Here is a 71,295-nt window from a genome sequence, read left to right as displayed (position 1 = left end):
AAATCAGACACACTGATTCTGGATGGGAAAAGAATAACATCTCAGATGCCAGTTTCACTAACATTAGAAATATAACAGGGCACCAAGATTAAGACCTGTAAATTAGCTTAGGTATCTAGGACTAGACAGGAGACTGAAAGAACAACCTGGAAGCCTTTTGTTCTAGAAGTCACACGGAATGGTAAATTCAGAGTCTCCAGCTGCTTGTTAGAGGGTGAACAAGGGTGGCCAGTCATTTCCACTGTATGACTTGGTAGATACAAGTTTTAGATTTAGGTCATGACAAACAGGCACTCTGTATATTGTAAGGTATTTGAAAGTTAACTGTTAGGAATATTGCTCCTAAATAATAAAGGAAGATTTAAGGTATATGCTTTATGAAACAAAACTTTCCACTGGGCTATGGTGGCGGTGCACACCTTTGATCCTAGCACTCGGGAAGCAGAGGCAGGTCGATCTCTGAGTTTGAATTCAAGGCCAGCCTAGTCTACAAAGTGAGTCTGCAAAGCTGTCTACAGGACAGCCAGAACTGTTTAACATGGAGAAATGCTGTCAGGTTGGGAGGAGGGATACTGCTTTTCCTTTAATACCTGTACAGTGGTCTCATCCTGCTTTTAAACATCCTCCTGGTGCCCACCAACTTTAGGAAGAACGGTGTACTCTGCAAGCTTAATGGGGCCTCTAATGTGCAGGTTCACCTTTCAGTCCTGCTTTGTTCTCCTGGTTTTAAAGGGAGCAGAGTACTCACATATACCTCTTCGTCACTTGGGGCCAGGCTGCTCCTAGGAGCCTTGGGCACCCTGTCTTTTCCTGATAAGCCTGCCACTCACCACTCAGTCAGGACAGCACCTGCTCTGGCTTGAAATGTACTGTTTCCCAGCTCTGCTTGACCCTCAGCCTGGGCGCGGGAGGGCCCCAGTGCAGGAATCAGAGGAGTGGATATCTCTGTCATCTTCCTACACAGAATTGTGAAGCTATGGTTACATTGTGTTGGTTGGAATAGAGTCAAAGCAGCTGGTGATGGAGTATGTGTTGCTGGAGTTACATTGAACTGGGCCATGGGATTGGGTACATAGAGGAGGGCTAGGTAGGAAAGGATGTGGCACTGGAGAATTGAGTTAAGTCTTAGATGTTCATGAATGACATGATTTACTTGCCATGTGAAGTCTGTGCTGTTGTAATACGGATTCTCTGAAATCGGTGACCTATGATGAATAGTCTTAAACTAGTTTTTTCATATCCTCATTCCAGTTTTCTGTCAGGAAGTGTTTTATGTGTCCTGAAGCTATGATGAAGGGTTTGAGTAGCTTTTAGGAGGACATTGCCTCAGGCTAACCTCAAATTTACTGAGGCCTCAGCCTCCTAGGTGCTGGTTTTACAGGTGGCTCTGTACATGCTGGGCAAGGTGTTCCACTGTCTGGTGCTCATTGCTGGGGATCTTTCAGATTATTACTTGCAAAGGTGCCTTTATGTGTAAGGTGGCTAGCTTCCAGTCACAAGGAACTTCTGCCTGCATTGGGTTGTAGTGCTGGTTTTAGGGTCAGCTTTGAGCTTCTATGTAGATGGCATCTACCAGCATACCCTGTACTGTCCCCAAAAGCCTCTGTGGTGCTGACTCTCAGATCTTCCTTATAACTGCAGATCTTAAAGCTTCTGCCATTTATGGACGCACCCATTCTCTCATCTCCCTGGACCCCGCCAGCCTAGGACCTTAGAGTCTTGACAGGAACATTAGCTTCCTTGGGCTTATTGCTCCGGGTATATTTTTTTTCCCCTTCTCTTCTAGGGCCTTTGTACTATCCCCGTTTCTGCCTGGAACCCCTCCTGGTCATCCTTTTCAGCCTTCACATCTTTTGTTGTTGTTTTAGTGTTCCATGTCAGCACCTTTGAGGTGCCACCTTCTTGCTACCTCATACCCACTTGGCACTGTTCCCTTCCACCAGGTATCAGTCTTAGATAAAACAACTTGTGGACATTATTTTACAGAGCAACCACCAGCCCAGGATGCATGGCTTACAGTACAGACAAGAAGTGTGCTGAGTTGAAACCTGGTAGAGGTGGTTAGAGAGGAAACTTTTTAAGACAAGGTCTCTTTACATAGCTCTGGCTGTCCTGAACTACTCAACTAGGTAGACCAGACTGGTCTTTAATTCACAAGGGATCCGCCTGTCCTCTGCCTCCTGAGTGCTGGGATTAAAGGCTGTGCACTACCATGCCCAGCTAGAGGAGCCACGTTTAGAGGAAGAATGCTCTTAAATGGTATTCATAGACAAATAGGATCTTGACTGTAGGGGACCTGGAAAACTCTCTAGGAAGTTTTCAGGATTTCCTCATACAGTCACTTAACTTTACCCCATGTACTCTGGGAGCTAATGACAATCCCTGTCTGCTGCCCATACAAGTACCACATGACTGCCTTCGGGTATTGAACTTACCATCTGCATAATGCATTAGTCCTACTGGAAGAGGACTGTTGCCCATTAGAATAGAGACTCTGGCCGTAGCATTGCTTCTCGGTGCCCCTGGGAGGCCCTGAGTTTTGATGATAGAATCTGTGGGACCTGTGGATCCTGGTGCCCGGGCACCTAGGCCGTCTCTCTGCTGACAGGTGACACCTTCTAACCCTGTTTGTCTTTGCCCTCAGAGCTGCCTAGAGTTCAGCCTCAGGATTCAGGAGTTCATTGAACTTGTTCGGCAGAACAAACGCCTGGATGCTGTGAGGTAAGAGGCCATACACAAGGTTTTTATTCATTAGGACAGGACACTCTGTTGCTGCTGCTCTTTCCCATCCTCTTGGTCAGAGTGCTGGAGAGGGACACACACATGTTGGAGCACTTCTCATCTGATGGCTTCAGTGCTACATGCCAACTACATTTCTGTTTTCTAAGCCAGGGATTGAAGTCCCCTGCTCCACAGACAATTTCATGTAGCAGTTCAGACCCTCATAGTTGTCAAGTAAGCTAGATTGGCATCCCAACCACCCATGTAAACCTGTGATCAGGGCTCTGGGGCCCATCTTCTCCACCTGTGACAGAATCATGAGCTTTAAGTAACAGGTTTGCCTCAAGGGGCTGGCCCTTGGTCAGTTCACTCTTCCTTGGTCTGGTGTTTTCTTTGTGGCCATCTTAAAGCATGCTTGCATCAGAAAGTATACCTTAGGGCTTTCTACAGGCGTATCTGAGCTTCCGAGGTCTATCTCTGCCCTAAGAGGACACGTGCTTCTACTTGGGAGGTCCCTAGTGGCTCTCTAGCAGTCCAGCATAAGACTCACCCTTTTTTCCCTGGAATGTTACAAAGAGTACCATGTGCCAGTTTCTACTCCTTTCCCTGAACCACTTGCTTTCAGTAAGCTTTGTGAAGCCTTCCTGGTGCCTACCAGGTGTCTGATCAGTGCCTGTAGCTGGGGTTTTCCAATTCTAGCTTTGCCAAGGCTCCTGCCCAGTTAGCCCTGGAGTGTGAGCAGGGAGGAACACTGAAACAGTGAAAACATGGCCTGCTGCTCCCTAGACATGTTCTGAGCTGGTGGCTTCTCCCAGCATAGGCACTGAAGGAATATATCTTCCAGAAGGTGTCTGCTTGTGATGCAATGTGGAGACTCACCAGTGACAAGTCCCACCAGAGAAGCCTGGGTTGGGAGCAGAGTCCTGTTGGTCCAGCCCAGGCTTAGCTTTTAGTGAACCCAGGACTGCTATTCCTTGGGAGCATGGGAAGGTGAGGGTAGGTATAATAGAGCTGGCTATGGACCTTATAGCTGCCGTCACTTCACCTTAACTTATACATTGTAAAGGGAAAACATGAGATGCCTACATGTGTGTATGCCCTCCATTGATTGTCAGGAATTAGAAAAATAAGATAAAAAAGAAACATAGAATATAACATCAGGAGGGAGTTCCGGTGAATGTTGAAAAATCGCCTGCATTTAATTCCCATTTCTTAAATACCCCAACTCCAAAAGGTAGGAGTAAGATAGAAAAATAAAACAAAACAAACAAACAAACAAACAAAAAAACCCTGCATTAACACGAGACAAGGAATGAACAAATCAGTTGAAGGACTGCAGGCTACGTTCTTAGTTAAACATTCTGTAGGCCAAAACAGGACAACCCTAGACCAAAACATTCTGTAGGTAAAACCACTCCCTGTGTGGAATCCATTGTTATTTCCCGAAGGAAGTAGGAATCTAGTTGGATCCTTAGACTTTTGTTTGAAGTAGAAACAGATCTACTTTTTAAAACCTGAAATACTAGGTCTGGTTATTAGCCACACCTATTTTCTGATTACTGTTAACAATAACCTTGAAGGAACAGAAGGAAGTAAGTTCCAACTCTCTGACCTTTAGTCAAAGCAGAATGGACCTGTCAGTTGGTTCCCCTTTCTAGCCTGTGAGCGTGTAGACAAGTGCTCTACCATTAAGTTAATTTCTCCTCTTCTCATTTCTTTTTTAAGAGACGTGGTCATACTAGGAGTGGTGGTATATGCTTCCAGTCCTAGTACTTAGAAGGCAGAGGCAAGTGAATCCCTGTGAATTTGGGGACAGCCTGGTCTACATAACAAGTTCTAGGCTAGCTAGGGCTACATACAGTAAGACCCTATCTCAAAAAAAAATATCACATTTTGCTACCTAGTCCTCAGCTTCCTGAACAACCCGGATTTTTGAGAGGGGCACTATGCCTAGTGCCTGAGACTTGAGACTTGACCTGTGTCAACTACAATGTTATAGGGATTGTCACTCTCCTCAGACTGGGGGCTGGCTGGTTGGTTCAGTCTCTGGGTATCTCACATTTATGTTTGCAAAGAAAAATTTGGTGTTGCTCTACACCAGTTGCCAGTTTTATCACTGTGATGATGTATTCTTGAGGCAAACAACTTCAAAGGTGAACAGGTTCATTTTCACTCTGTCTTCTGTCACTTGGTCTCACTGTGTGGCACCTGTATGACGGCAGAAGTATATAGTGAAGCACAGCCACTTAATTCACAGCAACCAGGAAGCACCGTGGCAGGGGCCAGTGTGCCACTCAATGTCCCTTGAAGAACACACCCAAGTGACCTAACTTCCTCCAGTGGGCTCCACCTTCTAAACTTTGGTGTCTCAAATCATGCCATAGCTGACACCCAAGCTTTCAACCTATAGCTCTTGGGAGACAATAAAAAGCCAAACTGTGTTTTGTTTTTCTTTTACTGTTGGAGATGTTCATTAAAGCAAAATTGGTTCTTTTCCCTGGGATTAGGATGTCAGAATCGACTCACTGCTTCTGTTGAGTGGGAAACTGTGTAGAGTGGTTGGTTGTATCCTTAACCTGGGCATACCTCCCACTTCCTCTGGCTTTGTGGCCATCTTGCTGCTTCCTGGGGGCTGCTTGGTGACACTGTCTGCTAATTTTATTCTCTATCTAACCATACATACCCATTCTTACCCCAAGGCTGCCTCCGGTTCCCAGGACTTTCTAGCTCTTTTTTCCTGACTTAGCACAGGGCTGACCTATATGGTGACTTGATTCTAGGGGTTCTGCTGTATCACTGGCCAGTGGTTTAGAGGGACTGGCTCTGCAGGAGGGACTTGGGGCATAGAGGCTGTGACAGTGAGTGAGGCCTTGTGGAAAGATATGAAGCCTTAGGTCTTATGGGCTAGTGGCCAGCGGAGGAAAGTTCCATACTCCTCCTGGCTGCCCAGCCCTTCCAGGTATATTTTGGCCCAGTCCTGAGACAGCCATGTGTATCACATGTGAAAGCCCACAGTGTGTGTTTACTTGTACTTGATGGGCTAGACAAGCCTTGGAGTCCATCTGTGGGCCCCAGATGCTCCAAACAACTTAGAATTAAAGATGTTGGACTCAAGTCCCTGGGCCTGAGGTAAGCACTCAGGGCAACTTGAAGGCTCAGGCAATAATTCTAGCACTAATTGAACCCATCTTCTGGCGTGGGATTCCTTTATGCCAGATTATGAAGGACCTGCTAGTCTAGCACTTGCCTTTCAGCCTGGTAACCTGAGTGTAACCTCTGAGATCCACATGGTAGAAGGAAATACCCAACTCTCACAAGTTGTCTTTTAACCTCTGAGTTGATTGTCTAAGTGATTAATTATTGAAAATCTGGGAACACAAACTTAAATGTGCCAAAATGTTGTTTTTCAGACATGCAAGAAAGCACTTCAGTCAGGCTGAAGGGAGCCAGCTGGATGAGGTTCGCCAGGTCATGGGCATGTTGGCCTTCCCTCCAGATACACACATCTCCCCATATAAGGTAATGTTCATGACCCTGGCATCTAGGTTTCTGCTGGTCCTTGGAGTCAGGGGTCCACTGGGATGGATTAGAGGATGCTAGCCAGCTCCTGAGGGCCCATCCATTGTCCCTTCTTCACACCTCATAGCTTGTCCTACCCAGCTGTGCTTTTCTTGCTTTATTCCTATCCTGATAATGCAAAGTTTGGGACAAAGGTGAGGAGGCTTCAACCTGGCAGGCTCTGGGGTCTCCACCCCCTGCCACATCTCCTTGGTGCTCTCTTCCTGTAGTCTTTTGCCATATCCACAGCCTGTCTCTTGCTCTGCTTTCCCTCGCCGCCTCGCTGTTATTGTAAGACCAGAGTTCTGGGTCTAAAGGGCATTAGAGTCTGGTCATGGTGGTGTTTTTGCCCTTCCTGGGCTGTACCTGGTCTTTTCCCTTGGTGCAGGTCTCTTGTTTTCAATCCCCTGTTCTCTAGCCTGTGGTGAGGGAGGTCTGGGAGAGGATGTGATCATGTTCCATTGCTCAGACAGCTTTGAACAAACTTCAGCCCACGTCAGGGTATCTGTGCCTAGCCCTGAGTGAGCAGCCTATTTATCCTCTTTTGAGTATAGCCTCACCAAGCCAAGACCTCTGAAGGCATTAGGTACAGGCTTGACTCATAGAGTTCTATACTTTGTTCCCTGAGCCTTGAGACTAGCCTTTGTCAGAGGCTTTTGTGTCTGCCCTGCAGCCTCACCCACAGTGCCAGCATGCCTGAGTAGACCCAGTTGGTGCCATTTTGAAGCTACTGGATTTGCTCTGGGCCCTAGTAAACCCACCCAGCTTTGAGGAATGGAGCATCATGTACTGAAATACCATCAGACCAGTGTCAGGAATGTCTAAACTCATTTTTTAAACTGATGTTGTAAATTTCTCTTCACTGCATTAGAGGAGGTTTGGTTTGGGCCTGAGGCATCTGAGTTAGAAGATGAACCATCTCTCTCTGATGCGAGACCTCATAGTACAGGGAGGGGTGGGACTTACCTGCTATCGCACCAATGCTCACAAGGGAGAAAGCCTCCTCATGGGGTCATGGTCAGCAGGGTACAAGAATAGCTTATCAAGTCCTGTCAGTGACAGGAATTTAGTGACCTGAAAGAGAAAGACCAAGATCATACTGAAAACCTTTGTCTTGGGGGCAGTCAGGCATTTAAGGGTACAGCAAGCTATAAAAAGAACTAAAAGAATGGCTTTTATAAATCAAGGAGGAAAAAACCAGGGCACTTGTGAGGAAGGCAGGGAGGAAGCTTCCTTCAGAGGAAAGTGGTGGTCTGGCCCGATACCATCCCTTCTGTGAGAGTGTGCCAGACTGGGCATACTCCTCTGTAGACTGCTTTTATAGACTAATACTGAAAGCCATGTTTTTATAAAAAGGTGGAAGGGAAGTGTGTGGTGTCCCTAGTGATAGTGAGGCTTCGCTTCTTTTGCTCTTGTACATGTGCATTCCTTATGTGTGTCTAAGACACACGCATTAACCAGACATAGTTCTGAGCTGAGCATTTCTTCTCTGGAGTGGCCTCCCTTTCAGTTTTATTCTCTGTGATTCTATTTATAGTTGCAAGACCACAGGATACACGCTAGGGGGTATTCTGGAATATTAAGCCAGCAGGGGTCTTGCAGTGGCTACTGGAGCATCTGTATTGTCTGGGCCTCCCAGTAACTGCCAAGGGAGGGTCCCAGCATTTCCATGTTGTTTTTCAGGACCTTCTGGACCCAGCCCGGTGGCGGATGCTGATCCAGCAGTTTCGATATGACAACTACCGACTGCACCAGCTAGGAAACAGCTCCGTCTTCACCCTCACCCTGCAGGCTGGGCTCTCGGCAATAAAGACACCGTATCCTTCTTGCTTCACCTTGTCCTTTGGGGTAATAAAGGTTGAGAGGGCATAGGACCTGCAGCTTGGTCTTTCCTTGGTCTATCTACTCTTCATGGCTTTTGCATCTCAAATGTTGCCATGCACCTGATACTGACTTCCCAAGAGTCCTTAAGACCTGAGCCCTGGTTGTCTACCCAGTTTGACTCGTAATGGTCTTGGCTCTGGCAAGTCAGCCTCCCTTCTTAGGAAGGACAAGAAAGGCTGATCCCTTCTTGCTTATATCTGACATAATAAACCCTTGTGTGGCTGACCTGTTCCTTCCTGTGATGGACCATCCCCTATGGTAGATGTAGATTCTTGTCCTTTGTGTGGCTGACCTTCCCACATGTGTTTGACCCCCATCCCTTGTGTGGTTCCTACAGTCAGAACTCAGGTTGACCTCATCTCTTGTGGGTCTGTCCCTGCCCCCTCAGGTGAGTTGCTTACTTACATGTGGATGACTTGTATCTATTGTATGGCTAAACCCTACCTCTCTGGCTGAACCTGTCCCTTATATACCTAACCTGATTGCTACATGTAGCCAACCCTATTCTGTGTGTGACTGGATGTCCTACAAAGTAGTGGCTGTTCTGGGGTCACAGCTGGTATATGTTGTGTTATGCTCCAAGCTGAGGCTCAAGGCCCATCCTTCTCACCATCTCTGGTGGACACTGCAGAACAAGCATGTGTTTGCCTCCCATCTTCTGACAGTCACCAGAATATCCCTGTCTCACACTTGAGTGAGATGTCAGCAAAGGTGTATGGTACCACTGCTTGGCCATGCTAGTGGCTTGTCTTAAGTCAGGTGTTGGTAACCATTGTTATTGAATAATATAGCATTCTTTTCACCTTGAGCCTTCTTTGTTTTCTGCATGGTGTCCCTATGACCATAAGGATGCCCTGTGTGTAGACAGTAGTGGTCACAACATGCCTGCCTTGTTGGTACAGCCTTTCCTTAACCGTGTGTACAGACAGTGCTACAAGGAGGATGGCAGCTCCAAGAGCCCCGACTGCCCTGTGTGCAGCCGCTCTCTGAACAAACTGGCGCAGCCCCTTCCCATGGCTCACTGCGCCAACTCCCGCCTGGTCTGCAAGATCTCTGGTGACGTGATGAATGAGAACAACCCACCCATGATGCTGCCTAATGGCTATGTCTATGGCTACAATGTGAGGGGCCCGGATGATGAGGGCTGCGGGCTAGACTGGGCTGGGCAGGGCAGCTGTGTGGAGGGTAGGGGGGAACCAGGGTTGGGGTAACACCACATTGGAACAGTTTCAGGTTTCTTTGACAGGTGTGCATTCAAGTGACTTTGTAACATTAGGTGGCTTGAAGCTGAAGAGATAGCTCAGTAGTTAAGAGCATGTGTTATTCTCATAGAGAACCCAGGTTTGGTTCCAAACATCTGCATGGTAACTCAACAGCTATCCATAACAAGTTCTACAGCATCTGACACCCTTTGCTGACTTTCAGAAGCATCAGGCACACATGTATACATACATACAGGCAAAATACTTATAAAAGTTAAAAACTATAAAATTAGCTGATTAATCTATGGTAGTTTATTTTGGGGTATGAGCCCTAATTCAGATCTTTTTTGTGCGGGATTTTCTCATTTTAATGCCTAACTCTGGTCTTGTTTTTTCAGTCTCTGCTTTCTATCCGTCAAGATGATAAAGTTGTTTGCCCAAGAACCAAAGAAGTCTTCCACTTCTCCCAAGCTGAGAAAGTATACATCATGTAGGCCTTGCGTTGCCATGTGCACGCTTTTGGCCAGAGGCTGTGGTGGGTGGGAGCCATACCCTCCTACCCTGACCCATGACCCCGACCCCAGCCTGCCTCGGCATTTGTTTCTTGCGACCAAAGATCAGTGAGCAACGACAAATACTCTTAGGAAAAGAGGAAGTGAGATTTAATAAGTCTGTGCTTGAGAACAGCATTTGATTGGTAGGATTTTGTAACATAAGTCGACTGATGCCTCTGCAAGTTCTTGCACCTCTCAGAGGAAACTTTCTCTACAGTGTGACTGAACATCAAGGAAATCCAGAGCATCTCAGAAGTAGGAATTGGTTCATCGGTTATTTCCCTGTGTTTCTCCCATTTCCTTCCTTTTGCTAGTGATGGGACTCAGGGGAGCTTGAGGAACAGGCTGGTCCTTTGCCAACTCCTGTTGGCTACAGCCTGGGCAAGGTGTTGGCCACACCAGGTTGGCTGCAGTAACTTGTGACGTGGTGCCAAGGACTTTCCTGACTTCACTGTCTAGCTGCTGCCAAAGCACCATGCACCATACACGCCTGGGCTGCTACTTGAGGAGGCTCCGCCTACAAGGCCAGGGTGTCTGGGGCTATGTCTGTGTACAGGTTCAGTATCTCACCTCCAGCACCGCCTTATCTCCTGCTTTGAGAATGTATTCACGGGAAAGCCACTGGACTGAGTTTCTGCAGAGGCCTTGCCAGGTGGTTCCGTAGTCCTAGAGTGTAAATGCTTTTCATTACAGAAACTGATAGTTGAGCTAAAATAAGTACTGACGGGTTTTCAAAACAGATGAACCATTGTAATTCACACAAAACCATATTGTAGAGGTTTGTATCTAGCGCTTATTTTTGCATGTTGATGTTGATTAGCTAATTAACTGTAAATGTAAAGCGTGTTAATAAAATAGCTTTCTATTTCTCATTTTTTGTGTGAGGTGTTTCTAAGACCTCCGTTCTCTTCCGCTCACCCAGCCAACCAGTAGACTATATAGTACCTGTATGGGACCTGGGTTTGCCCTGTCACTACAGTAAAGGGACTTGGCACACTACTGGTCTACTATATACAACTTAGCCTGCTAATCTCCAAGGGGCTCTTCTGAGGAATGAGGGCATAAATATTAAGAGGCCTAAGGTAACAGCTGGCTCCTGCCGGCCTAGCCAGAGCCCACCTGGAGCTGGAGCATTGCAGGTTTTCTGGAGAACCAAAGTGGATCTTGAGAGCAATTCTTGTTGTGTCTGTTCCTAGGATCTTAGGAGCCACTGTTGGGGCAAGGGTTCAAGCTGTAAACAACAGCAAGCAGGGGTCCTGAGTGTTCTCTTGGCTTCCCTATACTCAGGACATTGTATGCACTTCTTCACTCCATTCTGACTCTCCCTGCATGGCAGCTACATTGACCACATCACTCAGTTCTGCCAGCAGAGCCAAACACATGTACCTCAGTTCAAATGGTGGTAGGGGTAGGCTTTGTCTGTGGTACCTACTGCTTTCCAGTGCTCTCAGGAGCTACTCTGTTTGGGGGTCTCTCTGACCTAGCACCAGTTGACACCTCTATACTGGAGCCACAGCCTGTCTGGGCCTTCCACTTCTACATGGCACCAGTGAGAGGTGGTAACAGAATGATGTCAGCACTTCTTTCCTGTCCTTTCCTGCAATTTAGCTGTCCTTTGGGTTAGTATGGCCGTTGTCATCCTTAGAGTAGCTGCAATCCCTGCACATGACCTTCCTGCAATTAAACATGTTTAACATTCTCTTGGGTAAAGGGGGAAGGTTCCAGAGGCTTTTCCTCTTGCAAAAATTATACAGGGTGAACAGATAAGGGAGTAGGGGTGTTATCTCTGCTTATAAGTTACATGGGGAATTTCTTGGTCCTGTAGCTGCCCTCAAGTCTCCCATGTTCTAGAAGTAATCCAAATAAGCACATTGGTTCACCAAGCTGGGCTTAATGGCATTCAGTCTCTGGCCTGCTGGTGCCTTGGCTTTCTCGGTGTGGTGTAAGTTCACATGTCCTGCTGTGGTGGCAGCTGTAGGATCCCTGCCTTGGGTGATAAGACATACAGCTCAAGCTGAGCTATCTGCCTTGTGGGAGCTTGTTTGCACGAGAGAGGGATGACACCTGGGAGAGGACATGCATGCTAGCCTCTGATTAGGGTGGGAATAGATAGTAGAACAAAATAAAGATGTGACTTCCAAGGTTTTTGTCATGGTTGCTTTTATTGCTATGATAAGACGTGGAGGCAGCCTATAGAAGAAAGCATTTAATTTGAGGACTCAGCTCCAGGGCATTAGAGTCCATGACCATCATGGTGGAAAGCATGGCAGAAGGCAGGTGTGCAGGACAGCCATGAGATAGATAACAAAACCCACCCCCAGTGACACCTCTTCCAAAAAGGCCACACCTGATCCATCCTGAACAGTGCCAAGTGGAGACCAGCATTCTCATTTAAACTGCCGCTGTTTTATACGTGTATGGGTGTGTGTGACACGCCTGGAAACTAGAGAATAACTTTGGGTAGCGCCCCTCCAGTGCATTCCCACTGCTGTGAAAGTAGGAGCTCTCTCAAAATGGAAATCTCAGCTGCACCCTTAATGTGATTGTCAATGTTCCTGCAGGTGAGCTCCTTGCATGGTGACCTGAGGCCCCACATTGAATTACATGTTGCTTGGACCCTACTAATATGCAAAACTGGGGCCTTAGTGGGTACTGGGACCAAGCACACTTTAGTTTATGGCAGCACCCAAAGGTGGCAGGAACAAACAGCAGCAGATAGGCACAGGTAAAGCAGCACTCCAGAAAGACTAAGCTCACCCTATGGGTGAGTAGGTAGTTCTTCCCCACTCTTGTATATTTCTCCCCTGTAAGAAAACAATGTGGGACTGGAGAGATGGCTCAGCAGTTAAGAGCACTGACTGCTTTTCCAGAGGATCTGGGTTCAATTCCCAGCAACCACATGACAGCTCACAACTGTCTGTAACTCCAGTTCCAGAGGATCTGAAACCCTCAGACCAATGTACATAAAGTAAAATTAAATAAATTTAAAAAGAAAAATTGGCATTGGGGGCTGAAGAGATGACTCAGTGCTTAAGAGCACTTGTTACACCAGAAGGTAGTGGCACACGCCTTTAATCCCAGCACTTGGGGGCAGAGGGCAGAGGCAGGCAGATCTCTGTGAGGTCAAGGCCAGTCTGGTCCTACAAGGGCTAGTTCCAGGAAAGCTAGGGCTGTTATACAGAGAAACCCTATCTTGAAAAAAAAGCAAACAAAGCACCTGTTGCTCAAGGAGCACCCAGGTTTGGTTCCCATCATCCACATGGTATCTTACAATCGTCTGTGCCTCCAGTTCCAGAGAATCCAGTGCCTTCTAACCTAGGGCATCAGGTCACACATGGTGCATGTACATGCATGTAACAAAATATTTAAAAATTAAAAACAAAACAGGGTGATACAGCTGGAATGCATCATGCACACAACCATTGGAGAATTCTGTTTGATGGAGGTATTTGTGTAAATTGGAGCCTATAAATAGATGATAGATTACTGTGTCACCCCAAGACAAATTATGTGTGTAGTGTTTACATGTTTGTGTATGCAGGTGTATGTATACCGCATACATACAGTGCCCACAGGGGCCAGGAAAGGGGATCAGATCCCTTGAAACTGGAGTTACACCTGTGAGCCACAATTCCCGTGTAGGTGTAAGGTTGGAACTGAACCCAGGTTTTCTGCAAGAGAAGCAAGTGCCCTTAATTGCTGAACCATCTCTCCAGCCTCCTCCCTCCCCAGGCCCTTTGCACATGGAAGTATGGTTGAGGAGGCTAGGTGGGTCATGGAGGGATAGATTTCAGAATGGTGCCTCCAGTCCATGCTGCTGTACCCAATAATGCTCTTTTGACAAAAAACCTGATGCAAGTGATGGTTTTGTTTGTTTGCTTGTTTTGGGTTGGTTTTATTTTATTTTTCTGAGACAGGGTTTCTTTTTCTTTTTTTTTCTCATGGTTTATTTTTTTATATTTAAAAATTTCCATCTCCTCCTCCTCCCCCCTTCCATCCCCTCCTTCTCCCCCCTTCCCTCCCCTCCCCTCCACCCATGCCTCCCCTCCCTCCCTCTCAAGGCCAAGGAGCCATCAGGGTTCCCTACTCTATGCTAAGACCAAGGTCCTCCCAACTCCCCCCAGGTCCAGGAAGGTGAGAGACAGGGTTTCTTGATGTAGTTTTGGAACCTGTCCTGGAACTCGCTCTGTAGACCAGGTTGGCCTCCAGTTTACAGAGATCCACCTGCCTCTGCCTCAGCCTTGGTGCTGGGATTAAAGGCGTGCGCCACCACGTGCCAACATTGTTTTGTTTTTGTTTTTTTGTTTTAGACCTTGCTGGCTTGTTTACTTTTCTCATAGTTGCTGAGTACCAAGAGCAATTCTCCCTTGTTTTGAGTGGAAGGCAGTGAAGCTTCAGAGCTCCTGCCAAACCTTTGTATAAAGGTCCCATTATTTAATGCTAGCCTCCGAGTGTCTTATGAGTGGCAGAACATCTAGGGGAACAGCAAAAACAACATTTAAACACTCTGAGTGAAGGTTATCTGTAAAGAGGAAAAAAGAGCAAATAGGTTGTTCAATGAAAATCTCAGTGCTAGAGGTAAGCAACCTCTCTGTGTGTTGTTGACTGAGGACTAATAAAGCCCCTCATACAGGCTTTTGCCATTATTGTTGCTGTTGGACAGAGTCTCCCCAAATAGCTCTGACTGTTGTGGAACTTACTATACAGACCAGTCTGGCCTTGAATTTAAAAAGATCCACCTGCATTTGCCTGCTGAATGTAAGAATTAAGGTCGAGTCCTGGGATTGAAGGCATGTGCCAGCAGGCCTGTCTGACATGTCACTCTCCTGTTAGATTTAAGGCTGTTATTTGCTACTTGTTTCCTATTTGTCTCCTCTGTTCTTTGTTCTGTCTCATTTTCACCCATATACATTTTATTTTAAATTGATCCCATTTTATCTTTGCAGTCTTACTAGTGATGTGCCGTTTTTTGTGTGTGGGATCAAATCTAGGGCCCCAAATATGCTGGGTCAGTGCTCTGTCAGTAAGCCACACTCCCAGCCTTGTGCATCTAATTCATTGTTACTTCAAGGTTCATTTGATGGCAGTGGCATATTCTGAGAAATGGACATTAGGCAGTTACATTGTTTTGTGATAATAGAATACTTAAAGTCTGCTATGTCATTAGGTGTTGTATCGGACTGGCATTTGTTTATCAGTATGTACCTCCAAGTAGTATACCAGTTTATGTAAGAACACAACTCTTGGACTATATGCCACCATTTTCCCCTGTCACTTGAGTGACTGTGTCATATTTTTCCTCAATATTAAACTTCATAGTCTATTGAACTGTGGCTTATAAAAGAAATTTGAAACGATTTCATCAGCTTTATCATTTACAGTTAGTTCTTCAGTTACTCGAAATCTGCATCTAGAATCATTTCCTTCTCCGGAGGGACTCCCTGCGGCATGCTGGCAAGCAACAGCTTGCTCCTGTTTGGAGGAAGCTCAGCTTTGGAAGGATGCTTCGCTGCACATGTGTACACGTCTGGCTTGACTTTTCTTTTACTACCCTAAAAGACATTCTGGTCGCTTAGATGGCTCAGCTGGTAAAGGCACTTCACAGGCCAGGCAACTTCAGGTTGAGTGGTGAGAGAAACAGCTCCCACAGGTTGTCCTGATTCCACAAGAGGACCTTCTAACCTCCCCAATAAATAAATAATACAAATACCTTAAAGATATTTCATCCTTTTTCATGGGGTGGGGGCGGCAAATCTGTGACATATCTTTGTGTGAGGTGAGCATGTGAAGTAGGGAAGCAGCAGGCCACAATCATTACCCCACAAGTATACAGGGACTGGGACCTAGCAGTGGCCACGAGGTGGTAGGAAGAGCTCAGACTCTGAACATATTCTAAAGTTGGGCTGCCAGGTCCTCATATACTGAACACAAGTGAGAAGAAAAGTCCAATTGACTCGTGTCACTGGCCCAAATTCAGGGTGGGGCAATAGGTACACAGTCCTTAAGTGTAGTCAAAGAATAAATAAATAATAAATAAATAAATAAATAATAAAAGATCGCGCCTCAGTACACACAAACTTGCTGATTGTCTGCTCTGTGGGTAGAGAACCCGGGCCTCAAAGTAGGGCAGACAAGGAAGGCCCGTGAATGCCACTTCTTTGCTGGGTGAAGCAGGAGCTAACAGAGAAAGGGCTGACTGCAAAAGGCAGAGCGGCGAGTTAAGAGAATGATGAAGTGACAGTGGCCGGGATCTGTGCAACGGAGAGCTGGCCAGCGGAGTGAAGCAGGGGGAGGTTGGCAAGAGCCAGTGACCTGGACATGGTGAAACTGTAGGGAAGGGAGCAAGCAGCTCTAGCCGTGAGCCATAGCCTTTAAAATCATTCTACGCTGAGACAGAACTGACACTTAAAAATATCCGATCAGTGCAATCACCACTACCCCGAGGCAGCCTTGCACTGTGCCTCCTCCCATGGCCCGGCCTGGGGGTGGACAGCTAGCTGACCCGGTCAGGGAGGCCCTCCCCACCGGACTTGCGCCCAGACTCTTCTGAGCTTTCTTAGCAGATGCGAGCCTCCTGGTGGCCAAGGAACTGATGCCCCGATCAAAACCTCTTTCTACGTCTGTGTTTCAGACTCCTGCCCGGGTGCCACCTCCCCTTTAAGAACTTGCTGCGCCCTCGCGCCTCCTTTTTCTCGCGCGTACTTCTTCTAGAACTATCCCGCCCCCTGGAGGCGCGTCTGCGTCACCGCGTTGCTGGGTCCTCGCGCCTGCGCTGTGGGACCACCCGGGCAAATGACGGAGACTGGCGGGGGGCCTCGTCTGGGAGGGGCGGTACAAGGGCGGTCGCGTCGCACGTCACGTTGACTTCCGCTCCTGCGCCGCGAGCCTTCGTGAGGATTTGCCTGCCGCGCTCTGGGGCCTGTGACAGGCATCTCCCTCCACCGGAAAGGGTGGGCGAAGGGAGCTGCCGCATCCGGCGATCTGTGTCACAGCGGCCCGGAACACTGAGATTAGGTTTCCTGAGGCGGAGGGTCAGGCAGCGAGTGCGGCGCACCGAGGCTCATGACCGTCCAGATCCTTGGCCCGCGGGGACGGATCGGTCGCCCCTGCAGTGGTCCAGAGGCTATCACTAGCAGAGAGAGTGTCCTGTGCGGCCAGCGTGCGAAGGCCAGTTTGAGTATAATTTAGTGACATTTTTCCTTCAAGAGCCAGTACCGGCTTGGTTTCGACTCCCACACAGCTGACTGTAGACCGCCGGAGTTAGTGTCATCTTCAGAACCTTAGCTAATTACCATCAAAGGTCTTGATGGCTTTCGGTGGCAATGAGCTGACTAGCCTCCTTCGCCTGGGAGACGTCCTACAGAGACACCCTAGGGCCCTAGCAATAGTCCCCACTACTTGTTGGGACCCAGTAAACTTTGTTGCTAAAACCAAAACTGTGAAGTACTGGATGTTAACTCTGCATCTCCGCGTCCCTTTTCTAGATATGGATCACAAACTTTCACAGTTGATAGAGGAGCTCACAACGTCAGGAGAATCCCAACTGAATGCTCAGAAAATGAAGGAACTGAAGAAAATTTGCAAGTATGTATTTAGGTTAAACGTGTATAATAACTGGTCCTGTGAGCACCCACACTGAACCCTTCTGCCTTCTTGTACATCTCTGCCACCTCCTGCCTTCACCATGGAAAGAAGTTTTCTAACCACTGGGGCATGGAAGCACTTGCCTGTTGGGAGGTGGAGGCAGGGAGGGTCATGAGTTCCCGGCCAGGATTGGCTATATAGTGAGACCTTGTGTCAGAAACTGTAAAGAACCACTAAAAGAGTTCCGGGGCTGTAATCTCCAGTGAGTGTTAAGCAATCATTATATGTCAGTAAAATATAGCTCGAGGGACGAACTCAGGAGCCTCAGGCATGATAGGCAAACTGTCACTGAGCTACCCCTGCCTCTACTCTTCCTTCCTTTTTCCTTTTATTTGAGACAGAGTCTTATGTAGCCTAGGTTGACCTCTTACAATGTAGCTGAGGCTGGCTGTGAACTTCTGATGCTCTGCCCCCACTTACCAGGTGTTCTGTTGGGTTCTTAGGCATGTGCCCTCAGAGTTCTCACTGTTCTGAAGGTTGTTGTTCCCATCTTTATTAGATGAAAACACCCTGCCTTGCCTCAGAAGGCAGTCATATTTAGTGAGGAAGCACACTTCCTTCATTGCCTTGGTAAGTGATTATTTAGAAAGTGCTAGAATATTTACATTTCAATAAAGCCTCTAGTTCAGGCCTGGTTTTGCTGCACACCCCAGAAAAGCTCTTCTGTCTGATTTACACAGGGTATTGGAGAGGGAAAGAGGACTGTGAGCATCTTTCTGTTTCCTGTAGAAGAGGCAGGGGCCATGTACCTGGGACTGTCCTGCTAACAATGGGCTTTAGATGACACCTCTGGAGGGGTTCCAGGTTTTTCTGTCTCAGAACAAAGACTTGAACAGAGACATGTGGATAGTGGCAAGTAAAGCAAGAAAATTTGTTAAGAATGAATACTCTTCCAAGGAGAAAGCTGGCTAGAGATGGGAGAGAGTTTAGCATCTCAGATATCCCTGGAATACAAAGAGCTCTTGTGTTATCTTATTGTGAGCTTTCCCTGCTCTATCTGTTGTATTTCTACATGCATTCCTTGTCTGTGGTAGTTTGAATGAGAATGGCTCATATATTTGAATGCTTGGTCTCCAGTGGTGAAATGGTTTGGGAAGGATTAGGAGGTGTGGCCTTGTTGGAAGAGGTGCGTCCCTGGGTGTGGGCTTTGAGATTTTAAAAGCCCGCACCATTCCTAGTTAGCTTTCTATCTGCTGTTGTTTCATGTTGTCTCAAGATGGGAGCTCTCAGCTATTGCCTGCCTGCCTGCTGCCATACTTCCCACCATGATGATCATGGACTCACCCTCTGAAACTGTAAGCCCCAGTAAGCTCTTTCTTCTATAAGTTGCCTTGATTGTGGCGTCTTATCATAACATTAGAAGAGTAACTAAGACAATGCCTCATTAGCATATTAAATCCCCGGGGGGGGGGTGGGTGTTTTTAGTTATGTAAGCTTTGTAGAAGGTCTTTGGGGTCTCACTTTCCACCTGATATCTGTAGTTTTAGGAATCCATTGGGAAAGCAAGGAAGCTGAAGAATGGCAATCTGATGGCTGTTAAGATGGTAACAGTGCTTCCTCTGCAAGCCTGGCAGCCTGAGCTTACTCCTTCCTCCCAAGAGGAGGTGGAAGGAGAGAACCTGCTCCACAGAGTTGTTGTCGTGCTGTCTCTACACATGTGCTGTGGAATGCGCACTCACGCATGCTTCAAGAGTCAAACACACAACAATAATCTTTTAAGTTAAAAAAAATGATCATCTAAGCTTCCGTAACTACTTCCATATCTCAGGGCATGTAAGAGGAACCACAAAACTGTTACCTAGTGACTGGGGAGGAGGATTCAGATTCTCCAGCTTAGTCTGAAATTGCTGTATCTTAGATGACAAGAATTAGAAGACAAAGGACTTAAAAATCAATGCCCAAACAAGAGTAAAATGATCACTGCAGCCAATGGCCTGGAACTCATTCGCTTTCTGTTGCTGGGATAAACACCATGACCAAAAGTAACTTGGAGAGGAATTGTCTATTTCATCTTACATCTTATAGTCTGTTGGTTGGGGGTAGGGAGATCGCACAAAGATGGAGAAAGACCACCAATGTCTAATAAACCAGAAGCAAACTTCATTCCAGAAACAAGATTTCAGTCTCTCTTAGCGTCCGTATTGTTGTCTAAGTTCTCTGGGATTGTGGTTTGTAGGCTGGCTTTCTTTGCTTTATGTTTAAAAACCACCTATGAGTGAGTACATGTGATAATTGTCTTTCTGTGTCTGGGTTACCTCACTCAAAATAATATTTTCTAGCTCCATCCATTTTCCTGCCGACTTCAAGCTGTCATTATTTTTTCTGCTGTGTAGTACTCCATTGTGTAAATGTACCACATTTGGCATTTATATCTTTAATGAGCTCATGTCTGAGCATTCTGTGGCTGGTGTAGCGTACAAGTACTCGGGATATCCACAAGCTATAGTTTAGCTGAAGAAGTAACCTATGGATGGAGGAAGGTTCATGACTTTTTAGTGAGGACCTCAGTAATATGCTTGTTATTTGACCATGCTTTGGGTAATTGCAAAGGTTGGGACTGAAAACAATAGTTCCTTTGACTTTTGAGTGTTCCCATCAACTCTGGTTATGCATGGGTTTATTTAGGAAGGGATCCTGGATTATTGCTTAAGGCTGTGTTTATTTACTTTTCTATTTCTGTCATAAAAACACTATGATCAGAAAAAGCAACTTGCAGGGGAAAAGGGTTCATTTTGTCTTAAAACTCTCAGGTCACATTCCACATTGAGGGAAATCAGGGCAGGAACTTGAAGAAGAAAGGAGGAAGGAACTGAAGCAGAATTTGTTTAGGGGTGCTGCTTACTGAGCTTGCTCAGCCTGCTTTCTTTACAGTTTAGGACTACCTGCCCAGGAGTGGATCACCCCCAGTGGGCTGGGCCCTCCTACATCAATATTAATTGAGAAAATGCTCCCACAGACTTGCCTATGGGCAGTCTAATGGAGACGTGTTTTTTTTCCAGATAACTCTAGCTTGTTAAGTTGACCAAAAAACAAACCAACCCAACCCAATAATCAGGACATTCAGAGAACAAACCCCATATTTAACATTTCCCACCACATTAATAATTTCCTGAAGCACCTCAGCAGTTTCTACTGTTAGAGGAGGTATGTCCCTGGGGCAGGCTTTGAGGCTCCAAAAGCCTCCTGCTATCTCCAAGCTCTCTTTGCCTCCTGCCTGTGGTTTAAGGTGTGAGCCTTCAGCTATTGTTCCACCATTGTGGAATCAAATCCTCTGAAACTCTAAGCCCAAATTAAACCCTTTCTTCTTTAAGTGGCCTTCGTCATGGTGTCTTATCACAACAACAGAGAAGTCGCTCAGACACAGAGAAACTTCTCTGGTTTTATTGTAGTTAACAGGTTTCTTAACTTTTCTTCCCTATAAGGAGGCTTTCAGTCACCAGCCTACATCTGTGGGTCCCTGCTGGGGTTGTATGATCCCAATTAGTGGGTTCCTGATGTGGGAGGGTATTCACTCAGAATGCAGAGAGGTGAAAGTTTGAGTAAATGGTCTATTGGTATACTTCCTCTTTTTCTTCCTAGATCCTCTACTTTTTGTTAGGAGTACAAATAGTGAGGACCAAGAATAGCAAGAATAGATCCTTCCATCTTTTTTTTCCCCATTAACGCCACAAGAGGGCGCAGGAACTCAGGACAGCCGGCCGAAAGCCGCTGTTTCGCAGCTGGGAATCGAACTCGGGACCTCTGGATGCGCAGGCAGTGCTCTTAGCTGCGAGCCATCTCTTAGCTTGATCCTTTCATCTTTTGACCAAACCTCTCACCAGCCAGCCTATATTAAAACCAGAAGATGTTACAGTAAAATATTGGTCTCTTTTTCTTTAGGTTCTCAGGATTAATATATTTATTTGTCTGCATGTTTGAAATGTATTATTTTTCTATTTGTATACACATTAGTGCACATGTGAATTCAAACAGGTGCATACGGGTATGACTGCACTCATGTAGAGGTCAGAGGATGACTTTGTGGAGTTGGTTCTCTCTGTCCACCTTTATGTCGGTTCTAGGGATCTAACTCAAGATCTCCAGACATACCCAGCAAGCACATCCACTTGTTAAGTCATTTTGACAAAATCAAACTTAGTTTCAGTTCTTGAGGATGCTTTGTAGCTGTGCAACCAAGGTAACAGAGGATGTATCTTAGGAGAGACAAGAAGCAGCCTCTGGGGGTGGAAAAACACCTGCCTTTGACTTGTATGTAGACTCCTCAAGAGACTCAAAGGACTCAGACACCCTCCAGTCCATCACACTCACTGGGATTCCAGGTGAGGCCCCAGCTTTTCTGCTTCTCGTTTTTGTTTTTGTTTTTTTGAGACAGGGTTTCTCTGTAGTTTTGGAGCCTGTCCTGGAACTAGCTAGTGTAGACCAGGCTGGTCTCGAACTCACAGTTATCTGCCTGCCTCTGCCTCCCGAGTGCTAGGATTAAAGGCATGCGCCACTGCCCACCTGTTTCTCATTCTTAGCTAGAGTTGGAGCCAGGTAGTGTTGTCTCTTCAGGGATCATGTGTAACTGGAGACTTCTCTCTGTCTTGCCTGCACCCACTGGACTGGTTTCTCTTCAGCTCACTGCTCCCAGCAACTGCTTATAATTATTTGACTGGTGGATTAGGCTATAACTGGCTACCTCTCACTTGCTAATTAACCCGTTTTTAATAGCCTGTATATCACCACGTGACCTTGTCGTTATCTTAGGTGTTCTGGCATCAAGTTCTATCAGTGACTCCCTGGTATTTCTCTCAACCCCACCTTCTTTCTCTCTCCCTCTCTGCTTGGATTTTCTGCCTAGCTATATTCTATCCTGCCATAGGCCAGAGCAGGTTCTTCATTAGCCAATGGGAGGAATACATATTCACAGTGTACAGAAGGACATCCCACATCCCACATCAATCATGTCCTGCATTAATGTTCCTGAGATTGGAATGCAAGTCCCTGCTACAAGCACATTTCTTCCTACTTTGATGGGAAAAGGCTTCTCCTGGGAGTCTCCAAAAGGTTCCAAAGCACTTGACTGCTCTTTCAGAGGACCCGGGTTCAATTCCTAGCACTTATGTAGCAGCTCACAATTATCTATAACTGGGGACCATCAGGGTAGCCCTGTTTCAACAAAACTCATTGGCATTTATTTTTTTAAATTATTTTATATGTATGGGTGTTTTGCCTGCATGTAGATTTGTGCACCATGTTCATGCCTACCCAGGGAGGCCTGAAGAGTGTGTAGGATCTCCTAGAACTAGAGTTAGGGATGGTCGTAAGCCTCCATGTGACTGATACAAATCAAATCCAGGTCCTCTGGAAGAACAAGTAGAGCTTTTAACCACTGTGCCATCGCTGCAGCCTCTGACATTTGATTCTTAGTGTAATGTTTATAATGCAAAAAGTATTCTTTTATGTGTTTCAGCCGCAGTGTTTATCTTTGCAGTGCTGGAGGTCCAGCTGAGGACCTCACATGTGCTAGCCATGTGCTTTGCCACTGGGCCACATCAACAATGGCTTTAGCCATTTGAAAATGTACAAAGAGTTCTTGGTTCATGGGCAGTACAAGTACAGAAACAGGACAGGAGTGGGCCACAGTTGGTGTTTAGACCCTGGTGTGTCTATTCAGCTTAAGAAGGGAAGAATAAAGATTGAGTGCTAAGCACAGTCCCTGCCACTTGTAACTGTAGTGTCCCTACACAAAGAGTGATGCTTATTTGTCTTTTGTGAGTGAGCATTTGGTTAGGCTGACTTGTGCCCTTAGGTCTTCAGAGGAGCAGCTGAGCCACGCCTACCACCTGCTGAAGACACAGCTGACCCAGGACCATGCTGAGATCCGCCTCTCAGCCTTCCAGATCGTGGATGAGCTCTTCGCCAGGTCTCATCAGTTCAGAGTGCTGCTTGTTTCTGACTTCCAGGAATTCCTGGAGCTCACACTGGGCACAGATAACGAGCATCCCCTACCACCCCCACGGGAGGCAGCTCAGAGGCTAAAGCAGGCAGCCATGCAGGCTGTGGAAGGTTGGAATGAGAAGTTTGGGGAGGCCTATAAGAAGCTAGCCTTGGGCTACCACTTCCTAAAACACATCAAAAAGGTAAGTGAGTCTTGGGCAGTCTGCTTCCCTGTGGTGGGTGAGCCTGGCCAACTAATGAGGGAAAGAGCTCTTTTCATTGAGGGTTTGGCAGGGTGCACAGCCCTGGTAGGCAAGGCAGCTGGATCAACATGCAGTAGAATGGAGGATGCTCCCTGAAGGTCAGAACAGCCGTGAGGAAGAAACTGCACCTAGCACCTGCCTGAGAGTGGAGCTAAGCCTGTAGAATCCTACTCCTAGATGCCCTCCCTCTGCTTTAGGATGGGCTCCCCTTTCTGGGACATACCCTATTCTTGCCAGTAAGCCATGCTTAGTTCTTGCCTTGAGCTCTGACTGGTGCTGGGCTTAGTAAGACACCAGGTTCTGTTCTGCCTTCAAGCCCTCCTGTCACTGCCCAGATTCTGTCATGCCCCTGTCAGCAGCACAAGCAAATGACTGGCCTTCCTGCACGGTCATGGTTCTTGTATGGGTGTCACCTACTCTCTGGAGTGTAGGCATAGACTGCTCTTATGTTTCCCAACTGCTCGGACCTGAATAATCACACAAACTATATTAATTATACACTGCTTGGGCAATAGCTTACATGTATTCCTAGCTAGGTAAATTAACCCATTTCTATTATTCTGTGTATTGCCATGAGGCTGTGGCTTACTGGATAAGGTTCCAGCATCTATCTCCTTCAGCAGCTATATGGCGTCCATTGACTCCACCTACTCTCTCCATATATCTCTGTTCGGATTTCCTGCCTGCCTGACTTTGCTCTTGCTAAGCCATTCACCAAAATAGCTTTATTCTTCAACCAACAAAAGCAACACATATATAGAAGACATCCCACATCATTGGAGTTCACTCCTGGGTGGTGTGTATGTTCTGGGTCTAGCTGATAACCCCTGGCCTGCAGTTAGAGTAGCATTCTGCTTCCCAACAGTGTTGAACTTGGCATTGGATGTAGAAGATGTGGCAGGATGAGGCAGCCTTGTTTGAAACGTTGTAGATTAGGAACCATCAAGTTGTGGCCTTGTGTTGATGGCACTGTGTCTTTTTGTACTTTGTGTTTGTGCTTGTTGTAGGTAATCCTAAACTTCCTTTTCAATTTCTCAGGTGGATTTTCGGGATGTCAATGCTAGGTCTTTGGCAGAAAGGAAGCGAGAAGAGGAGAAACAGAAGCACTTGGATAAAATCCACAAAGAAAGTGCTGAACGGGCTAAGAGAGAAATGGAAGGTAAGTTCCTAGGCTAAGCCCTTGAAACTGCCCCCGTGGTCCCTTGTGCTTGTTCCCTAGTTGTTCTTTAGTCTAGACTGAGACCATGCAGGCAGGTTTGCAAGACAGAATGATTCAGGATGGTGTTGAACCGTCACAGGCTGCCTGGATAGTGCAGTGTCTCCTGGGGATGTTGTCTTCCTGTAACTATTTAGCATAAGACTCTCTGACAGAGGGAGCTGGACATAGCTGTGACTTCAGGAAGAGTCATACACTCTGTCACTAGCTAGAGGCCTTCTTGCTGTTCTTCTCATGTCCAGCATCTGTTCTGCTAGTTCTGTTTCCCAGATCCGCATCCTTCCTGGAATCAGCCTGTTCTCGCGAGCAGGTCTTAGGTTATCTTTCTGTGTCCAGAGCCTCTCACATACACCTGTCCTGTGAAAACCCAGGCCTTGGGGAAGGCTACGGGGAGACAGCTGTGCTGTGAATGGCTTAGAGGGCTCCAAGAGGGGGCACCCGGTAAAGTATGTAGTGGTGATGACCTCTCTGGGACCACCATTCTGAGTGGAAGACTGGCCTGTGGTAGTGGTCACTAGGCTCCTGTGACTGCACACAACCGTGATCAGAGATGCACTCCAGAGACTAGAGCTATTGCACTAATAGTTTATTAAGTGGTTGGAAGTGTTCTGATTATGCACCAGCGCATTGGCTTTCCTTGGCGGCACCATGATCTTCACTTTGGTGCCCTGGGGAGCAGTTCCAGGCATCTGTTGCTCTTTGGCTCGAGATGACAGAATAAGCAAGTGTTTCCATGTCTGCAGAAATGTCTGATGAAATTGGATACAGCCTGACAGAAGTGGAGAACTGCTTTAACTCACTGCTGTGCCCCTTGGACTTGTGGCCCATATCCAAGGAATAATTCTTTGGTGAGGCATCTGGCATAACAGAGGGCCATGTTCCTTGCGTCTTGAGTCCAGATCTGGCAACTTCTCGTGAGTCTGGTCTCCCTTTATCTCAGAATGAAGAGCAGCCATGCTGTAGCAAGGACCTGGTTGACTCTGCATACCATGTAGATCTGTTGTTGATCGGAAGGCGTTGGCCTAACAGCCACACAAGACCCCTCCAGGGATGAGGATGAGCACAGTGACCCAGAGGAGTTCCTGAGGAGCCATGGGCTAGGATCGCCAGTACACACTGGATGTGGAACTCCCCTCAGTAACTGACAGCTGGGGCTGTGCAGTGCCTGCCCATGCACTACCCTGACCTAGTCAAGGTTTGTTAGCCTCCGTCACTGGCACTGGGTTGTCTCAAGGTAGATTTAGACTTGGGAACTGCAGTTCCTTGGGTGGGCGTATGAGGAATAGAGGGACCGCCATCTGTTTAGTCTTTCCTGTGTCCTCTTCTCTGAGTTTCTGCCACCATGGGGATATTTCAGTCATTACAGTCCTCAACATAATGAGGTTATGAGCAGGGATACAGACTCCATGACAGATGTATGGGCATCTTACCTGAAGGTCCACCAGGGCACCTTAGGCCTAGGAGGAAAATGTGATCAAAGTATGATTTCTTGCTGTGTTTACAATGATAAGGGATGTGGCAGAGTTGTCCTGGCCCTAGCATTCCAGCCATGTGGGTACAGAGGGTGCTTACTTGTCCATCTATTGATCTTGCTTGGGCCAGATGTCCTCACAGGTGCTATCGTTCACCTTGTGGGATATTGTTGGGAGGGACTGGTGCTCCTCATGATCCACAGCTCCACAGTTATATCGCTGATGTACTGCACCTTGCCTTGGAAGCATACAAGTGCTAGTGAGGTCCTTTCTGGTGTTGTGAAGGAAATGAAGACCCTGTCAAAAAAAAGGCAGAAATTGCAGGGGTCACTGAGACCCTGGGACCAAGAGGTGGAGTCAGTCCTGAGAGAAGAGGAAAGAGAAGGTGACGGAGCAGTCTAGCCCTCTGCTGGAAGCCAGGGCTGGAGCCAGTGGAGCTGTGTGAGGGGCAGCCTCAGTGCAGAGCCAGAATGGTTGATACTGTCCCAGAGTTTTTCCACACGGTATGTTTTCTCTGCTCAGAGTTGACCAGTGTCTGGAACATGATTGGAGTCCACTTTCCAATGGGTTTCATGGCTTCTGCTACATGACTGGCCTAGCATCCCTCTGTGACTTGCTTTGCCTTGGTTTAGATGGTCTGAAGGTGCAAGAGAATGAAGACAACCTTGCTGTCCTCCATGCTGCTAGAGATTCGGTCAAACTCATCCAAAACAAGTTTCTGCCAACTGTGTGCTCCTGGGTCCAGGTGAGGCTTAGTACCTGGTCTTCAGCAGTGAACTTGGGTTCCAAGACCAGGCAAAGCAAGGATGTGGAAGGAGGGAACACTCACCTGGGTGGGGATGAGCATTTCTTCCTCTCCCTAGAACTTTGTCCCTTCCTAGAAGGAAGGGCTATCATGGGTCTCCTGGCCAGAACAGGCTCTCTGGGGATGGGCTAGGAACTTTGCGAGTCATGCTTTGTTTTACAGAGGTTTACCCGTGCAGGGATCTACAGTGAACACTTAAAGCAGGCCATTGACCTGAAAATGAAATTGGAGCTTGCTCTGAAGAAATGTGAGGAACTGAACATCAAGCCTGAGAGAGAGCCGAGGAGTAGGGTGAGTTCCTGGAGCTGAGGCTGAGAGGTCTCAGGAGTTTGCACTCAGCCATTTGAGCGGGCAGGCGTCACCAGCTTCAGAAGATTCTGGGCTTTTCTTTACTGAGTTCTTATGGTGGGAGTCCCAGATCAATCTCTCCCAAGAGATGACCTACCTGCTCCTCTTCGCTTGGGGTTCTGACCTATCACTCATCAGGTCTCTGTGAAGTCAGTTCATGGTGGCTGCATTCCTGTTGTTAGGGTCTGTTCATCCTGTGTTATAGCCAAGGATACTTACAAAGTACTGAAAACCCGTGCATCAAGGGCTCCTCCTGAGAGCCCGAAGAGCTAGGCTGTGCCCTGGCTCAGTGTTTAGTAGGTGGGGGCTTCTGTGGAGTTGCTGTCTAATAGGGAATCCTGTCTCTGGGCAGGCAGACAGAATGAAACCCTCAGAATGCTCTGGTGCAGTCAGGTGAGCATGGCTACTGTGCCCTTTGGGATGGGGACCTGAAGGCCACCTGTCTGTTGGATTGCATGTGGCCCCAAACTTGGATAGGCTAAGTTGTTTGTGGGCAAAAACAGGGTATTTTTGAGATTCGGGGGCCTGACAAGGTGCTGTATCTCCCTGAGTGAGGATCTGGTGTTGAAATAGAGCAGGGGTACATGGGTTCTCTGGATGGGACCAGAGAGATGGGAGTCCCAAACAGGGCCAGAGAGAGGTGTGGGGCATGTGTTCTGGGTGCCTGGTAGTGGGTAAGTGCGGCGAGCGAGCCCTGACCAGCAGGGAAAGATCACCACCGACACAGGATTCTTCTCTGATCACACTTTAATGAAGCGCTGCTTGGTTGAGGGAGAGCTGGAAGCAGGGGGCTCCGAGCCGGGCTGGGTGGCGGCTTATATAGAGGAGGACGGGGCGTGTCTACTGATTAGGTGACGTGGCAGAAAAGGATTGGTGGAAACCTGTTGCTAGGCAGATGTGGCGCGAAAAGTTCGCGCCACATACTTGTTTACTTTAGCCCTCGGCGCCATCTTGTAATGGCGAAATGTAAGTGCGGCCGCCACAGTTCCCCCTTTTAATTTTATGACATTTAAAAGACAGTCAAGGCTGAGGTCAGAGGACCTTACCCTGAAAATGTAGACATGTCCCGTTTTTCTCAGGGATGGGAAAAATAAGCAGGACTACCCATATGCATAAGGTCATGATCTCCTGAGTGGATCTACTCAGTGCACTCTTAGGTGCAAAACCTCCTGTCCAGGACTACACATCCCCAGATTCAGGGGAACCTCATCGATCCCTCTTTCCGAGTGCAATGGCTCAATGGCCTTCGGGTGCAAAAGCAGGGATTAGGGTCAGGAGTCCTGTAAGATGCTGATCCAAGCTTGGGGGGGAGTTACCGGCCTCCAAGGCTGCGAGGGCACGAGCAATGGCCACCTTTTCCCGTTTCCTTACCCGAATCAGCCTTAGAATCAGAAACAACGCCAATATCACTCCCGAAGTTAATATTAATCCTAGCACGCCAACCCCTGCCCATTCCTTAATATATGAAAAGGTATCTACCAGCCAATCTGTAAATTCCCCCAGCGAAACCATAGTCGCCTGGGTTTGATTCAAAGCCAAAATCTTCAAACTAAAATTTGCTTGCAATTGTTCCAATTCCCTTGTCCAATTGCCATTTAGATATTGAGAAATCGCTCGGGATTCATTAAGGGTAGCAGTATAGGGGGTAACACACAAGTGCTTAGTACGATCTACACAACCAAAGGTAACTATATCAAACATTTTTAACATATTTCTTTCCACCAAATCAACTCTCTTATTTAACAATAAAATACCTGACATTAATTGATGGTTAATCTTTTCTTGTATATACATAGCGTCCGAGGTTTTTTGAACCACGGAATTGATAAAAGTAACTGTCTGAACTTGATTGGCCATAGCTACTCCTGCAGTAACAGCCGCAGCAGCAGACACTGCAATAGCCGTCACAATAGTTGCTGTAATGCCAAAATCCCTTTTCCGGCGAACCAGGGTGGCTAATGGAAAGTTCTTAGGATTGGCTTTTACAGGCAAAAACACAAAGGTAGGGATGCGCATAACAATCGCACCTGAATGGTAGAAATTCCAACATTGTGACAGAGAGCAATTATCCTTCTTGCAATCAACTGCAGTATTATTTGAACTCCCTGTAGTATTAAACAAAAGCCAGACAAAGGGAGGATCCAGGCAAACTCTGGTTTGCCGTAGAGTAGTATTATGTTTTTTCTCTACACTAGTTATATTAATTTCTTTAGAAGTGTGATTCATAATCCCTGTATAATTATTTAACATAATTATTCCAGAGCGAGCAAATGTAGCAAATGGAGACAACTCAGTTATAGCTCCTCTGGAATTCATAAGTATCCATGGTGTAAAGGGTGATCCAACCTTTATCATAAGTTTTCTTTTAACCTTAAAATGGTTAAGATTCCTAAGAACCCATCCAGAATTATTGTAAAACTTATCATATCGTCCTTTGCAATCCACAAATTCAGGGGGATAGCTCAATCATTACCAGAGCATCTAGGGACAGACCAAGAAAAAATATTATTACTAGTATGATTACTATTGCCAACCTGTGAATCACTATTATTAACCTTGCTAACCTGTACCCAATTGGGCGTTGTAAGGTTGCAACTGATCCCATAAGTGGTAACATTAACAGTATCATTGGAACCGGAATAGGAGCCAGATCCAGATTTAGCTCCAGATCTAACCTGAGGCCAGGGCTGCGCTAATGGCCTTTCTCAAAAAATTGGGAGTATCTTCTAAAATGGATCTCTAGCTACAGTAAGATTCATGGCATCTAGCAAAATGCAGTCTGAGATAGAAGTGCTCTGATTTGTGGTAAAACATAAAGTTCCTGCTAGGGGCACTACAGTTGATTAAATTTTTGTTCCTGAGCATCCACCTTTTGCAAACTAAGTTCAATTGGCAACTATCAACAAAAAATTGTGGCAATATTGTGGACTCATTGTGAACAGGAATTGGAATGGGCCATGTACGGGCCACAGCCCAGAAATAAGATTCTTCAGATTCAACTGGAACCGGCAGGTTCACCAACAGGATCAGGAGCAGCAACATCTCCTTGCTCTTCGTCAGGCTGTTCCAGTGTTGTCACGATCCTTGTCAGTCTGGTAGGGATCCACACCGGATCTGGCCGATTCTGAGGAAAGACACAAACAGCTCCCCTGGACCTCTGTATCACAGGGTCCGGTCCATACCATTTGTTATCAATTACATCCTTCCATTTTACTAATTCTGTATTTCTGTGACTGTGGTCCATATGTCTTTCCGCGGCTGAACAGCCATTGGAATCCAAGGTCAAAAAATTAAATGTAAAGAGAGCGAGAGATATTCTATCTCGCGGGGATGCACCCTCGGCTATTCCCCTTTTTTGTTTTTGAAGCAATTCCTTAATGGTGCGGTTAGCCCTTTCCACGATGCCTTGTCCTTGTGGATTATAGGGCAAACCAGTAGTATGATTAATTTCAAAAATAGAGCAGAACTGTTGAAAACTTTTAGAGGCATATGCCGGGCCATTATCAGTTTTTAAAGAATAAGGCTTGCCCCAAGCAGCCCAGGCTTCTAGGCAATGGGTCCTTACGTTAAGGACCTTTTCACCACATAACGGGGTGGCATGTATAACACCTGAACAAGTGTCCACGGAAACATGCAAATATTTTTGTTTACCAAATTCTGAAACATGAGTAACATCCATCTGCCAAAGGGTAAGTGGCTTTAACCCACGTGGATTAACCCCAATATGAGGCGGATGATGAAAAAACCACACAGGAGGAACATTGTTTAACTATCTCACGCGCTTGGTCGCGAGTAATATTAAACTTAAGGCGAAGGGTATTTGCAGGCACATGAAACTTTCTATGAAATTGTTCAGCCGATTGCATAGGATCCAGGGCAACTAAAGCCATTTCCCTGGTAGCCCTATCAACCATATCATTAGCTTCAGTCATAGGTCCAGGAAGACCGGAATGAGCTCTAATATGACCGATAAAAAATGGTTTAGCACGTTGAACTATACAATTCTGAATTTGTAATAACAAAGATGCAACCATGCTACTAGGTTTAACATATGCAGCCACTTCCAGATGTTTTACGGCATTAACTACATAGCATGAATCAGAATACAAATTAAAAGGCTGATGGGGAAAGGCCTTAAAGACCTCCAACACCACTTGACACTCCACGACTTGGGGTGCTCCAGAGCGAAATTTCAGAGTAACAGGCGGGGAGCCATATACCATATAGGCTCCAATTCCAGTTTTGGACCCATCAGTAAAAATAGTCAAGCCATTATTCAAAGGAGAAGCACTGGTAATCTTTGGAAAATATACAACATTCTGTGCCATAAAGGACAGCAATTTATCAGACGGATAATGATTATCAATAACGCCTGAATATGAGGAAATCAATACGGCCCAATCATCAGTAGTCCCTGTCAAAACCTCAATTTGATCTTTGGTATAGGGCAATATTAACTTCTCTGGCATTTTGCCAAAGGTGGTCAAGCTGAACTTCACTCCCAATAATGCCTGTTGTGCCACTAAATCAGGATAATAGCTTAACGTGCGCGAACCAAGTGTATGACCATGTATCCACCAAATCGGGCCTGTCTGCCACAATACTCCAGTAGGATGACCAACAGTGCGCAGAATGCAAAGCAATAATGGTTGTTCTGGATCAAACCGAAGGACCTGCGCTTGTTCTATGGCCTTTTCCACTATCTTTAATGCTTCTTTTCCCTTGGGTGTAAGCTCTCTAGGTGACGTTACATCAGGATTTCCTTCTAATATTGAGAACAACGGCTGCAAAGCTTCACGGGTAATGGGGAGATATCCTCTCAGCCAATTTATATCTCCGAGCAACTTTTGAAAATCATTTAAAGTGCGTAAATATGATGTACGAATGCAAATTTTTTGTGGAAAAATCTGTTTTGGGGTAACATGGGCTCCTAAAAACTCTACAATACTTGTCTTTTGAATCTTATCGGCGGCAATAATCAGCCCCTTTTGTTTTAAGGATGCCTCCAGGGCAACTAATGCCCGTTCTAGCATATGCTCTTGTTTTGCTGCCAATAGGATATCATCCATGTAATGGATCAGCCTAACTTTGGGAAAACTACGTCTCACTGGTTGTAACGCCTGATCCACGTATAGCTGGCACATGGTGGGACTGTTGGCCATACCCTGTGGTAAGACCTTCCATTGATAGCGTTCATCAGGCTGTTCGTGATTTATAGAGGGAACAGTAAATGCAAAACGATGTTTATCTAAAACATGCAAGGGTATAGAAAAGAAGCAATCCTTAACATCTATGGCAAAAACAGGCCAATCTCTTGGTAAAGCACTTAAAAGAGGCAACCCTCTTTGGACAGATCCCATGAGTTGCATTTGTGCATTAACTGCTCTAAGGTCATGCAGCAGCCTCCATTTTCCTGACTTCTTTTTTATGATGAAAATAGGGGAATTCCAAGGAGACACAGAAGGTTCAATATGACCAAGCTGAAGTTGTTCTTTAACTAATATGTGTGCGGCCTGGAGCTTTTCCATAGACAGGGGCCACTGAGGCACCCAGACGGGTGTATCTGTGCCCCAGGGGATGCGTAACGCATCATCAGTGGCCCCTAGGAAAAACCCAAGCCCTTCCGATCAGATTTGGGAGTGGGCAACACGGGGTCACTTCGTCCTTGAAGGCGAGCCCCCAGCCCTTTTCCTGGTACAAAGCCTTGTGCCTTCATGACATCTTTACTCACTTGAGAATAATCATTGGTAATTATCAATTTTAATTGTTGTTGTACATCCCTTCCCCATAAATTTAAAGGAAGGTCTATGACAAAAGGCTGAAAAATGCCTTGACTGTGTTCCATCCTCCAATGCAATTGCTTAGCACTCATATCTGGAGTATTTTGATATCCTAGACCCTGTAAGGTTTGTGCAGCCGTCTGTAACGGCCACCTCTTCGGCCAATCCTGTTTACGCATCACACTTCTGTCCGCTCCGGTATCCAATAGGCCCGTAAAGAGCTTTCCTTCTATTTCTAGGGTACACATGGGGCGATCATCAAGTCCTATAGACAAGCATGCTAGCTCAACCCCAGAGGAGCCGAACCCTCGCTCGCCCCTCTCTTTCTCACAAGCGGGAAATTTTTCATGGTCTGATCGAAGAATTAACAATTGTGCAATACGATCTCCGGGTGCAATCGAAATGATGCCAAACGGAGAATGACACATTACCTTAATAATGCCTTTGTAGTCAGGGTCGATCACTCCAGGTAGCACTAATAATCCTCTAAGAGTACTGGAAGATCTTCCTAAGACTAGTCCCACTGTTCCTTCCTCTAGAGGTCCTGACATATCTGTGTCTATAGCTTGAACACCCATACTCTGAGTCAGTACCAATCCGGTGGTGGCACGGAGGTCCAACCCTGCGGAGCCTGTGGTGGCCCTTCTGATGACTGGGGTGGTCTCATGTTTGGCTCCTGAATTGCCCCATAAATTCTCGGGCCCTGGGGTAGTGGGCCCTTCTGCCCGTTTTTTGACATGGCTGATGTTGCATTAGGTATGGGCTGTCCATTGATATCCTTTACGGATCGACACTCATTTGCCCAGTGTTTTCCCTTTTTGCACCGTGGGCATGTGCCCGGCTGTCTCTGACCTTGGCTCTTTTTATGTGTGCCTTGGGGGCAATTTTTTCGTATATGCCCCGGCTTCCCGCAATTAAAGCAGGTACCTGATCTTCCCTGCCCCCTGGAGACTGCTAGCATAGCAGCCGCTAGACCAGCATTAGTTAGAGGGCCGCCTATCTCTCGGCAGGCCTTAAGCCAAGCATCCAGTCCTTTATTTTTCCACGGCATGATGGCTCTCTTACATTCTTTAGTAGCCTGTTCAAACACTAACTGCTGAACCAAAGGCATGGCTTCTTCGGCTTCACCAAACACCTTCCCTGCGGCTTCCATCATGCGAGCCACAAACTCCGAAAATGGTTCAGTAGGGCCTTGAATAATTTTAGTAAGGTTGCCCGTCACTTCACCTCTTTTTGGTATCATTTTCCATGCTCTTGTGTAAATTTCATTAATTTGTTGATAAACCTCCACTGGATAGGCTGTTTGATTAGCCGTCCATTGCCCTTGCCCTAATAACATGTCTGCATTCCAGGGAGCTCGATTTGGCGTTTGCGCATTTACTCGAGCCTGAGTGTGAGCAGCTTCTACCACTATAGATCTATAATCTAGATATTGACCTGTAGAAAGGCATGCTCTAGCAATTTCCCACCAATCTGTTGGTGTCATAGCTCTGGTGGTCAACCGAGTCAGTAATGTGCGGGTATACTGCGCATTAGCTCCATAAGTCTTTGCTGCTTCCACTAAATCTTTTGACTCTTTATAAGGGACTGGCTCATGATATCTTTGTTGATTTTGATCCTCAAAAACAGGAAATACCACCACTGAAGGTGGATAATGCACAGCTAACTGCGCAAGAGTGCCCCTGTCAATGAAATGGCAGCTACTCCTGGGCTGCACGTAAGGAGGGGGAAACTCTCTAGTGGGCACTTTTAGAGCTGGCCCATATCTCTCCTCCTCATAATGTGCATCTTCCTCCTCTAAGCTCTCCTCCTCTGCCTCTACCAGCTCCTCTTCAGCCAGCCGCAAGGCTGCGAATTCATCCAGCACCGGATACAGGGGAGGTGCTGAAGGTTTATTTATCTTAGGATCCTCTTTTTCTTTTATATCTTTCTTTTCTCCTTTTTTGTTCCTTATTACCGTGCACTTTTCTTCAGTATCCTCCTCTGTCTTTGAACCTGCTTCTGAAAGGCTGTCCTGGTGTCTTGCCAACATTTTCCTTCCTTCTCTTAACTCCTCTACATTTTTTCCGTCTTTCAAACAGGAGTGTACTAATCTCCAAAAAGGATAAGTTCCCTTCTTTAATTGCCCCTGTTCCTTTGCTGCCTCCAAATCTTTGCCTAGCTTTCTCCAGCAATGCAGATTTAGATCCCCAGACACCGCAAACCACGGCGCCATGCGATCAATATCCCCGACAATCACCTTTATGGTGGATTTCGAGATTTTCAATCCTCTCTCCTGGAGTAACCGCTGTATAGGTTCTACAAAATCGCATGCACCAGAGACAGACTGATCGTTGCCCATCTTTGCTCACTTTTCTACAAGAGGCTTACAAAAGGGCAGAAAAATCGCATTATCTGCTACGGACTTACTTTCACTTTAGATGTTACAGCAGAGACACTCCTCTCCTGGTCTATGACAACGGATAAAAATGCAAAAGGCATAAACCACTACAGCAAAAACAACCACTGCTAGTGCAAACCACAAAGGACTAATTCCTCCAAGAAGCATACCTGAGGATACTTACCGGCGCCGACCGCTTCGTGTGTAGAGTTCTGAATCCTCTTCGGCCCCCTGTGTGTGTCCGCCGAAGTTCCCGGGTTTCGGCACCAGCTGCGGCGAGCGAGCCCTGACCAGCAGGGAAAGATCACCACCGACACAGGATTCTTCTCTGATCACACTTTAATGAAGCGCTGCTTGGTTGAGGGAGAGCTGGAAGCAGGGGGCTCCGAGCCGGGCTGGGTGGCGGCTTATATAGAGGAGGACGGGGCGTGTCTACTGATTAGGTGACGTGGCAGAAAAGGATTGGTGGAAACCTGTTGCTAGGCAGATGTGGCGCGAAAAGTTCGTGCCACATACTTGTTTACTTTAGCCCTCGGCGCCATCTTGTAATGGCGAAATGTAAGTGCGGCCGCCACAGGTAAGGATTCAGTCCTGTAGTAGCCTGGGAGCCACAGAGGCCATCCATGCCAGGCACACTGGCACAGTGTGTTGCTGTGCCTGGGAGAGGTGTTGCCCTTGGAGTGGGACTGGAGATCCTGGGTCTGAGGGCTGCATGGACCTGGGGTTCTTCACAAGTCACCACAGAGTGGGGAGATGGGTGCTTCACTTGGGTAGATGGGTCCTGAGGTTTTAGTTGGAAGACAGAAAACTGTCTCTCTGTCACTTGTTCTCCCAGCTCCCAGCTGACAGTCATCACCCATGTTTCTCTCGGCTGATTCTAATGAAAACGGTTTACATTTATCTGTGGGAGTCAGTTCTCTCCTTGTAGCATGTAGGTCCACAGACAAGAGCCAGGTCCTTGGCAAGTGCCCTTCCCCGGCTGGAACATCTCACTGACTCTTCTCAACTGGTTTCCAAACAGAGAAAATAGATGTTAGAGCTGCCCCATCCCCATGGAATTATGTTTGAAACCTTGACCCTTAATCTGGTCTCTGAACATAGCCTTAGAGCAGTGGTTCTCAACCTGTGGGTCACGGCCCTTTCACAGGGTCAGATATCCTGCATATCAGATGTTTACATTGCAACTCATAACAGTAGCAAAATTATAGTTATGAAGTAGTAACAAAATAATTTTATGGTTGGGGGTCAGCACACATGAGGAAGTATATTAAAGGGTCACAGCATTAGTAGGGTTGAGAACTGCCTTAGAGGTTAGCTAACCTGGTCAGTCTGACTTGTAAATTCTCTTTCAGAAGCTAGCTTTGAGGTGGAAACAACGCTGCCTTTACTGAGGAAAAGCTCAATTTTGAAGCCATCCACTGCTCCAGCCTAAAGTCAAGAGGATGCATGTCTAACATTTAGAGACCCTGTTGACCCCTTGTGGCAGCTGAAAGGGCAGTAGAGGAAGTGCTAGGACCAGATGGAGTAGGAGGGAGCTCCTTTCTGTTCTGCAGCTGCCAGTTAGTCCCAGCTTTGCAGAGGTTATGTGTGATGTGGGCCAGCAGAGGGCGACCTTGCTTCTCCTTCAGTCGGCTGGCCATTGTATTCATGGCAATGATGGAAGTTCTGTGCCGCACCTGAGGCTGTCTGGCGGCTTTGGTGTGTGGGTTCCCATCTTACAAGAGTTGCATTTGGTTGTGTCACTTATCAAGTCAGATATATGAATCTTGAGCAATGTGTGTCTAAGCAGAGAGCGTTTCTCCAGCCCTCACTGTAGCAGTCAGGAGGAGTTCATCTCTACACTCAGTGTCCAGAGTCATCAGGCTCCAGGCTTGGCCAAGACTGTGAAGTGGAAGGCCACCTCACCGTTCTGCTGTGTACCCCAGTCCCTCCCTGAAGATCTCAGTCAAGCCAATTACTACACTATGTGGACAGTCACCTTGCTGATGGGCCTTGGCAGTTCAGGGACATCCTTGGGTAGCTGGTGTTCCAGGGACTGACCATAGAACTTTGAATGCTCTTGGGTAGCACAGAAGGGGTTTTCAAGGGCCTAGGTATTACCAGCTTGCACTGTCTTACTGGGATCAGCCGCAGTGCTGGGGATGGCAGGACTCCAAGCCCTGAGGGTCTTAGCAGTGTGGTTGTTCTCCTTGGCCTGAAGCTTTGTCGGGTTGACAGAGCTGGGTGTTGTTGGGCACTGTTGTCTTAGCCATGTCTCTTGGCTCCATATTTCCTGAGTGCTGAGTGACTGGCTGCTGGAGGAGACCTGAGCAGTCTTCCTCTGGCCTACAGGATGCTCATGATACCTTTGTGGGTGGTGAAGACATGCAACCTCCTGGGTCAGAGCTCTATATTTAGTTCAACCAGCAGTGGGTGCTGCAACTTCCATCCGCAGAACCCAGGTAAGAAGCACCATTTCTCCTATGTGGCTTGTACCCATGTCTCTGTTACCTGTATGATAATGGCCATGCACTCAATGCCACTGAATGGAAGCTGGGCCTGGTGGTGAAACCCTGTGACCCAAATTACTTGAAAAGCTGAGGCAGGAGGATCATAACTTCAAGACCAGCTTGGGCTACAGAGTGATTTATAGGGCTGCCTTGACAACTTAGTGAGCCCTTGTTTCAAAATAGAAAAGACCTGGGGATTTAACTCAGTGGTAGCATGCGGCCTAGCATGTTTGAGGCTCTAGGTTCAATCCCTGGTACTACACCAAAAAAGACTGAGTGGCTTGCCCTGACTCCCGCTAGCTGTCCTAAACCATCTGCTGTCCTAGCTTCCTGTTGTAGATCTGCCTTTGGTGTAGGGAGCATGGGCCCATAGTAGATGATGAGGGCATGGCTGTGTCAGTTCTTTGGCTCCCAGGAGTCTGAGACCCAGCACTTTAACATTGCAAGGACGGTCTTCCTGTGGTACATGGTGGGCAGTCTTGGGTTGATGTGACGCCCAGGGCCTGCACTGTTTCCACTATCCTTGTACCTAGTGACTCCTAGCCTGATCTTACCCAGATTAGTACATGTATCCTTGTGCATCTCAGCAGGCAGACGGTGACCCTCACAGCTGAAGCCTGACTACTCTCACTTGTGCCTGTAGGATCTGTTGTGAAGGCAGGCCCTTCAGGGCATTGGGGGGGAGGGGGTCCTCTGATCCTCTGGTCACACAGGTCAGCACACCAACCCCGACCATCTGTGGGTTTGTCGGGCTGCCTGGGCCCAGTGAGGTGGCAGCCCGTGGACTGAGGGTGCCCCACCTTCAGTGGGAAGGCAGGTAGTGCTCTGCTCTGCTCTCAGTTAATGGACACTTCCTAGACCTGTCTCTACAAACTGATTTTAACGAAAGGCACTGCTCTGAAATCCTTGGAGATTTCGCTTGCCGCAGCTGGAGAGCGAGTGAGGCGCTGCTTGTAGATGAAGTGATTGGCGGCTCCCGGACTGTGAGTGGCAGCGCCCAGGCTCAGGTGAGCACTGCTTCCCAGAATAGATACAGCGACTGCCTATCTACACATCGCCCGCCCTTCCTGCAGCTGGTGGGCAGCTCCTTGCAAGATTGCTGCACCACAATGTCTTGTGGGGGAGGGGCAGGGAGAGAGGGCTAATGAATGTCTATGTTAATTAGAGCTGTTTTAATTAGAAATCATGATGAGGTGTTCACTAATTTCCAAATAAAATTTACGGAGGGTTTAAATCATTTCCTAGTGTTTCCCCATTTAGCACGGGATTGGCATCGTTAACTCCTCATGTAGAACAGGCTGATCAGGGAACACTAATTCAATAATGCATGATTTAAACATTTAAGAACTTCTAACAAATGTGTGAGATTGAAACAGATACAGTGCTACTAGTCATAAACAGCAGCCCAGATTTGGACAGGTCCAGGCTGTCTTTGGAAGGCTGGGTTGATGCAGGCTGTGCTGGTTAGTCCCCTTTCCTCCCAGGCATCTGTGGAGTCCAGCCCCAGTTTCCATTTGAATGTTGCCATTGGTTTCTGCATAGTATTGCTTTCCTTTTGACATAGATGGTCTGTCTTCAAAAATACTTAAACCAGTTTAAACATGTCTAAGCATTTGCTTTACAGAGTGTGTGCACTTCAGCTCAGTTTGGAGGCAGACTGGGGATAAATCTTGACCGGATCAATGTGGAGGGCCATTTGGTGGAGTCAGTTTCCACCTGCTCTGTTACAGAAGCGCTGTAATAACCCATGGCGGCCTCATTATTTAAACTGATAAAAATCCTTTGAAAACTTTTAAATTGCCTGCCTTTTCATTATGGAGCTCTGATCATGGTTAGTTTGTGTTATGTAATTAACAAAATACGAATTCCTACCAGCTGTGGTCAGAGCGGTGATTGCAGACATCAGTACGTCTGACTTATCAGCAGCTGCTCTTTCCTTCCTGGACTGTTGGTCTACCTGTTCCTGCGGTTATAAATGTGTCTTTGTGCACACCAGTCTTTTGGGCCGTGTGGCAGCAGCCACCCTCATGGAACCACGGACTCATCTTCGCCCTCTCACAGCAATGGAAATCAATCTGTTTGGTTCATGCTGTGCAGCCTGGCTCACTTTCTGTGTTGGGTGCTGGGCAGCCTGCCTTTCATATCAGCCTCCTTACCAGGCCCATGGGTGCTATGTTGGGAGCACACCCAAGCCCAGCTCCTCTCCTGCTGAGTGTTAATAAAGCTCCCTAGGCTGTGCAGGATTTGCTTCTTGTAGGTGAAAAGGACAGAGGCAGAAAACCCAGGGAATGAAATGTTGAACCATCAGGCACACCCGGGGAAAGCAGGGAAACTAAATCAGCCTTTGCGGGACCTTGTGCAGCAGCAGGGCCCGTAAACAGCCTTCTCAATGCTGTGCTCCCTCCATCACCCTGAAGGCCAGGCACGCACCCAACAGCAGGGAGTGGGGAGGGCTTTGAGCATAAGTTCTTATGCTCACAGGGGTGGGAGAAAACAGCTCCGCAGCCTGTCCACCAGCCTATACCCTCCCACGCCCTACTGCATGGATCTGGTCTTGGTTTTCCCTGGCTCTTGTCCAGCCCAATCATTTGTCTTTCCAGAATGAGCTAGCTCTCAGTACCTTCTCATATGTTGTTTCTTTAGCTCCAGGAGTGCCCCATCAGAGTATTTCCTCCATTTCACAGATAAGAAAGCAGTCTGGAGGAACTTGTTTGATCTTGGCCCCTCCTAAAGTCCCAGATGCAGAGTGGAAAGGCTGTCTGATGAATATGGCACCCGCACCTTTGGGACAGGCCACACAGCATAGCATTTCCTCACGTTCCCAGAGGCTGGCCACCTGCTTTCACCTGAGACGGCAGCCAAGGCACAGGGAGGGCCCTGTTCCAATCCTGGCAAGTGTTAGCTGTGAGGACGCACTCCTCCCGTGTGGTTGGCTTTCTCTGCACACTCCTGGGAAGAATGATTAGTGATTTCACACTTCATTGGATGTTAATGTGTGGAGTTCACATAACCTCATTCATGATAACTCTCCCTGCCTCTGCACCTCTCACACAACCTTGTCATTGGGAGCATGTGTATGTGGGTTCCCAGAGAAACTGGTTTGAGTATACCCGTTAAGAGCACTGTAAACCCAGAGCACCTGGCCTGTGTCCACCTAGGCTCCCAGGCCTCAGTTTGATTGACTAGCTGCTTGTTTGGATCCAGCAGATTTCTAATCTTAGCCTTGCTCTAGAAATGGACTTGCAGGCACATTCTAGGCACACCAAGGCTCTTTGCCTCGTGCTCTGTAGCAGGCTAGACTCAGCTCTTGAGCCCCAGTTCCAGGAAGCTCCCTGGCACTGGAGCTGTTGCGCATACTGGATTCTCAAGGGCAGGTTTCTATGGACTGTTCCACACTGTTTCAGATCAAGGGAGAGGAGGAGGAGAAATGCCCATCCCTGTGTGTCCTGCAGTGCTATTGTGAGATCCCTTGTGGACGTGGCCTTTATAGAAACGGTCATTCCAGAAAATGAAGTTTTGCTCCAGCGTAATATTTGGACTTGAGCATGTGTTCGAGTGCCCTGCCTGCGTTTGGGCAGGTTTGACTCAGTGACCACCAGGTGCCTGGTCTGTGTTATCACGTGGTGAGCACCACTCCACCCTCTGTCCTCTGAAGGTGCGTCCCTGGCAGCCGAGATGCACATGAGATATTGGCCTGGCCGGGCAATTTGCACGGCCTTCCAGGGAGGGCATTAGCATATAAATAGCAGATGCAATGACGGCCATCACAGCTGAGCACGTTTAATTTTTAGTTTATAAGATAGAATGGGTTTTTAAATGCATAGCCATCAAGCCGCTGAAAGACAAATGCAGTTTGGAACTCACTTGTCTGACGAGGCCTTACATCATTTTTTTTTAAAAGGGAAATAGACACACATAAAACTGAACAAAAGTGATTTCTTGGGTGAAAAGTAATTGAGATTGCGCACCAAGTTAATTAGATCGTACAAAATTTATTTAATGGTCTCAGCTGTATCTCTAGGCTGTGGGCTTGGCGGCCATGGCTTTCTGGATGTTGAGATGCTCTTCCCATTCCTTCGCAAATAATTAGCACTCACCACACTACTTCTGTAAACTGATTGCGTTGTATATTTTAGCCATTTTATTGCTTGTTTAATTATGATCATGACGACTCATTTTTCTAAATCCTTTTAACTGTGGGTGAGAATCAATTTGTATAAAACCAGCAGTGCCCCCACCATGGCAACAGTAGTGGGTAAAAGCTTGTGTCTATCCTGTGGGTGGATGAATTGGCCCTCTGTAGGGATCTGTAGCTCCCACCAGGGGGTGCAGCTTGGGAGAAGTCATCTGATTGGCTGGGTTTCTGACCACCACCCTATCCTCAAAGGCACCCAAGGGTTTCACCTGTCAGAAAATCACCTGGGTGAGATGCCTGTGCTGATGTGTGGCTCCCATGTGCAGATCTCATTAAGGATTGGTCTTCCCCTCTGGCTTCATGCAGTTTGTGTTATATTGTTTCCCCAAAGTAGAAAACTTGGCCCTCACTTGGGATAAGAGTAAACTGTTCTTGAGAGCATTTCAAAAGTCTGGCCTCATTTTGAAGATATTACCAGTCCTGACGCCTTTGTGAGCTCTTTCCTAGGACCCTTGGCATCTAGCTGTTTTCTCCAGACCTCTCTGGATGCTGCCTTCTGTCTGACCTCCCATGTGACCTTAGAGGCAGGTGACCACCACAGTGGTCATGACCTCTCGAGATTCTAAAATAGTGAGTGGAGGCTGGTCACCTGAGGTTCTAGACCGTCCCAGGAAGGCCTTCTCCCCTCTGGGCTGTTACCTTTCCAGGGGACTGTCCCTGGTGGCCATCATGTTCCTGGCCAGACTCCTGAGCAGGTCACAGGAGTGTCCCGACAGCTAGGGCTCTGAGGTTTTCCACATCAGAATAATTTCCCGTCCCTCAGGTAACTTTGGCACAAGGATTTGCAATATTGGCATTTACCAAATGTGGATTCAGACTTCATGTTAGTCTCACTTACATATTAGCGGTGGCGTCTCTAGATTCCAGGTGTTACAGCATGAGGACCCCATCTCCGAATAGTTGCAGAGTCAAGTATAGAAATGACCGGCATCTTTCTGTGGCCCCAGAGAAAGCCTGGGTCTTTTCAAGGCAAACACATACAGTGGAAGAGCAGACAGCCAGAGGCCTTATCAGTACTAATTTAAGAACAAGAAAGAAGCCAGTGCTTCAAATTTAATCTTAAAAATAAACGATTTAGTTGGGGAGGAAGAAGATAAAATTCTAATAGTTACCTAAGCAGTTGAATATTTTTAGGGAATGCAATTTTGATAAAAAGTCCCCAGCAAAATTCAAGGGTGTGAGCAATAAGCATAATATTTTATGAAAATGACCCCCATATTTAAAACCTGGCACTATATGTTATGCATTGTAGCACCCAGCCCACATCTACCTTTTAGAAAATTAAAACACATAAATTCTGTTTAGTGTTTGATACGCGCTGCACTAGCTGAGCCCGTAATGCCCTAAAACCTTGGGCTGCTTTCCACCTTTCATAAATTCCTGGGTAGATTCTATACAAAAATAATTTTCAGGTCCGTGGCTCATTGTTATTCAAACGTGATTGATCGTCGTCATTTGCTCAGCGCGGGAGTTAAGTGCCCCTGTCATTTCCAAAGAGTATAATTGGGACGTTTCACAGGTCAGCGGTGGAGACAGGCTTCCCTTTTGATCAGTGTTAGACTGATAACAAAAATTACAGTTTCCGATGATTAATGTCTCCCGTGCTTCCCAGATGCACGACTGTGGGCTGCACCAAAACAAAGTGCATTTGCATCTGATTATGCTCTCTCGGGCAGCAGTCGCCCAGACTGGGGCATGGGGCCAACAGGCACGGCCAGATGTGGCTGCTGATGGCTCCAGCAGCCCCACGGTGGAGCTTGGCTCTACCTGGGCGGGCAGCGTGCTGAGCTAGGCCATAGGCAGGTGCTGCTATAGATGCCTCCATGGTGGCTGTCATTTGCACGGCTTGGCTTCCAGTGCATGTGGCTCCTGACCTAAGAGTAGAAGCTACTCTTTAGATGTTCTTTCTCCCTTTGGGAGGTAGATAGGACCATGAGAAACATCTGTGAATTCAAAGTTTCTGTTAGAAGCTACTCTTTAGATGTCTTTTCTCCCTTCAGGAGGTAGACAGGACCATGAGAAACATCTGTGAATTCAAAGTTTCTGTTGGAAGTGGTTTTTAAAAAGTTTTTCCAAGTTTTTCTTAAAACCCTATAAGGGTCCCACTAGTTGGCATTAACTTGACAAGGGTCCTCCTTGCCTCAGCTCTGCCCTGGAGCTTTTGTTTGGTTGTTTGTTTGGTTTTTTGTTTTGTATTTGGACACAGGGTCTCTCTATGGTCCAGGAATTTTCTACATGCACCAGGTTGACCTCTAACTCACAGAGATCCCCCTGCCTCTGCCTCCCAACAGCCCAGTTCACTCTCAGACATTGATGGATACTCAGTGCAGAGCTCCTGATGGTCAGTTGGGGCTCTCTGGATTCTTACTGCAATTGAGTCTTCTCTTTATTTCAGCCCTGTACATTCCCCTTCATTTCATACACAGACAAGCGCTGAGATTAAAGGTGGGCACCACCATGCCCAGTAAATTGCTCTGGAGCTTTGGAAGCTGCAAGGGCATTGAAACTTGGGGCGCATTCCAGGGGCATCACAGCTCAAGGGGCCACCACAATCTGAGGGGTATTACATCTCTAGGAGCATGGACCTCCTTGCCCTGGTTAGCTGAGCCTGGCCCCCTAGTGTGACAGGTGGGCAATGGAGGAAGGTTGGGTTTCTGGCATCCTATCCTGGGTGTGGAAGGCTCTGGAAGAATATGAGGTCACTGGGAGGTAGGGCAGGAAGAACCTCATCAGAGGATGTTTCTGCGGTGAGATTGAGGAGCAGGGAGTCTGGGCCATAGCTAGTGCTATGACCTGTGTCCCTGGTGGCTTACTTGGGCATGGCAGAGCTGTAGGTGGGATGGCACAGCATTAACTGAGGCTCTGCTGCCTGCTTAATGGGGATGGGCCAGCTGTGCAAGTGCTCGGTGGTGCACACTGTAACAGGCACAAGAGAGTTGGTGGTGATTAGGGAATGGCTCTAGGTAGGAGCTAAGCAAAGGCACTGTGATTTACGAATAAGAACAGCCTTAGAGACATTATAATTAAAGACCATCCACATCTGATGGTGAAGTCCTAAACTAGAGATGACCCTATGGGAAGCAGCACCTGCACACAGTCCATGGCCAACTGCTGTTGTATAGAGCTGATGACCTCATTTGTGCTTGGGAATGTATCCACAGACAGAAGCCCTGGAGGACAGTGAGGATGAGGACCAGGACTTTGTGGAAGTCCCAGAGAAAGAAGGTTATGAACCTCGAATTCCTGACCACCTCCGGGCTGAATATGGTGAGCTGTGGGCAAATGAGGGGCAAGACTGGGCTTCAGGGGTACGGGGGAGACAAGTCCCCCATCTGGACAATGCCTCTAGGTTGTGACATCAACACAGGGAGCTCAGCCTTCTTCCCTTGTACAGCTGTTGTATCAGTAATTTGTTGCTTTATTTAACTTGGGGAGTTTTTCTTTTGTGCCCCAAGCCCCCCAGGGGCCAGCACATGGCAGGCTTCCATCACACAAGGTCTTCCGGGCCATCTGATGCTCTGACTGTGGGGCAGGGGTGCAGTCTATACGGATGCCTTTGCTCACATAGGGCCTGCGCAAAAACATCCCTGCTTTGTGTCTTTGAGGTCACAGACATGGCCTCTGATCCAGCAATGTCTGAACCGCATAGCAAGAATCAGTTTGTCGCACACAGCACTACTGGGACAGACAGGAATGTCCCATCTAAGATTTTTCTCTTTTCCAAGAACTCCAAAAGCCATACTCTGTGTCCTAGGCTTGTGCCCTCCAGAGAGAAACTTAAAGGGGATCCAGGACCCAGGTCACACCCTCAGGTTATGGTATCGCTTATGTCAAAAGGAAGAAAAGACAAACAAGTACCCTGGCTTCTGTGGGGTAGAATTTAGCAAGAGAATTTAGACATGACCCATTGGGGTGTCATGCCAAATTAGCCCGGGCAGACTCACCCCCTCCACTCTCCCAGCCCTCTGCCCAGAGCCATCTACTGGGCAGACTGGCGCTTAGGGGTCAGTGAGTGTGTGACTGTCAGGAGGAACCTCCCACACTAAGGGTGACCCCTTAGCTAAGCATCTTCTGGCCTGGCCCACTCTGCAGGAAGGAGTCCCAGTGTTGTAACGCCCCATGTAAAGCTCCCTGCCTAGTTGAACTGCCCCTCTTATACCTGCTTGCCTCTCCTGCGCCTTGCTGAGCTGTGTATACCCTTTCTCCAGGCCTCAGTCTTGCAATGCTCTCATGGGATTCTTCAGCCTGCAAGCCTCCTCTACCCACACACTTCTCCAAGCACCCATCTCTACCTGAAATGGATTTCACCCTCTCCCAACTTATGTTTTCACCTAGTAGAGATGCCACACCTAACACTTGGGTGCTTCAGGCATACCGTGGGATGACATGGCCACCCTCCTGTGCCCAGGGTGGTCTTTGCCCCCTGTTTCTTTTACCCTCAGCTGGATGAGGCCCTGGTCTAACAAGGTGCTGGTGTGGCTGTGGCTACATCTGAGGCCACCAGAGTCCAGAACAGTGGGCTGTGAGATCAGGTGAGGCAGGGACACTTCTCACAGTCCAAGCAGTATGAGTAGCACCTAACTATGGACCATGGTCCTTCTGCCCTCCTTGGAAGCCACACTTTTCTTCTTAAGCTGGGAGACTCTTGGGGTCTTCAGGGGAGCCTAGGAGCCAGCACTGATCCAGGGCTCTTGTTCACACCAACATTTTTTAGCTTTGTTCTCTGCATCTTATTCTGACGTTCGTATCCTTCCCGCAGATGTGGTAAGTCTGACTTTACATGGTCTTTGAGTGGCTCCAGTGTTGAAGCCCGTGTGAGCCCATGTCGGTCCAACACTCCAGGTCACATGTAGTAGGGCCAGCAGTGACACACCAACACTGAGAATTGTCCTCAAAGAACAAAACAGATTCTTTCCATCCTAGGAGAGGATGTCTTTGGGCTGTGGATTGGGAATGGCCAGTGACGGTGCCAGTGAGGACAGCAGCCTCTATCACAGATGCTGACGCAGTGCCCCTCTGGGAGCTAGATACACACAGTGAAGCCCTTTTCAGCCACCAGTGGGCATTGACAGGGCTAGAGCAAAGCCTGTAGTCCTCCTATTGGAGACTGTCCTGTGTCTGCCTTTACCTGGATGGCTTGTGACTGCTGGCCATTTGAGCCCAGCAGAGGAGGCCGAATTGAGAAATACTTTGAAGCGTCTCCCAACGTTACTTGCTTGGGCACAGCCACGGGCCACCTGTTGTGAGGCTACGCGAGTGCTGGCTGCACAGGGAACCGTAAGTGGCTCTGGTTTACAACCCACATCTACTCATGGTCATGCCTGGCCCAGGCCCCACAACAGAGTTGTGTTCCTAATGTGGAATACTCATGGTTTTCAATAGAATACTGTTGGCTCCACTCCCGAGTGTTCCGTCATTTGTTACATAGTAGCAATAACTACACTGCCCATAGCCCCTGCACCCAGTGCCCATCAGCCCGTGTGTCTTTTCTTCAGAGCCTTTCATGTACTCCTGGCCATGGAAGGGCCTACAAAGCCAGTGAGGGACTTTATCCCAGCCTAACAGAAAGGCAGAGACCTGGTGGCTTGCTTCATTGTCTGTAATTCGTCTCTTCTTGGACAGGCTCTAGGCATCTGTTTTAAACCTGGAAGGCAGTAGTGACAGATGTGGCCTGAACCAGGTGTTGTTTTGTGTTTTCAAAATGACATCAAGTGGAAAATATGGTAGAGGCTGGGTAGGCTGGCAAGGTGTACAGGTAGGCCTACAGCAGCCACAGTCTGGCCATCAGTGCCACCATGGGGCTAAGGGCCATAGGAACCAAGGACGGGTCGGTGGGCCCTTGAGGCCAGGGATACATGACACACCTAGAATGTTTGATGATTCCTGGAGCATTCACAGGAGGTGCTGGGGTAAGAAAGACACTAGCCTCGTGGGCAGGACTTGTGGCAGGGATGGAAAATGGGAAGCCTCCATCACTGCACCAAATGGAGACTCCCCTGGGAGTCCTGGGAACTAAGCCAGCAGCCTAGGCTGGAGTGTCCAGACAGACAGACAGTGCGCAGTGAGCTGAGTTCATAATACTAGTTTATAGTCCATCACTGTTTTTCCAATTAAACACGGGCGAATCTGAAGTGTTAGATTCCGTCTAAACCCACACGGCTGAGGAAATCAGGCTCCTTTTTCTTTCTCATTTCTTTCTCAGAATTTTCACTGAGGGGCTTTTATCTTCCCCTTAATCCTACCATTTCTGTCAGGACATAATCTCTTTCTCAAATTTACATTTTAATTACAAGGCCAGCTGAACTAGGTAAAATCAATAATGTCAGCGCGCGGCAGCCTAACTTTGTGCGGAGCCCCAGCCTCTCCATTTCCTCCTATCGATCCATCTCTCCCGCACTGTCTGCTTTAGTGCTTCAGGCAAATAGGTGCCACTTGGCCAATTTAAACAAAAAAAGGAGCTTTGGACATTTTTATGATTCTTTCTAAAAGCAACTGTGGGAGTAAATTTTGGCCAAGGGACTGGAGTCAGGCCCTGCAAGGCTGCAGGGCCACAGTGGTCAGCAGGATGGTGTCTCATTCTTTTAGGGTTGCACGCCCTCTGGCCTGAGGATTGTGCTCTGCTTTTGGGGTTTTAACTTTGGAAATATGTCAGTGAGATTGATTTTCCTCAATGGCGTGAAAACAGTGGTGTGTTGGGTGCCCTGAGTGTTTACCCTGCTCTAACACGCTTACCCATCTTCTTAATGGTTTAAAACAACAAATCAATGAAAAATATATTTCATTCTTGTAACTCTTAGGAATTCTCATATTGATCTTTTGGCTGCGATTGTATCTATCTAAATGCCACATTGTTCACTTACCAGCCTTGCCTCCCTGCTGCGTATGTATGTATGCGGGGTTGGGCTAACTGCTGCCTTCCACATGGCCAGGAACATTGTGATGGGAAACACTGAAGGTCACATGGAAGTGTTTGCTACCCGAACCTTGGATGCTGTTTTTAAGGATGGAGCAGAGAAGAGGCTCTTCTGACACACAGTGTGCCCAAATCTTAGGACCGCAGAGCTCCAGAGCCTGGAGGTGACTGTGATCCCACTACCTGCTCAGAGTGTGTTCCCTACCGTGAGTCTCCAAGAGACAGGAGCCCTTACCTGTGCAGAGCTATACCGGAGCAGAGACAACAGGCATTTCTATGAAGGGCCACTGAGTAAATATTTTGGCTTTCTGGACTGCATCAAGTCCCTGTTTAGTTCCATTCCAAAAAATGGCCATAGCTAGGACCAGTAAAACTTTGTCATTAAGACAGGCAATGAAGCAGATTTGGCTGTTGCCTCCAGGGCCCCAGGAAGCCCTGAGGAGCATTTGGTTGTTTCTGTGCCGTGTCAGGCTGACCTCTGCTATGGCAAGCCCATGATGAGTCCAGAACTCTAGTGGCTTAGTGGTGTGACCCCTCAGAGCTGTAGACTTTGACTTCCCAAGGACCTCAGGTACAGTACGTTGGTCTGCCTTAATGGATGTCTCTTTGTGTGCGTAGACTTCGTTTGGTCTGGTTTTGGAAACAGTGTCTTGCATTGAGTTCAAGCTGCCTTCAGCTGAAATCCTCCTCCCCAGGCCCTGCAATCACATACCTGTATCATATACCAAAACACTCGTTGATCTTGAATCTAGAAATTAATGCACAGACTTAGCATTTTTTTAATGATTTTTTCCCCTGATTTAGATCCAGATTGGCCTTGGCTTTGAGATTCTCCTACCTCAGTGCCCCAAGTTCTGGATGACAAGTGAGGCCCAGCTTGTCCTTTGGCTATTAGGTACAGCTTCATCCACATTTATCAGACTTTCGAGTATTTTTTCTTTTATTCTATTTTTTAAACTTCAAATCTACTTTCCTGATATTAATCCGTTTTCTCAGCTGTCTTTCGATTGTTTATTAGCTTTTCCTTTTGACCTCACGGTAGCTATGTATTAGCTGCACACGTTTGTCGTGCCAGTCCGTATGCTTACAGCTGTATTAGTTCACGTGACGAGCGCTCCTCCATGTGCTCAGAACTGAGCACCTTTCTGGCTTTGCTGCTGCTGTTACTGTTTGCCTTTTCTCTCTTCCTAAAAATGTATCTTTGTGCCCTTCTGATAGCTATCTCTAATTTTATGATTCACGTATTTTTATCACTCATTGCTTCCATTTATGGTTCTGGGGACAGAACCCAGGGCTTTACACATGTTAAGCATGCTTTCTACCACCAGCCAGCCCTTAGCCCCCTCACTCACTAATTTTTTTATGGTTTCTCTACTCTCCTCTGCATAAGTCAGGTGATCAAGGACTGTCTTATCCTACCTCCATGGCACTGGGCCACCCTGGCATCCTGGCACCCTGGCACCCACTGAGTTAGTGTTCTGATATCAAAAGGCATTTGCTCATCATTATCTTGTCTTGCATTTGTGATTTAAATTTCTTTTCTTGGTGGACCACTTATGCTAAGGGTGTTCTTAAAGAATCTGTAAGTGGTGGTCCTTGTAAGGCCTTGGGTCCACAAGACCCCCTTCCTGCACCTGTGGGGGGGCTTGACAGCTCACCAGGCTAATCAGCTGTAAGCTCAGCTCTTTTTCCTACGTACTGATTTACTTTTTCCTCTTTTGTGGTACTGAATATGGGACCCAGAGCCTCGTACACACTGGGTACATGCTCTGCCACAACACTGTATCCCCAGCTCTTCCCTGCGCCCTTCCTTCAAGGTGACCTTGCAAGGCCGTAAACCTGCTGCTGCAGCTGAAAGTGCTGCTTCCAGTGGGATTTTCAGCTCACCTTTTTCTTTGTTGTCATTAATGTTCTCTAACTTCCTCTTTCAGCCATAGTTGCCCCTTTGCCTCCTCTGGCAGACAGCACGTCCCTTAATTTCAAGAAAACTGGCTCATTTCTTCAACTGTTTCCCATGCTCCAATTATATTTTGTTTCCTCTGGAATTCCAGAAACAAGGACACCAGTACCTGTATATCTGCCCTTCCCACCTCTGAGCTGTGCAAGTTTCCTCATGCACACCACCAATGTCCTTCTCCCCTTCAGGCACATAAGTGGTAGTTCTTCTGTGGCATCTCCTGCTCCTCATCCTTTATAAAAAATTGTATTTTATGTGTATGGGTTTTTGCCAGCCTGTATGTTTGTGTGCCATGCGTGTATCTAGTGCCTGAGGAGGCCATAAGAAAGTATCAGGGCCCTGGCACTGGAATCAGGCAGTTGTAAGCTGTCATGAGGTGCTGCAGATTGAACCTGGGTCCTCTGAAAGAACAGCCATTGCTCAGCACTGAGCTATCTCTCCAGCCCCCTGCTCCTCATCTTTGATAAAAGATGTCTTCAACACCTTTCTTTTCTGACTGTGGCTACAGTCCTCCACATCTCGTTTTCCTTCTTGCCCTAGCTCAGCTGTGGAGTCTGCCTTGTCTAAAAAATGGTGGATCATCTGTTCTCTCTCTTTGGGAGCAGAGTTCTCAGAAGCCTAAGGGTTTTTTGTTTTTTTTTTTTTGTTTGTTTTTGTTTTTTTGTGCCAGTGCAGTTCTCACTGGTAGCAGGGCTGGTATCCAGCTGAGGTTGCTCCCACAGTGAATGTGAGAAGTGGAGGTAACAAGTGGGTAGTGCCTCTGGAGTCCCACTTCAGTCTGTGCTCTGGGACCAGCAAGGGTCAGAGTTCGCCCCACGTGCAACCTCCTGAGAGCCAGACCCCAGAGTGGGCAGGAAGGGGAGTAAAGTGGCAGGATCCTGCCATCGGAGGTGTGAGAGTAAATACTGAGCTGTGGTTGGTACCGTCTGCCATATCCTGTAGAAATCCTGGTGTCGAGTATCAGCATCATGACCTCCTTTAGCTTGGTAGTAGGGCAGGTATCCCAGGGTGACATCTTGTAGTCAGGGACATCTGTCCCGCAACCACAGAAAAGGTGCTGCAGTCACAAAACCCAGGTCTGACTATAGCTATCCCTGTGGCAGAAGATGGGAACAACCTTGGGTATTTCTTCTGAGGACAGTACAAGGGAGAAGATGTACCACTAAGTCTCAGCATAAATTGTAGAATCACCCTCATACAGAGTCAAGTTTCCTCTCTTTCTTGCTCAGTGAAGGCGGGGGGCGGGGGCGGTGTTGGGGGAGGGAACTGTGTGTTCACACTATAGACAGATAGTCTATAGCATGGCAGGTTTCGTATGCCTTAGTTAGGGTTTCTGTTGCTGCAACGAAACAAGTTGGGGGTCGGTTTATTTGACTCACACTTCCACGTTGCTGCTCATCACTGAAGGAAGTCAGGACAGGAACTCAAGCAGGGCAGGATCCTGGAGGCAGGAGCTGATGCCGAGGCCATGGAGGAGTCCTGCTTATTGACTTGTTCACCATGGCATCCACTGGCCCAGGGATGGCACTGCCCACCATAGGCTGGAACCTCCCACATTGATCACTAATTGAGAAAATGCCTACAGCTGGAGCTCATAGAGGCATTTCCCCAACTGAGGCTCCTTCCTCCTTGATGACTCTAGCTTGTGTCAAGTTGACACACAAAACCAACCAGTACAAAGTCCATCCTCTTACTGTGGGAAACTGTGGGCAAAGAAGACAATGTTGTCAGTCCATGCTGTGAACAATTCTGAGTAGGCTTCTTGTGACAGTCCTTGTAGGCTAGGGCTGCCTGGGTCATTGCCCTGTGTCCCCTGCAGAAGAGTGTGGTCTCTAAGAAGTTGAGGTGACAGGTGTTTTTTGTGCTGTTGAGGAGTGAATGTGTCATGTGTCTGTGCATCTGAGGCCTGGCCGCATGGTGCTTCCCCAGTTTGCCCCAGGTTGGAGAGTGATGTCGAAAGTGGACATGTGTCATTCCAGGGCTGGAGCCGGAGGCCCCACTGAAGACTCTAGAGAAGGGCACAGCTGTGTGCAGCTTACAGGAGAGGACAAGGATGAGAAAGGAAGAGGAGGCATCAGACCCCACCTCTGCAGCTGCCCAGCTGTTGCGGCTCCAGGAATGCTTGCCATCCACCTCATCCTCCTCTCCCGGGTAACTCTAGATGTCCCGTGTTGCTGGGCCCACTGCCTAATACTGCCGCCACCTGTTTGGAGCACTGACTGGCCTGAACAGGCTGCCCAAGAAACTCCCCCACCAGCCTGCTTTGAGAGGCAGCCTGCATGCAACCCTAGACAAGTAGCACCTGTTGACTGGGGCCTGCTGCTCAGCTGGGCCTGCAGCAACCCTCTAGAGGTCCTGCAGCCAGGCCCCATTCTTGAAGGAAGTGTCAGGTGACCGCCCCCCTGCCGCCGCCCAGGTAGGTTCACATCACAGATCAGAGCCAGTGCTCAGTAGGGCCAGGTTGTTTGCTGGACCTCAGCAGCCATTCTGAAAGCTCAGGCCCCACACAGTTTGTTCATGCTTACCCCAGGCCTCTGGGCTACATTGGGGTGTGGGAGGGAAAGGCAAGAAGCCACACAAGGAATGGGTAGCCCACATGTGCTGATCTGTTTCCAGGGTACCTCTGGGGCCAGAGGAAGCCCAGAAGCAGGCAGAGCGGGCCCGAGCACCCGTTGTACCCTTCGGAGTGGACCTGTGTTACTGGGGCCAGGAGAACCTAACGGCTGGAAAGATCCTTAAGTGAGTCTAACATATCTATACCTGGTTCCCAGGACTCAGAGCATGGCCTGGCCTTGTATATCTGTTCTCTGGCTCTTAGGACACTGGTACTTGAACCTTGCTATTGTTTCTTCACAAGGTACCCATGAAGCTCATCCATTACTCAGTGTGAGGGGATAGCTAGAGGGGAAAGCTCAGTCCTGAAACCCTTTCTGGCCATTGCAGCTCTTCCTCGAGCTGCAGAAAGCTAATGAGCACATTACTCTTCTGCCCACCATTTGCCCCACCATCTCTGAGCAATCAACAGAGGTGCCAGCTCTTGGGGCAGCTGGCATCCATGTGCAGAGCCCATAGAATCCTGCCATGTGTTGGACAGGGGGCCGAGTGACAAAGCCAACCTCATTCTCTAGCATCCAAAGAAAAGTGGCTTTAACAAGGTTTGGTGATAGACTGGGGCTGTAGTTCAGTGGTAGAGTGCTTGCCTAGCATGCATGAGGCCTTGGGTTCAATCCCTAGCACTGCCGGGGGGATGGGCAGGGAAATGAAGATTTGGTGATAGCAAGAGAGTAAAAGCTCCATCCTTTGGGTCCTTAGCACTGCATCAAGACTGGCATGAATTTATACATGCTTCTTCCTCTGGTGCCATGTCAATGTCAGAGCATGTATTCTCCCACTCAGTGGCAAAGAGACCTTTGTTGTGGATTCGTGTTACTCTCAAAGCCATGGCCTGAGGGCCCTGGAGCTGCTGCCCTGCTTTGCGAGGAGAATCTAAGCTCAGGCTAGTGGTTATACCCACCATCTTTGACTGGTTCATAAACAACAGTATTTGAACCCAGTTTGAGTGATCATGTTCTCTAGTCAACAAAGGCCTCAAGGCCACCAGGGCCCAGTGCTCTCCCCAGGGCTGAGGTACAGTTGGGGTGCATTGGGATTGGGCCACCCTCTTCTGGGATCAGAGTAGCCACTTTGAGGGTTTTTGGTACACCTTGCAGATCTGACTCTCAACACCGCTTCTGGAAACCCAGCGAGGTAGAGGAGGAGGTGGACAGTGCCCATGTTTCTGAGATGCTGCATAGCCGGCACATTACCTTTGCAGGGAAGTTTGAGCCTGTGCAGCACCAGTGCCGGGCCCTGAAGCCTAATGGCAGGCTCTGTGAGCGCCAGGATCGGCTGAAGGTAAGACTGGTGGGCAAGGCCATCGGCATGAAGCTATAGCTACCCATGGAGAGGCTGGGCCACCACCAGTGGCCTGGGGAAGTGCTTGTCCTCTCTGCCTCCATTCTAGACCAGGGATCCTTGTGAGCCCTGAGGAGCCCTGTATAAGAGGCCTTATAAGCAAGGTCATCATTGCTTAGCCACTGGCCCTCAGAGAATCCTGCCTGGGGTTCTCTGCCCTGGGCCCTGATTCTGACTTCTGAGAGACTACTACAACAGTCAGACTGCTGCTCTGTGTCTAGAACCCTGGCAGGCCGTCCTGAGCTTAGAGAAGGTAGCAGAATGGAGAGACAAACAGACCCGAGTTCTCAAACTCCTGCTGCTGCTGCTCCCCAGAGCTCCCCCCTCGTGATTACAGGGTTTGGCCGTGCCACTGTCCCCTAAAGCTATTTATGCTACCTCCTGACCATCAACTGCTTTGTGCTTGTTATATAGTGCCCATTCCATGGGAAGATCATCCCCAGAGATGACAAGGGGCAGCCTCTCAACCCAGAGGACAGAGCCCGTGAACAAAGGCAGCAGTTCCAGCAGCAGCAGGCATGTCCAGGTAGGTATGCATGCGGGAGCACGAGACGGGCTGCAGACACAGCTAAGTTTGGTCGCTAAGTTGCCAATTCCATTTGGAGCTGAGAAGCAGGTGAGGGGCTCCATGGGCAAGGCTGGGTACATATGGTGTGAGGTATTTGTCTTCAAGGCTCACAACAGGAATGTGGATACTCCTGACTCCATCTACCACCTTATCAACATCTGCACAGTGGGACTGAACCCAGAGTCCTGGATGCGCTAGACAAGCATTCCACTGCTCAGCTACAGCCCCCAGGCTCTGGTTCTTGTTCCTACTTCCTGAGCAGATGAAGGAATTGCAGCAGTCTCTCTCCCCTGAGATGGTCACCCAGAGTCTATGTGGTCCTTCTTCTGGCTCTGACTTGCCCTGCTCAGCTCCAACTCACCTCACTATCTACGTGGGTGGTCAAAGTCAGGCTAGTGTTCAAACCTACTTGGAGGCTGTGGTCAGCCATGGAAGACCCTTCTGTACAGGGATATGTCTACAGGCCCTTCATGGCTTCTTGCCCTGTGGTCCTGAGACAAAAATTCCTGTTTCATCCTGTGCCCAGAAACATGTCTGGGTTGTATAGCAGTGGGGAGGGCCTGACCTGTTCATCTGCGGGAGAAAGCTTCCCTGGTGGCTCACACTCAAGAGCAAATTAAGTGCCTATTTTTGTGTCAACCCTGAAGAGTATCTAGTTTTCCAGCCCTCGGTGGCTTGTTAACAAACAGGTATCAGGCCACGGGCCAAACCCGGTGCTGGCCAGTCAGATGTGAAATAGCATCTCTTTACTAACTGCAGTATTGATCCCGCCTCCCTCGCACACGGGGCAATTTTCTTTTCCCTGGTGCTAACCTCAGTGACAATGCACGCGGTGCTCCGGGGCCCTTGAGCGCCCAGGAAGGCCGCACAGCCCCAGCGTCTATTGATTTTCTTCAAAGGCTTTTAAATTGCTCCTTCATTTTCCTGAGGTGCTCATTCCATCTCCACTGGATGCCGGCATTTTTTCGTTGTGTTTAAACAATTGCTCCATTCACCAGGTTCCTAAACTGTGACGCCTTCTTATTACTGGGAGATAAACTGTTTAGACAGTTTTCCTTAATCTTGGATTAATCGTCCCTGTATCTGAATCGTGCAGTCCTGAGTTCCTTCACTTCAAAAAAATCAGCTTGGAGAGGCCAAGCCATCTGTCTGTCTGGCGTGCTTGCTTCTCACTCAGTGGACGTGCCCTTCTCACAGTCTGGCTTTGCTGCCACCCTGTCCAGGCACTGTTCCCTGTCCACTCTGCCCCAGCTCATGGATCTTTGGCGTTTGGATGCCATTATAGTAAGGAGTGTCAGGTGCCCTTCTGCCTGCTAGGCTCACCCACAGGCCTGGAAGAGTTAGGTTTAATTTGCCTTCACCCTTCACTAGGCTGACTTTCCCAAGCCAGGCTGGAGCAATGTCATGCCTAACAGAGCTTAGGGCAGCCTGTGGAGGTGAGCCAGCAGAGGCTAGACAGGGAACTCCAGAGTCCCGGGCTCTGACTCTCAGAAGGGGCTGGTGCTTATTTATGTGGCCAATCATCTCAGCAGCCCTGCACATGAGCAGCCATCTTGCCATGGGTCTGTCCAGGTAGTGACGAGGCTGCTCGGTGAGCTGGGTGCTGTTCAGTTCCCTTCACCTTCCATACACCCTTGTGGCTAAAACGGGTAATAACCTCACAGGAGGGGTAACTCTGCTCTGCACTCTGAGGCCCATAACCACATTTCCTGTGTCCAGAGAACCCATCTTGAGCCTGCTGTTCCCCTCAACTCTAGATACCCTGCCTCACAGGCCCAGTAGTCAGCAGATACGGCTGAAAGCATTTCAGTTGGCCTGACTGGCCATGGCCCAGCCTGCAGGTTGGGAAGTAGCCTGTAGACACTCTGACTCCATGGCCAGTGGCCTTGAGTACTGTCCTGCTGAGTGGTCGTGAATGCCAGGAGTAGTGGCCATTGGTGCTGGGCCTGCCTGGCTCCTTCCAGCCTGTTCAAGTTGTGGGAAACCTCCGGATACTCGGGGACTAAGTAATAGAAGCAAGGCAGTGGGAATAAGGGAAGAGATTTCCCTGTGTGGCTCTTATTCCCAAGGTAGACTGTGTACCAGGGCATGCAGCAGGCAGGCTCCAGCCCTCCATCAGGAAGAAACCCACAAGGGTCAGCCCTGGCTGGTGCCAGGCACCTTTTGAAACCCTCAAGTTTTGTGCAGGTTGGCAGGACCCTGAGTTTATGAAGGATGTGGAGGCAGCCACAGGGGTGGACCTCGGCTCATCCAAGTATAGCAAGAAGGGCAAAGGGAAAAAGAAGAAGCACCCTAACCTCACCGACCTGCGAGAGCGTGCCAACACCAGCCGGGCCCGCCTGGAGAAGAAGGTCTTTGCCAAGTAAGAACTCGTCACTGGCCCAAGGCCTCGGGCTTTGATCTAGGATATGTTGGGGGAGAGCTACCTGAGTGGCCAGGAGCTTCTGGAGATTGTAGTAGTCAAGGTGATAACCAGAATTAGCCCTCACAGTGACCTCTAGCCCTGACCAGTAAAAGGCCATGCCAAGAGCTGATTGGTTACAGAGCTGCAGCTGGTGCCTTGAGTATTCTTCTAGGAGTCCATGCCACCTCTCTGTAAGTAGAGCTGGTTGCAGCCAAATGGTCCTAAAAGGCCAGATGCTGGCTTTGCTGTGCCCTGGGTTAGTACCATGCTCACAAGAGGGGTAACTCTGCTCTGCATTCTGACGTTACAGGAGTGACCTCAGGGAAGACAAACATAGAGTCCCACACTGCTGGGTTCAGATGCTTTAATCACAGAACTAGTTAGTAAGCTCCTTGGTTAGCCTTGGGTGGGGTGGAGGCTGGACCACATGGGCTTCCTGCTTTCTCCTTTTTCTCCTTCTGCTGAGTTCCCTACCTCTGGGCTCAGCCCATGTTCACCATGCCTTCCCCCTGAGGTCAGCCTGGGGTTAGCAAGTGTGCTCTTGCAACTGCCTTCAGGGCTGGGAGACACAGCCAAGGCCCATGCGGGTTGTAGCTGAGACTGGTGAGCCCCACCTTCCAGACGTCTAATGCCCACTGGAAGCAGGTCAATCCAGGACCCGGGGCCTTGTCACTGCCGTAATAGTCTCTTACTCTGCTCTCTCCACAGGGCAGCCGTGCAAAGAGTAGTTGCTGCCATGAACCAGATGGACCGGAAGAAACATGAGAAGTTCGCAAACCAGTTTAATTATGCACTGAATTGAAAGGGTGTGGGTGAATGTGCTGTGGTCCCCTTTGGCCTTCAGCTTACTAGGATAGGAGAATAGGGTTAGGTCTGGGTAAATCAGAATTTGTCTTTTATGAGTGTAAGTAACAATGGAAAGTGATACATTAAAACACTCTACAGGAAGCCAGGGAATGTAGCTTAGTGGTAAGGCCAGAGTATGGTTCCAACGATTCTAACCATGCATATGGCACCACACCTATGATCCCAGCACTTGGGGACGTAAACAGAACTGTGAGTTTTAAGCCAGTATGGATTAGAAAGGCTGCTTGAAAAGCAGCAAAAAGCTGTATGAGGTGACGTGCACCTGTAATCCCAGCACTTCGGAGGCAGAGCAGAGAATCAACGCAAGGTTAAAAACCAGCCGAGTATATGTAGTCAGTTACAGGCCAGCCAGACTTCAAAAGGAGGGTGTGTTTCTAGAGGCAGGGAGCCCCTCAGCAGCGCCTACAGCATTGGAGTTCAGGGGTCAAGGCAGGTACCCCATCTGGTTGCAGGTCAGGCCTTGGGCATAAGTGTGTCTCCATTAGGGCTATGTACTTACGATGGCTTTCGAGACCTACCCTTTCATGCACACACTGTTTAATACAGATGCACAGCTCTTGGCACAGACCTCTGTGCCATGGCTCTGTTGAACCCTCACTCCCATGTCAGCTTGCTAGTATAGGCGCAGATGTGTGGCTAGTGACGCTATCTGCTCCCAGAACTTTATCACTCTAGGATGAATTGCCTGCCAACCCCCACCCCTGAGCCCCCTTTGTGTTTGAGGATTTGTGTTTTCTAGAATAATGGGGTCTGTCACTTCTTGTTTTTGCTTTTTGTTTTGTTTTGTTTTGTTTTTTTTTGAGATGTGGTCTTGCTCAGATGTAGACCAGGCTGGCCTCAAACTCACAGAGAACTGCCTGCCTCCACCACTTGAGTACTGGGATTAAAGGAGTAAGGCCACATGCCACCGCTCCTGGCCTTTTGTTTCTGTCTTCTTTCCCTTTGTTTTAAGGTTCTTCCATGTTGTAATACACACTAATACTTCATGTCTACCAAGCCAGCCTTACAGAGAATACTAGAAGTAATACTTTGGACTGAAGAGAGGAATATGCATAGTTAAGAGACTACAGAAAGGAAATAAGTGAAGCTGTAATTACTGAAATACAAAGTAGGATGAAGAACACAAAAAGCAAAACAACAGTAACCAGCACTTTAAACGGTGACTGTAACAGCCTCAACTCCTCAGCCGGGAGACACTGCTTAGTTTACCAGATGAGGAACTCACCTTCTGGCTGGGCGGTGGTGGCGCACGCCTTTAATCCCAGCACTCGGGAGGCAGAGGCAGGCGGATCTCTGTGAGTTCGAGACCAGCCTGGTCTACAAGAGCTAGTTCCAGGACAGGCTCCAAAGCCACAGAGAAACCCTGTCTTGGAAAAAAAAAAAAGAAAGAAAGAAAAGGAAAGGAAAAAAGAAAAAGAACTCACCTTCAAGTGAAGGATGGAAAAGTGTTCTGAACGACTGGGAGCGGCAGCGGCCTTGTTGTTGTTGTAAGACAGTGTCTCACCGTGTGGTCCTAGTCCGCTGTATAAACCAGGTGGACCTTGAACTCAGAGATCTGCCTGCTTCCACCTTCCAAGTGGTGGAATTAAAGCCATGTGCCACCTTGACAGGTCAGTACTGCTGTTTTAACATCTGACAAGATAACCGGGTGGTGATGGCACATGCTAGCACTTGGGAGGAAGAGGTGGATCTCCATGAGTTCAAGGCCAGTCTGGTCTACATGGTGAGTTCCAGGACAGCCAGGGCTACACAAAGAAACCCTGTCTCGAAAAAGATATATATTTCAGACTAAAATTAATCAAAAAAGATTAAGAAGGACATTTCACTCTAATCAAGAAGACAGTTGATCAAGAATCATTACAGTTCTGTATGCACCAAACTCTGGCATACCCAATTTCATACGAAATATACTATTGAACTTAAAGACACAGATTACTCTAGTTCAGTATTAGTGAGTGATACTGAAGTACCCCACTTTGTCCAGTAGACAGGTCATCTGGATGAAAAAAATAAACAGAAACATCAGAATTAAGTGATATCATACATCAAATGGAACTAACAAATATGTACAGAAGGTTTCACCCAGACACTAAAGAATATACATTCTACTAAGCAGGCCACGAATACTTCTCTAATACAGATGACATAGGCCAGGAGGTGGTGGCACATGCCTTTAATCCAAGTACTCGGGAGAGAGAGGGAGACAGATTTCTGAGTTCTAGGCCAGCCTGCTCTACAGAGTGAGTTCCAGGAGAGCCAGGTCTACACAGAGAAACCCCTGTCTCAACGTCCCTCCCCCAAAGAAATGAGAAAAAAACATAAATAAGTTTCTTCGTGATGTAATTCAACAATTTGGGAAAACAACCCAATCCAATAAAGAGGAATAAATAATAAAAACAGCATAAATTAATGAAATCAAAAGAAAACAATACAAAAATTTAATGATCCTAAAGCTGATTAACAAGCTATCAGAAAATCCTTGCCCCAACTAACCAAAAGAAGCAAAGATAAGATTCAAATGGATAAAGTTAGAGTTGAACAGGGAAGCCTCACAACAAATACCAATGGAGTTCAGAGGACTGTAAGGGAGCGCTTCAAACCCGCTCTCCATTAAGTTAGAGACTCTAGAAGTGGACAGGACACGTATATGGTGCCTGTGTGCAAGAAAACACCCATGCATACTTTTTTTTTTTTTTTTTTTTTTTTTTTTTTTTTGGTTTTTCGAGACAGGGTTTCTCTGCAGCTTTTTTAGAGCCTGTCCTGGAACTAGCTCTTGTAGACCAGGCTGGCCTCGAACTCACAGAGATCCGCCTGCCTCTGCCTCCCGAGTGCTGGGATTAAAGGCGTGCGCCACCACCGCCCGGCAATGCATACTTTTTTTAAAGAATTTTTTTTATGTTATGGGTGTTTTACCTACATGTATGTGTGCACCATGTTTATCCTGGTTCTACAGAGGCTAGAAGAGGGGGTCAAATCCCCTGGAAGTTACAGTTATTAGCTGTTTTGTGGGTGCTGGGAATTGAATCTGAGACCTCTGGAAGAACAGCCAGTGTTCTTAACTGCTGAGTCATCTTGTATCTAGCCTCGCATTTTTCCTTTCTTTCCTTCCTCCCTCTCTTCCTCTCTTCCTTCCTTCTTCCTTTCTTTCCTTTTCTTTTTCTGTGGAGCCTGTGCCAGAACTCACTTTGTAGACCAGGCTGGCCTTGAACTCACAGAGATCCATCCGCCTGCCTCTGCCTCCCGAGTACTGGGATTAAAGGCACCACCGCCCGGCCGTCATTTTTGTTTTTTAATGTTAGCAATATTAGTGAAAAGTAAACCTTATGGTTTTACTTTTCATTTTTCTAATGACTCATGGCAGTATTTGTGTTTATTGGCCACTTATATCTATCTGCTCAAATAACTTCTCATTTTCAGTTGGGTTGTCTTGTAGGAGTTTTTGTAGATATTCTAAACACTGCATCCCTATATAATTTGCGAATGTCTTTTCACCTTGATAGTGCCCTTTAAAGTTCTTAATTTCCTTAAATTACAGTGCGTGTGTGTGTGCGCGCGCGCGCGCGTGCGTGCGTGCGTGTGTGCGCGTGCGTGTGTGTGCGCGCGTGCGTGCGTGCGTGTGTGTGCGTGTGTGTGTGTGTGTGTGTGTGTGTGTGTGTGTGTGTGTGCGCGCGCGCACATATGTAAGAAGGTCAGAAGAGCCTTCAAAAGTCCATTCTCTTATTACACCATATGGGTTCTGGGGATTGATCAGGTCGGAAGGCTTAACAGCAGGTGCCCTTTACTCACTGAACCATCTCACTGGCCCTAAAGTTTTTCATTTTAATAAAGTTTATTTATATATTTTTGATGTGGGAAGGTCTTCTGTTTTAATAAACTGCCTTGGCCAGCCCTTAGGTGGGTGGAGTAGACAGAACAGGAAAAAGGAAGTGAGGTAGATGGCTCAGACAGTTGCCCTGCCTCTCCTCTCTGGGGCAGACTGCCGTGCCTCTCCTCAGGGAGGGAGATGCAATGAAGCCAGCCACCAGGTCAGATGTGCTGAATCTTTCCCTGTAAGACACCATTCGTGGTGTTACAAAGATTATTAGATATGGGTTAGTCAAGATGTGAGTAAGAGGCTGAAAATAATGGGCCAGGCAGTGTTTAAAAGAAATCAGTTTCCGTGTAATTATTTTGGGTAAAGCTAGCCGGGTGGCGGGACACAGTCAGCCGCTCCTTCTACAGAATGGCACCCAACGTGGGGCTGGAACCCACGACCCTGAGATTAAGAGTTTCATGCTCTACCGACTGAGCTAGCCGGGCGGTGGGGAGCCGGCCCGCAGCTCATCACTACATATTTTTGTCATTTGTACCGTTGGTATCATTTCTAACATATATATATATATTTTATATATAAACATATATATATATATATATATATATATATATATATATATTGCTCAATTTCAAGTCACAGAGATTTACTCCTAGGTGTTCTTCTGAGAGTTTTGTTTTGTTGCTTTGTTTTTTATTTATTTATTTATTTGGGACAGGGTTTCTCTGTAGCTTTTGAGCCTGGCTGTACTGGAACTCACTCTGTAGACCAGGCTGGCCTCCACCTAACAGCTCTGCCTTCCTCTGCCTCCTGGGTCCTGTGATTAAAGGAGTGAGGCACCACACCTGGCTCTCCTGAGGATTGTATAGTTTTAGCTCACACATGTAAAGTTCTGACCCATTTTTTTTTTTTTTTTTTTTTTTTTTTTTTTTTGGTTTTTCGAGACAAGGTTTCCCTGTAGTTTCTAGAGCCTGTCCTGGAACTAGCTCTTGTAGACCGGGTTGGCCTCGAACTCAGAGATCCACCTGCCTCTGCCTCCCGAGTGCTGTGATTAAAGGCGTGCGCCACCACCGCCCAGCTCAAGTTCTGACCCATTTTGAATCAAGTTTTGTGTGTACTGTGAGCTGGGCCAACTTCATTGTTTGTGTTCAGGACTTGCACCTTTGGTGGGAAGATTAACCTTTCCCTTTAACTCATCATTTGATTGCTACCATTGTAATCGTTGGCCACTGCCGTAGATTACTCTAGCTGTGGTGAAACACCAGGATGAAAGCAAGTTGGGGAGGAAAAGGTTTGTTCAACTTAAGTTTCTGCATCAGAGTTCATCATAAAAGGAAGTTGGGACAGGCACTCACACAGGGCAGGAGCCTGGAGGCAGGAGCTGTTGTAGAGGCCTTGAAGGGGTGCTGCTTATTGGCTTGCTCGGCCTGCTTTCTTACAGAACCTAGGACCATCAGCCCAGGGATAGCACCACCCACAGTGGGCTAGGTTCTCCTCCATCCATCAATCACTAGTTACCCTACAACGGATCTTGCGTAGGCATTTTCTCAATTAGAGGCTCCCTCCTCTCTGGTGACTGTGACAAGCTGACAAACTAGCCATCTACCTGAACGCGGATGTGTGGTTTGTTTGTGGGCTCCAGTTCCTTCTCCCACTGACGGCCACAGCACTGTGGTCCTAAATTACTGTAGCTACATGGATGGTAAAGTTTGGGTTGGCTAGGTGTGAGCATTCCTGCTCTGTGTTCCTAGATTTGGCTTTTCTGAGTCCATATATTTCCAAGTGAGTTTTAGATCCATTTTTCAGGGAGCCCTATCTTCCAGGAGGTAAAATTTTGACAGGGATTTTATTCAATTTGATATCACTTTGGGAAATTGTGACCTCCTAATACTAAACTTACGATTCATGAACTTCTGATAGCATTTCATTTAATTGAGTTGTTTATTTTCAGTGTTTTACAGTTTTTTATAGGTCACTTATTTTTTTAAAAAAAAAATCTCTAAGTACTCTAATGCTTTTATAAATATGATTGTTCTGAGTTCTGTGTTTAGATTATTTGTTGCTAATGTACAGTTGATTTTTTTTATTTTGATAGTGTATCCTGCCACTTTGTGAAGCTTTTCTGTTCTAATAGCGATGTGTATTTCTGTGTGTTCCTTAGAATTCGTTATGCACAGTCCTGGTATTCATAAATAGAGATGTTCTTTCCAGATACAGAGTTTGTTCCCCCTTCCCCCTCCCCCTCTTGTGCTTAATTGCTCTGGTCAGCACCTCCAGTCCAGTGTCGAGTGGATGTGAGGAGCACTGAGAGTTCCATCTGGCTCCTGACCTCCCACACATGCACTGAGTGTGATATTAGCTGTGGACTTTTGTAGATCCTCTTTATCATGGTTTTTTTATTTTAATTAAGTCGTTTTTTTTCTTTTGTTGCTTGTGGTTTTGGTATCATTTCAAAGAAACCACTGCCTAACTTCAAGCCACAGAGATTTACTACTTTTTTCTGAGAGCTGATTTTTGTCTTTTTTTTTTTTTTTTTTTTTGGTTTGTTTGTTTTGCTTTGCTTTGCAACAGGGTCTCACTATGTAGCACTGGCTGATCTGAAACTCACAGAGCTCTACCTGCCTTTGTGTCCCTAGTGCTGAGATTAAAGACATTTACTACAACTCAGGGCCTGTGAGAGTCGTATAGTTTTAGTCCCTTTGTGTAGAGTCAACTTTTGTTTGTGTTCTTGAGTGTTTTGTATTAAATGGTTCAATTTTATAAAATGCTTTTGCCTCACTGCTAAATGATTTTCCTGTATTTACTGAATTGATCATATACTTGTCCAGACAGATGCAATGTATTATATGCTGCTCATATATTGAACTAGCTGGGCGGTGGTGGTGGATCTTACTCTGTAGATCAGGCTGGCCTCAAACTCACAGAGATATGTATGCCTCTCCTCCTGAGTGCTGGGTTTAAGGGCATGCACAACTACTGCCTGGTTTCATGTTATGATATTTTTCCATGTTTTTATTTTATAGGTTTCCACTCAGATTTTAATTATTTCTTTTGGATTATTTTGGACATGATTTTCTGTTCCTTTTCATATATCTTAAGTTAGAAACAATTAGCTTATTGATTTAAAAATCTTTTATTTAGTAGAGGTATATTTATAGAGGTAAATTTTGATCTAAGCATTATTTGATCTTTTAAATTTTTTCATGTTGTGTTTTTGTCTTTTAAATTTTTGTTTCGAGATCTCCTGAGTAAATTGGGAACATGGGGATCAAAGGGAGGGGGAGGAAGGGAAGAAAGAGAGCATAGAAAATATATAGCCCAATAAAAACAATTTTTTTGTTTTGTTTTTGAGACAGGGTCTTACCCAGGCTAAGCTTAAACCCCCATCCTCCTGCCTTCGTCTCTCAAGCACTGGGATTCAAGGCACATGCTGCCACACCCAGAACTTGTTTAAAATTTCCAAGAACTTTCTCACTTCTCAGTTCTTTTCTCAGTTGATTAGATGTTTGTTGTTTGATTTCCATAAACATAAGACAGCCCTTATGTTAGCGATTTTTATTCTTACTGAAGACTGTACTTCGTATGATGCCAAGGCATCCTAAGCACAGTGACCTGTCTGTTAGGGAACCAACCACTATTGAGTCCTGTCTGCTCAGGAGGCTCTGATGCCTGCAGACTTGCCCCTCCCTGTTGCTGGCCAGCTTCCTTATCTGTTCTTTGAAGCGGGATGTTGAAGTCTTCAGCTGTTGTCTCCGTTGCCCTCATTCTGATAGTTTTAGCTTCGTGTATTTTGGGGCAGTGTTAAGCTCTTTTATTCTTCCCATCTCTTCCTAATGGATGGGCCCTTGTCTTTGGCCCGAAGTCTCCTTCCACTGGCAACAGTGTAGCCACTCAGCTCTCTCCCTGGGGATGACTGCTTCTACGGTGCACCTTTCCCACTTCCTCCCTTCATCCTGTCTGTGTAGCTGTTTCCTGCCTACTGTGTAGGCTGTTTAATCTCTCCCCTCGTTTCTGCAGCCTGAGGAGTCTCTCTGTTCACGGTCACCAGTGTTGTTGATAGGGGTGAACTTTTACCTGCTGCTTTCTGTTTCCTCTATTTCTGTGTTGTGGAAATTAGTATTCTTTGTAACCTTTCCTTTGGTTGTAAACAAAGATGCTTATTTCTCTCCTAAGTCCAAAGCTCCTGCCTCCACAAGATCCTGGAGCTCAGAACCCCTGCCAAGCACTTGGTTCCATAGTCTCCAAGCACAAGCTACTGTTCTCTGAATTAGACTTGTCTTGTAGGAGTTTCCTTGATGGCGCACAACATTCAACTTCTAGTGTTTTTTCATTTAGAACAGCCCTGTGATTGACAGCTAGCTCCTTGTAAAATTTTTGTTTGGGCAGCTGTGTACTGTGTAACATGGTGGGGATTTCCGCTACTAACCATGCTTGCCACACTTTCCCTGATGCTCTGCGCAAGTTTAGGGATATAATGAGGAGGATGGTAGGAGCGTCCAAACCAAAGATGACCAAGCACACATGGAAGCCAGGCAGAATTGGGCTAGGAACTTGCTTCTGTTTTCTGGGTTTTGGTTTTTGTACAGGTCTTATTACATATACCTCAGGCTGACCTGGAACTCAAGGGCCTCTGCCACAGCCTCTTGAATGCTAGGATCCCAGGTCTACACTACCAGAAACAGTTGTATTTGTGTGCAGTGCTAAGGCCTTGCACATGGCGTGTGTGTGTTCTGCCAGTGAACTGCATCCTACTCCTCAGCCGTGCTTCAGCAGACATCCCAGGGGGTTGGCTGTTAGAAACCTCTGTTAACTTCCAGGGTTTTGAAAAGTTTGTTTTTGTTGGTTACTGCTGTGAACAGTGGTCCTCGTTCTACCTTCTCAAAGGATCACCCTGAAGCACACTGTTGTGAGGGTGGGTGTGCTGTCTGCATCGACTCTTACCCATTGCTGCATGCAGGTGCACACCAATCTGGAAGTGGAACTGCTGAGCCTGGGGTTATTATCCCGTTTTCTTCTGTCACTTTTGTGCATCCATATTCCCCTTTAAATCACTGGCCTAAAAAGTATGAACTAGGAAATACCATTTTTACAATTCGGATAGCTAACTGCTTGCCCCACACACATTTTCTCAGATCTGAGAGCGCATCTGCACTGTGTTCAAGTTCCAGTTGCAGTGTTTCTGGTCTGGCACTTAACTGCCTACCTGGTGAGATGCAGGCAGCCTTTTTACTTATGCAGATTTGTGATGGAATTTTGGGTCAAAGAGCTCTTGTGTATTTATTTCTGTAAATATTTCTGTAAAGCTACAGCATCAGGGACGGGAGAAGAGAATTTGTAAGGTGTGACTTGGGACTGACTGGTTATCCTGGTGATTTCTGAATTCTGTTTTTCAGTGGATCTCCCTGACTTTATTATAAGGAAGATTTGCCAGTGTCGCTGGCAGGATGGGAGCAGGGCAGGGGCCACAGTGAGAGTTTGGGCAGTACCACTCAGCTGGACACTGCCCCCAGAGCTTCCACAATACCCTGCACCCAGTACTTGCTGTAGTTTAGGCCCGACTCAGGAGGAAGGGGTCAGAGTACCTGGGTCCAAGGCCCAGAGCTGGAAGAAAGGCAGTTGCTGACCCTTGGACTCAGCAGCTGCTGGCCCTTAGGATTCAACAGTCTTTACTTGCTCAAGACTGGGTCTGGGGTGGACTGCAGGGAGGGAAGAGGCAGGATTGGCTGGCAGGCTTTTGGGAAGGTTAGAGTCAGCCACTGCAGGAGCCACAGACAGTGTCTATTAGAGCTAAGAGTACAGCTGCCAGCACTCCAGGGCCAGACTGAGCTCCAGGCCTTACCCTAGGAACAGCCACAGAGCCGCCACGCGGAGCCGCCACGCGCAAAGGTGCTGGAGCTGCTCCAGACCCAGCTGGCTGGGCCACGGGGCAGCAGAGTAGACAGACATTGTCACAAAAATGGGTATCAGAAGGAATTTGAAAAATTTTAAAACAGAGTTCTGGGGTGTTTCTGTCAGAGATCGGTGCTGGGCCGTAAGGAGGCCACATGACGCCCACCATTGGGATTGTGGAACAGCAGGCAAGCATACAGGCTTCGTCTTCCCAGGCTACATCACAGCCTGAGGAAACTGGACTCTAGCCATTACCTTGTCTACAAAAGGGAAGAGGAGTGTGCTGAGACCTGCCGTGGATCACCTGGTACCCATCACACACACACACACACACACACACACACACACACACACACACACCCCGCTTGAGTCAGCTCAGCCAGAATTTAGTCATCCTGCCAAGCAGTCCCTGGCCAAGAAGCAGAACTTAGTGCCGGTTTGTTTTTGAGGCAGAATCCTTGTATCCCAGGCTGGCCTCAAACTCACGCTATAGTCAAGGATGTCTGGGACTTTTATCAGCCTGCCTCCATTCCCTGAGTCCTAGGACCACAGCCATGCACTGCCATGCCCCGGCTATGCAGTACTGGGGACTGAGCCTTATATTTGCTAGGCAAGCACTCTACCAGCTGAGCTTGGTCATCAGCACCAGACACTAGTCTGTTCCAGGATGTGGTCAGTGCCCTTGGAAGAGCTCATCGGTACAGGTAGTGCTGCACCCAAGGTGGCTGCCATGCAGGACTCCCTGGAGGCTGTGGAACACAAACATCCCAGATATGTGCTTGTGGGAGGTGACAGTATTCTGTAGAGGAGAGGCCGTCCTGGGGGTGGGACACAGTGGAGAGCACACCCTGTGGTGGCAAAGCAAGCCTCAATCCTGCTTCCTCCCCTCACTGGCTGTTCCTTTCCATCATAGGGATGGTCACCCCCCCCCCCCCGGCTTTCCTGTCTATGCCCTGCTTCCCTGGTGTTACCTCCCCTACTGTGTGCTGGGTCCAGCTTCCCTGTCTCCAAATGTTATCCTTGCTCCTGGAGCTAGGGAGGGTCCCTCTGATCCCCCTTACTGATGACCCAGAATGGATACCTGAGGAGCTCACCATAGGCCCTGGTCACAGCCAGCAAAATAGCAAAATGACTCTGGCATAAGGAGGTACTCAGACACTAAGGAAGGCATGAAGGGGATGGCACCAGGCTGTTGAAGCCACTGGCAGGCTCTGTCAGGTTCCGTTGAGCATCAGGCAGAGCTAGGCTCCAGATGACATGGTTGGAGGATGTGGTGAGGCCTGAACATTTCTGGGGCTGAGGGTTGTGGTACAAGGTGGACCTGGGATGGGCAGTGAAGGCCACTGGTCACTGGGGACACCTTGAGTGGGGTCTGGGTAAGGCCACAGTCTCCCTTAGCAAGACCACAGAAGAGGAATAGCTAACACAGGGATGCCACGCAGGGAAAGAGAAGTGCAGATGGGGACAGTGAACACAGATCGTGACCAAGAAAAGAGAAGCCATACGAGTGGAAAAAGGAAGGCCAAGGTAGCCATGCTTGTCATGCGGGTCTGGCCTGGGACCAGACTGGGAGCAGGAAACCCCCATCTGTCTCTGTTGGGCCTGACCCCGGGAAAAGACCCCATTTCCCAGCCTCCCTCAGTGGCCACATGGCTGAGCTCTAACCAATGAGGCAAAAGCAGCCTGGGTTTCTGGGAAAGTTTTATAATGAAGTGGTATCCTTCCTTGCTTGCTGTTTGCTACCCAGAATAAGGGCATGGTGGTCGGAGCACACCTGGGTTTGTGAGGATGAGGGCCCAGCCCAAAGATGTTGCCGCAGAGCTGGGTAGGCTTCATAGGGCTCTGTGACGGTGCTATATCTGCCTAAGGCCGTCACGGACACTATTCTCTCATGAGAAAATAAAGTCTGTTTTCAAATTCTTTTCATTTGCGTTTTCTCTCAGAGGCTAACACACCCAATCTTGACCCACACCCAAGGGGCCATGGAGCACAGGCAGGATTGTGGTGTGGAGGGGATGGGTAGGTGCAGGAGTCTGTGTGGCCTCACTGGGATCTTCCTCAGTGTCTGGGTTCAGCAGTTCTCACCCAGGAGGTTGGGACAGAGAGGAAGGGGCCTGGGTGTGGGTGAAGGCCCCTCCCTATTCCAGGGTCCTGGCCTGTTTGGCTTTGCTTTCAGCCTTGTCGTCCTATTGACAAGAAACTCCCGCATGTGGCTGACAGGCAGCTGGGTGCTACAGGGCAGGCGTGCCTGTGTTCTTAGCACTTTGATGACTGAAGCACGAATGTCCACTTTGTGTTTGAGAATACCCTGAGCTATATAATAAGACCCAGCTTAAAGAAAAGAAATTAGGGGCTGGAGAGATGGCTCAGTGGTTAAGAGCATTGACTGTTCTTCTAAAGGTCCTGAGTTCAATTCCCAGCAACCACATGGTGGCTCACAACCATCTGTAATGAGGTCTGGTGCCCTCTTCTGGCCTGCAGACATACACACAGACAGAATAT

The 71,295-nt window shown here is 47.7% G+C and overlaps 2 protein-coding genes across 2 annotated transcripts in view; both read left to right on the top strand.

The window, feature by feature from the left end:
- The window catches only part of Maea (macrophage erythroblast attacher, E3 ubiquitin ligase), a 38,458-nt gene extending 27,667 nt beyond the window's left edge, over positions 1 to 10,791 (top strand). Inside the window, 5 exon segments of the mRNA XM_038341773.1 lie at positions 2,645 to 2,721; positions 6,132 to 6,240; positions 7,963 to 8,096; positions 9,089 to 9,284; positions 9,764 to 10,791. Coding sequence (XP_038197701.1) covers positions 2,645 to 2,721; positions 6,132 to 6,240; positions 7,963 to 8,096; positions 9,089 to 9,284; positions 9,764 to 9,859 — 612 coding nt within the window. The 3' untranslated portion in view covers positions 9,860 to 10,791.
- A 5,992-nt stretch (positions 10,792 to 16,783) lies between these two features.
- Positions 16,784 to 59,736, top strand: Uvssa (UV stimulated scaffold protein A). The gene is given in 16 exon segments (XM_038309498.1): positions 16,784 to 17,086; positions 17,404 to 17,503; positions 23,355 to 23,685; positions 24,784 to 24,904; positions 25,705 to 25,984; positions 25,986 to 26,066; positions 26,068 to 26,097; positions 27,064 to 27,178; positions 27,401 to 27,529; positions 45,592 to 45,697; positions 53,280 to 53,451; positions 53,917 to 54,039; positions 55,011 to 55,194; positions 55,669 to 55,780; positions 58,010 to 58,184; positions 58,935 to 59,736. Coding segments are annotated over 15 exon segments (2,151 nt in total). The 5' UTR covers positions 16,784 to 17,086; positions 17,404 to 17,405; the 3' UTR covers positions 59,029 to 59,736.
- Positions 59,737 to 71,295: the final 11,559 nt, after the last annotated feature.

The sequence above is a fragment of the Arvicola amphibius genome, chromosome 1, assembly GCF_903992535.2.
Source record: "Arvicola amphibius chromosome 1, mArvAmp1.2, whole genome shotgun sequence".
Taxonomy (NCBI): Eukaryota; Metazoa; Chordata; class Mammalia; order Rodentia; family Cricetidae; genus Arvicola; species Arvicola amphibius.
This window is presented reverse-complemented; position numbering and strand designations above follow the sequence as displayed.